At 40.7% G+C, this 72,089-nt stretch overlaps 1 protein-coding gene across 8 annotated transcripts; it reads left to right on the top strand.

Moving 5' to 3' along the window:
• Positions 1-19,643: 19,643 nt before the first annotated feature.
• HNRNPR (heterogeneous nuclear ribonucleoprotein R) lies at positions 19,644-54,942 on the top strand. 8 transcript variants are annotated; one of them, XM_072136876.1, is made up of 13 exons: positions 19,644-19,800; positions 25,175-25,282; positions 30,152-30,265; positions 31,759-31,935; positions 33,585-33,720; positions 34,853-35,058; positions 37,905-38,054; positions 39,981-40,102; positions 41,947-47,630; positions 51,427-51,529; positions 51,820-52,003; positions 54,304-54,357; positions 54,465-54,942. In XM_072136876.1, exons 2-9 carry the CDS (start codon positions 25,202-25,204, stop codon positions 42,557-42,559), a joined length of 1,599 nt encoding a protein of 532 aa, XP_071992977.1. In that variant the 5' UTR covers positions 19,644-19,800; positions 25,175-25,201; the 3' UTR covers positions 42,560-47,630; positions 51,427-51,529; positions 51,820-52,003; positions 54,304-54,357; positions 54,465-54,942. The 8 variants fall into 8 exon arrangements, with proteins under 8 accessions (XP_071992977.1, XP_071992976.1, XP_071992975.1 ...); XM_072136875.1 differs by having other exon boundaries at positions 54,304-54,368; XM_072136874.1 differs by having other exon boundaries at positions 54,304-54,942.
• The last annotated feature ends 17,147 nt before the right edge of the window (positions 54,943-72,089 follow it).

The following is a 72,089-nucleotide window of genomic DNA, read 5'->3' as shown; positions in this document are numbered from 1 at the left end:
GAAAAGCTTCCTCATAGGCATGAAGCACTAAGATCCTGTGGGGAAAGCTGGGAGCCGCCGGTCTTCATAGGAACATGGGAATTGGGCAGGGCCAATCAGCGGCGCACTGGCCCTTTAAATCTGCGAGTGCCAGGTCGGGAGACGGAAGGTGGTGAGTTGAGTGAGCTCGGAAAGGGGTGCCGCCACGGAGAGGGGCACGGGTTTGCCTGCAATCCAAGACGTAGATCGCAGGGGCACCCATGACACTGGGACTACCTTTCTACTGGGGAGCATGTGCATATGGCTCTTACGGAATAACATTTTAAAATATGTGGCGTTCATGGCTCTCTCAGCCTAAAAGATTCCTAGGGGGAATGCCGCGTTTATTTTATTAATGTCTCAATGGACGGACAATGATTTTTTATTCCATCACTGGTGTGGAGATCTCTTCCTTTCTTCTGTCCAGGAATTAATCTATGGTTAAGGTTCTAGTGGTTTTCTATGAACTTCTCATCCTTGTTCTGGATTCAAGGGATTAAACTGTGAACTTTGTGAGGGCAGGACTAGGACCAAAAGGCAGTCCTGGTATACGTGCTATATAGAGATGAGCGAGCACTAAAATGCTCGGGTACTCGTTATTCGAGACGAACTTTTCCCGATGCTCGAGTGCTTGTCTCGAATAACGAGCCCCATTGAAGTCAATGGGAGACTCAAGCATTTTTCAAGGGGACCAAGGCTCTGCACAGGGTAGCTTGGCCAAACACCTGGGAACCTCAGAAAAGGATGGAAACACCACGGAAATGGACAGGAAACAGCAGGGGCAGCATGCATGGATGCCTCTGAGGCTGCTTAATCGTACCATTATGCCAAAATTATAGGCAACAGCATGGCCATGACAGAGTGACCGAATGAGGCTAGATAGCATCTAAAACATGCAATAATTGACCCTGACACTATAGGGGACAGCATGCAGAGGCAGCGGCAGCAGCGGCAGGCTAGAGAGTGAAATGATTTCCTATGTGAACAAAAGGTTGACGGTATATTTAGTCGATAACACAGCATGGTGGCGACATAGTGACCAAGTTCCATGACGTATCTGGTGAAACACCCGAAAAATGAGCCTGACACAGCTCTTTTGATAAGGGGACGACATGTGAAGGCAGCCATGGAGACGACTTCCATGATTAAGAGCGACAGTATTGGGCATTCATATTGCGCTGCTATGATTGCAACTTCAGGTCTCCAGCATGGCGGCGACAGATGGGCCGAGTTCCACTATGTATCTGGTGAAACACCTGAAAATTCTGCCTGACACAACTCGTTTGATAAGGGGATGATGTGCTGCATATCCTCTCATGCTCCAGCGTCTGGGGTATAGAGAGTTGAAATGAGACATTGGTGGACGCTGTGGAGGATCGTGGAGGCAAAATGGACAGGAAACAGCAGGGGCAGCATGCATGGATGCCTCTGAGGCTGCCTAATCTTGGGATGGAGCTGGCGGTCCACTGCCAGGCGAGCTTTCGCCTGTCCAAGCCCCTGTCTCTCGGCTCCTCCCCACCCAAAATGGGCCTGGGGGCCAGAAGCGTTTACTTTGAAAAAATTATAATTTTCAAAGCAGGCCGGGTCGTTTGGATATTTCACCTAGGAATAATGGAATAGCATAGTGGTTCTATTTTTAATTGTTTTTACGGAAATGGTTCCATGATTAAGAGCGACAGTAATTCAGGTCTCCAGCATGGCGGCGACAGATGGGCCACGTTCCACTATGTATCTGGTGAAACACCTGAAAATTCTGCCTGACACAGCTCGTTTGATAAGGGAGCGATGTATGGAGGCAGTGAACTAGTTGTAGATTAAAGGTGCTGCAGTTAAAACTATGTTAGTTGGATCTTGGGATGGAGCTGGCGCTCCGCTGCCAGGCGAGCTTTCGCCAATCCAAGCCCCTGTCTCTAGGCTACTCCCCAAACAGCACTTCTAAGAACCTTTTGTATAAGATCAAGTGTAGTAGCGTTCTTATAAGTTTGGGATATGGCGGGTGAGGGGAATGTAAACAGATGCGCAAGAAGAGCTGAAATAATATCGGTAAATGATAAAAGTTTGCCAGTATATTTTGTGGATTACACAGCAGGGTGGCGACAAAGTTAACAAGTTTGATGTGGAATCCATGAAAACAACCCAAAATTCTGCCTGACACAGCTCGTTTGATAAGGGGACCATGTATGGAGGCAGTGAACTAGTAGTAGATTAAAGATACTGCAGTTAAAACTATGTTAGTTGGATCTTAAGATGGAGCTGGCATTTCGCTGCCAGGCGAGCTTTCGCCAATCCAAGCCCCTGTCTCTAGGCTACTCCCCAAACAGCACTTCTAAGAACCTTTTGTATAAGATCAAGTGTAGTAGCGTTCTTATAAGTTTGGGATATGGCGGGTGAGGGGAATGTAAACAGATGCGCAAGAAGCGCTGAAATAATATCGGTAAATGATAAAAGTTTGCCAGTATATTTTGTGGATTACACAGCAGGGTGGCGACAAAGTTAACAAGTTTAATGTGGAATCCATGAAAACAACCCAAAAATCTGCCTGACACAGCTCGTTTGATAAGGGGACCATGTATGGAGGCAGTGAACTAGTAGTAGATTAAAGGTACTGCAGTTAAAACTATGTTAGTTGGATCTTGAGATGGAGCTGGCGCTCCGCTGCCAGGCGAGCTTTCGCCAATCCAAGCCCCTGTCTCTAGGTTACTCCCCAAACAGCACTTCTAAGAACCTTTTGTGTAAGATCAAGTGTAGTAGCGTTCTTATAAGTTTGGGATATGGCGGGTGAGGGGAATGTAAACAGATGCGCAAGAAGCTCTGAAATAATATCGGTAAATGATAAAAGTTTGCCAGTATATTTTGTGGATTACACAGCAGGGTGGCGACAAAGTTAACAAGTTTGATGTGGAATCCATGAAAACAACCCAAAAATCTGCCTGACACAGCTCGTTTGATAAGGGGACCATGTATGGAGGCAGTGAACTAGTAGTAGATTAAAGGTACTGCAGTTAAAACTATGTTAGTTGGATCTTGAGATGGAGCTGGCGCTCCGCTGCCAGGCGAGCTTTCGCCAATCCAAGCCCCTGTCTCTAGGCTACTCCCCAAACAGCACTTCTAAGAACCTTTTGTGTAAGATCAAGTGTAGTAGCGTTCTTATAAGTTTGGGATATGGCGGGTGAGGGGAATGTAAACAGATGCGCAAGAAGCGCTGAAATAATATCGGTAAATGATAAAAGTTTGCCAGTATATTTTGTGGATTACACAGCAGGGTGGCGACAAAGTTAACAAGTTTGATGTGGAATCCATGAAAACAACCCAAAATTCTGCCTGACACAGCTCGTTTGATAAGGGGACCATGTATGGAGGCAGTGAACTAGTAATAGATTAAAGGTACTGCAGTTAAAACTATGTTAGTTGGATCTTGAGATGGAGATGGCGCTCCGCTGCCAGGCGAGCTTTCGCCAATCCAAGCCCCTGTCTCTAGGCTACTCCCCAAACAGCACTTCTAAGAACCTTTTGTATAAGATCAAGTGTAGTAGCATTCTTATAAGTTTGGGATATGGCGGGTGAGGGGAATGTAAACAGATGTGCAAGAAGCGCTGAAATAATATCGGTAAATGATAAAAGTTTGCCAGTATATTTTGTGGATTACACAGCAGGGTGGCGACAAAGTTAACAAGTTTGATGTGGAATCCATGAAAACAACCCACAATTCTGCCTGACACAGCTCGTTTGATAAGGGGACCATTTATGGAGGCAGTGAACTAGTAGTAGATTAAAGGTACTGCAGTTAAAACTATGTTAGTTAGATCTTGAGATGGAGCTGGCGCTCCGCTGCCAGGCGAGCTTTCGCCAATCCAAGCCCCTGTCTCTAGGCTACTCCCCAAACAGCACTTCTAAGAACCTTTTGTATAAGATCAAGTGTAGTAGCGTTCTTATAAGTTTGGGATATGGCGGGTGAGGGGAATGTAAACAGATGCGCACGAAGCGCTGAAATAATATCGGTAAATGATAAAAGTTTGCCAGTATATTTTGTGGATTACACAGCAGGGTGGCGACAAAGTTAACAAGTTTGATGTGGAATCCATGAAAACAACCCAAAATTCTGCCTGACACAGCTCGTTTGATAAGGGGACCATGTATGGAGGCAGTGAACTAGTAGTAGATTAAAGGTACTGCAGTTAAAACTATGTTAGTTGGATCTTGAGATGGAGCTGGCGCTCCGCTGCCAGGCGAGCTTTCGCCAATCCAAGCCCCTGTCTCTAGGCTACTCCCCAAACAGCACTTCTAAGAACCTTTTGTATAAGATCAAGTGTAGTAGCGTTCTTATAAGTTTGGGATATGGCGGGTGAGGGGAATGTAAACAGATGTGCAAGAAGCGCTGAAATAATATCGGTAAATGATAAAAGTTTGCCAGTATATTTTGTGGATTACACAGCAGGGTGGCGACAAAGTTAACAAGTTTGATGTGGAATCCATGAAAACAACCCAAAATTCTGCTTGACACAGTTCGTTTGATAAGGAGACCATGTATGGAGGCAGCTATAAGGACGACTTTTGGAGGCAGCTATGACGATGACGTGTGGAGGTAGCAATGGAGACAACGTGTGGAGCCAGCTAAAAAGACGACATGTGGAGGCTGCTATGGAGACAATTTAATTTGGATAGTGCCTGTATGTGGCAGTCCAAAAAAGTTTTCAAACCAGAGGAGCAGGTAGGTGGTCCTCCAGAAAAATTAAATAGATTGAGTGCCTGTATGTGGCACTCCCAAAAATTGCTTAAAACAGAGGACCGGGTAGGTGGCCCTCCAGAAAAATTAAATACATAGAGTACTATAGCTAGAGCCAGTTGGCCCTGGCAAAAAGTAGCCAGTTTCCTCTGCTTTAGTGTACAAAGAGGAGGAGAAGGAGGACAATGAGGAGGAGGAGTGCATACATTATTCAGGTTGAGCTTCTTTCACCTGGTGGAGAATAAAAATCCGGAGAAATCCAGGCTTTATTCATCTTGATAAGCGTCAGCCTGTCAGCGCTGTCAGTCGACAGGCGTGTACGCTTATCGGTGATGATGCCACCAGCTGCACTGAAAACCCGCTCGGACAACACGCTAGCGGCAGGGCAGGCAAGAACCTCTAAGACGTACAGCGCCAGTTCGTGCCACATGTCCAGCTTTGAAACCCAGTAGTTGTAGGGAGCTGTGTGGTCATTTAGGACAATGGTATGCTCAGCTACGTACTCGCTCACCATCTTTCTGTAATGATCAGCCCTACTCTGCCGAGACTGGGGACAGGTGACAGTGTCTTGCTGGGGTGACATAAAACTGGCAAAGGCCTTGTAAAGCGTACCCCTGCTAGTGCTGGAAAAGCTGCCTGCTCGCCTATTCTCCCTCGCTACTTGTCCCGCAGAAGTACGCCCTCTGCCGCTAGCGCTGTCAGAAGGGAAATACTGTTTCAGCTTGTGCACCAGGGCCTGCTGGTATTCATGCATTCTCACACTCCTTTCCTCTCCAGGGATGAGAGTGGAAAGATTTTGCTTGTACCGTGGGTCCAGGAGAGTGAATACCCAGTAATCGGTGCTGGAATAAATTCTTTGAACGCGAGGGTCACGGGATAGGCAGCCTAGCATGAAATCTGCCATATGCGCCAGAGTACCAACGCGTAAGAATTCACTCCCCTCACTGGCCTGACTGTCCATTTCCTCCTCCTCCAACTCCTCCAACTCCTCTTCTTCTGCCCATACACGCTGAACAGTGAAGGACTCAACAATGGTCCCCTCTTGTGTCTCGCCAACATTCTCCTCCTCTTCCTCCTCATCCTCCTCCACCTCCACCTCCTCCGATATGCGCTGAGAAACAGACCTAAGGGTGCTTTGGCTATCAACAAGGGAATCTTCTTCCCCCGTCTCTTGTGACGAGCGCAAAGCTTCCGACTTCATGCTGATCAGAGAGTTTTTCAACAGGCCAAGAAGCGGGATGGTGAGGCTGATGATGGCTGCATCGCCACTGACCATCTGTGTTGACTCCTCAAAGTTACTCAGCACCTGACAGATATCAGACATCCACGTCCACTCCTCATTGTAGACTTGAGGAAGCTGACTGACCTGACTACCAGTTCTGGTGGAAGTTGACATCTGGCAGTCTACAATCGCTCTGCGCTGCTGGTAAACTCTGGATAACATGGTTAATGTTGAATTCCACCTCGTGGGCACGACAGTCGGTGAGCGGGCAGTTGGAGGCGGCGCTGCGCTGCCCTGAGAGTGGCAGCATCTGTGCTGGACTTCCTGAAATGCGCACAGATGCGGCGCACCTTCGTGAGCAAATCAGACAGATTGGGGTATGTCTTGAGGAAACGCTGAACTATGAGATTTAACACATGGGCCAGGCATGGCACATGTGTCAGTCTGCCGAGTTGCAGAGCCGCCACCAGGTTACGGCCATTGTCACACACAACCATGCCTGGCTTCAGGTTCAGCGGTGCCAGCCACAGATCGGTCTGCGCCGTGATGCCCTGTAATAGCTCTTGGGCGGTGTGCCTTTTATCGCCTAGGCTCAGCAGTTTGAGCACCGCCTGCTGTCGCTTATCGACGGCACTGCTGCTGTTCCTAGAGCTACCAACTGATGGCGCCATGCCCACGGATGGTAATTCGGAGGAGGAGGTGGAGGAGGGGTGGGAGGAGGCATAGTAGGCCTTTGAGACCTGGACCGAGGTAGGCCCCGCAATCCTCGGCGTCGGCAGTATATGAGCAGCCCCAGGGTCAGACTCGGTCCCAGCCTCCACCAAGTTAACCCAATGTGCCGTCAGCAATATATAGTGGCCCTGCCCGGCAGCACTCATCCACGTGTCCGTGGTCAGGGGACCTTGTCAGAAATGGCGTTGGTCAGGGCACGGATGATGTTCTCTGACACGTGCTTGTGCAGAGCTGGGACGGCACATCGGGAAAAGTATTGGCGGCTGGGGACCGAATACCGAGGGGTGGCCGCCGCCATGAGGTTTCAAAAGGCCTCGGTCTCTACCAGCCTATAGGGCAGCATCTCCAGGCTAAGCAACTTGGAGATGTGGACGTTGAGGGCTTGTGCGTGTGGGTGGGTTGCGCTATACTTCCTTTTGCGCTCCAGCGTCTGGGGTGTGGAGAGCTGAACGCTGGTGGATGCTGTGGAGGATCGTGGAGGCGAAGATGGGGTTTTCGCACGGGAGGTGTTTGGGCCGTGGTCCTGGGCAGGGGGCTGACTAGCAGATGACACAGGGGAAGGAGCAGTGGTGTGCCCGGCCGGAGGTGAACGGGCTTGGTGCCATTGAGTGGGGTGTTTAGCATTCATATGCCTGCGCATACTGGTGGTAGTTAAGCTAGTAGTGGTGGAACCCCTGCTGATCCTGGTTTGGCAAAGGTTGCACACCACAGTCCGTCAGTCATCCGGTGTTTCTTTAAAGAACCTCCAGACTTCTGAAAATCTAGCCCTCGCCACGGGAGCTTGACTACGGGCAACATTTGGCGCTGATGCACCAGCTCTGGCCCTGCCTCTCCATCTGGCCCCACCACTGCCTCTTCCAACCTGTTCTGCTATAGGACTCGCCTCCGTCTCAGAAGCACTGTGTTCACCCGGCCTATCAACCCAGCTTGGGTCTGTCACCTCATCATCCTCCGATCCCTCAGTCTGCTCCCCCCTCGGACTTCCTTCCCTGACAACAACTTCACCACTGTCTGACAACCGTGTCTCCTCATCGTCCGACACCTCTTTACACACTTCTTCCACTACGTCAATAATGTCATCATCACCCACAGACTGCGACCGGTGGAAAACCTGGGCATCAGAAAATTGCTCAGCAGCAACCGGACACGTGGTTTGTGACTGTGGGAAGGGTCCAGAAAACAGTTCCTCAGAGTATGCCGGTTCAAATGCCAAATTTTGCTGGGAGGGGGCAGACTGGGGGGAAGGAGGCCGAGGTGGAGGAGCTGGAGGAGTGCTGATTTCGGTGACATGGGTGGACTGCGTGGAAGACTGACTGGTGGACAAATGACTAGAAGTATTGTCCGCAATCCACGACATCACCTCTTCGCACTGTTCTGGCCTCAACAGTGCTCTACCACGAGTCCCAGTAACTTGAGACATGATGAACCTAGGGAGTGTAGCTCTGCGGCGTTCCCCTGCTCCCTCATCAGCAGGTGGTGTCTCACCCCGCCCAGGACCACGGCCTCTGACCCCTGCAGTAGTTGGACGCCCACGTCCACGCCCTCGTCTTCTACCCCTAGCCCTCGGGTTAAACATTTTCAAAATTAAAGTGTAAACTTCAAATTTCTTTTTTTTTTGTGTTTTTTGTGTTTTTTTAAAAAACAAAACAATGCTATCCTATTGCTATGGCTAGTTTCTAACCTACACTGACAGCACACAACTGGATTTTGTGCTGTGCCAGATGACTTTGAGTTATAAGAGAAATAAACGTAAAAAAATAAATAAATCAGCAGACTGTGCCTAATTCAAATCAAACCCCTAATAAATTGTCCCACTTCGGTGTTTGAGGTGGATATGTGTGTCACTAAGAGCTAAACACAAGTCTCCCTGCAAATTACTCACAATATGCTACTAGCTGCACTACTAATAGCAGCAAGCCCAGCCACAAGCAAACCAAAAAAAAAGGAAAATAAAACGTTATTTTAGCCCTAAGAAGGACTGTTGGGTTCTTGTAGAATCACTCCTGCCTAACACTATTCTAATAGAACACCCTAACGCTTTCCCTGACCAGCAGCAGCTCTCTCCCTAGCGGCATCCAGACAGAGAATGACGCGAGCAGCGCGGGCAGGGGCTAGTCTATTCCAGGGTCACCTGATCTGGCCAGCCAACCACTGCTATCGACGTGTAAGGGTACCACATCATGCTGGGTGGAGTGCAGAGTCTCCTGGCTTGTGATTGGCTCTGTTTCTGGCCGCCAAAAAGCAAAAATGCGGGAGATGCCATTTTCTCGAGCTGGCGAAATACTCGTCCGAGCAACGAGCAGTTTCGAGTACGCTAATGCTCGAACGAGCATCAAGTTCGGACGAGTATGTTCGCTCATCTCTAGTGCTATATGCTACATATTAAGGCCCTAATTATCAGTTTTACATTGGAGGTATATCTTGAGAGGTCACTGTATGGAATTAAATGTTTTTAAATGTGTTATTTCCTGCTGTATGTTTAATTATAATCAACTATATTTAAAGTTTTTGCACCAGTCTCACTCTAGTAATTTTCTGGAACTCAGTCAGTGCTTAAAGGAAACCTGCCACATGAAATGGTAGGTGTAAGATGCAAATACCGAGCATACTTTCGTTAGTGTCCGAAACCGCTGTATCGCGGTTTAAACACTTTTTAATCTCTATATGTGAAGCAGCTTCAGCGCGACCATGCTCATGTTTGCCAGGCCTATATATTTCAAAGGCCTGGCCTGGCTTAGTGAACAGTTAACACAAACAGTCCTCAGCATTTGCCCAGGGCCCCATGTCCTAAAGGGCCATGTCCTAAATGTGGACTTTTGTGGGCAGAGTTTGTATCTATAAATCTATCATCTATCTTTCATATTTATCTTCTATCACCAATCTATCATCTGTCTATCTCCTATAACATTCTCCTACAGTCCCATATAACACATTGTAGTTTACAAACAGTAGTATAGTAAGGCAAAGCGTTATTATTTTGCAGGACTAAAGAAGCCTCTTAATAACTGTGACTGTTCATAAAATAGTTTTATTTTGGAGACCCACTTTTAGTTTTGTCAAAAACTGGCCCTGAGCCCTGGGGTCATACAGTGGACCTAGGGCTGTTGTTCGACATCAACGGCACAACAAATCTGGACCGTGGTGTCTAAGGGGTTAAATACCTGGGATGGGCTCTGATAACACAGGCCGGTGCCAGCAGTAGCAAGACCCTAGGTGCTGCTAACTTCTGATGCAGTGCGGTATAAAAGTGTTGCATCAGACATACCCTTAATGACCACTGCAAAATGACCATACGGTGGTAATAAGGGGTTACCAGGTTTTACACATTGAAATATTTATTTTCTTTCTATTTGGTGTACGCTGCCCCATTTCAATGCGAGTTTGCTGATGTCACTTTGGGGTTAGTTTGCACAGCCGCATCTAGGAGAAGGCAACATACACCATTCTGCCAGTTTTCCTTCCCGAATATTTTAAGAGCCATCCATTATGTGTCGGCTGAAAGGAAAATTTTCGGAGGATGTAGCGGGTGTGGTGGAAATGATACACTTCTGCCTAATTTGCATTAATATAAAAAAGGATTTTTATAAAGCATTGAGAGTGCTAAAGCTCCATATAAAGGTAAGCATGACAAGCCTATTCTTACAAATACAAGGCAGGTTTGGGATTTTATGGAGGTCAAATCCTGTGATAGTGTCCTTCAGTAAATAGTTTTTCATTATCTGGATTCACATAATCCAACAATGTGGGACATTTTTAGTGCAAATCCAGAATCTTGCTACAAATTGTTGCCAAATATTAACCTCCATGGTACTTCCATTATTTTCTGACAATGAATGTAGAATCGAGATGAAAACATCTTTCATCAATAGACATGACAGTTACTAGAGTGTGAAAATGCAAGTAAGCAATCCTTGTTATCAGTTGTAATCATGTGCTGCTTCTCCATAGATATCAACCACTGTAGTACAATGGTTGAGGTCCACACTGAAAGTCTGTACCATAAACTATCATCCTTCAATTAGAATTCTGAAACTGTGCTGATGACTAATTAATCACAATTATGTTATTTTTGACCCTGAACTTAAACTCTATTTCCAGGTAGTAGGTTTCTTGTCCAAGTTTTTTTCTGAATTTGGTGCATTAACAATGGCTTGAATTTATAAAGTTTTGATGGTTCCAGTTTTAAATGTATTCCTGCTAAATATTGAATAACATTTACATAAAATAAATATAAATCCTCAACTACTGTTGTCCTTGGCCTTAGATATCAAACATACATTAATTGTAGCAGTTTTTAGAGCCAAATTTATTCTGCTTACCTATTAGAGTAAAATGCTTTGTTTGTGTCCAGCTTTTTCCAACTTTTAAAGCCATGATAATTAAAAAGCAAAATGCAAAGGGAAAAAGACCTACCGTGTGGCACATGGGAAATCACCCTGACGCTTTACTCTGAGAAGCTAATTTGTGTAACTGCCTGAGGGTGCAGTCACACGTTGCAGTTAAAACTGCATCGCAATCAGCTTTGAGGGGGTTTTAGGTGCAGTTTTGTCAATTGAACAGGTGAAAGACATGAACTGAACGAGTGAATGACATTTGTGGAGCAGGTTTCCCCTTCAAAATCAAATTCACTTGTTCACAGTTCATGTCTTTCCCCTGTTCAATTGACAAAACTGCACCTAAAACCACCTCAAAGCGGATTGCAATGCAGTTTTAACTGCAACGTGTGAACGCACCCTGAAAGAGATGCAGTGCTTATTGCCCAGAGCAACAAACAATACAGCTTTTCCAAGAGCATTGTAAGGAATGTCCCGGGATCGTTATGGATTAAAATAGACTGGGGTGTCCCTTGTCACCCCTTTTATTTGCTTTATATATCAAACCCTTTGCTATGAAAAAAAGAAGAGAGGATTCTATCCAAGGTGGGGGCTGTGATGGTCTGCAGGACAAAATTTGTCTATATGTCGATGATTTGATATTGTATTTACGCAACTCCCCCGACTCTATCCCTGTCTCTATCCAGTTAGTGAAGGAACACTGGTCAGAAGTTAAACTGGGGTAATTCTATCCTAATGCCCTTGGATATTGAAGTAAGAGAATGGGGTAATAAAGAGAGTGATTTAACTTTCGATACCTGGGTATTTAGGTTTCTAATAAACTAGGGGTATTCTACAAGCAGAATTTTGATCCACCTATTGATCATTTGTAGAGCAGAATAGGATGCTAGAATGCTTTACCTTTATCTAGAGCAGACAAGGTAGGGCTTATTAAGATGGTTCTCCTTCCTCAGATATTGTATGTATTATCTTCAACATCTATCTGGTTAGAAAATTCCTTCTTCGGACTGATTAAATCGATACTAAATAAATTGATTCGGGGAAGGGAGAGAGCTCAAATAAAGTTGGAATATTTATTAAGACTGGTCCAGCCTGACGTTTCTACGGGGGTACTATTTAGCTGCGCAAATGTACCGACTGGTGAAGTAGAGGAATAATTTTTTGCTATCCAAACTGGGCGAGCTGTCGCTCGAAAAAGTAGAGACAATTTTTGAATTACTGGAAAGCTCTTTTCTGACAAAGGAGCCTTTTAAAGGAGGGACCCTTGTGAGTACTCTTGTGAAGACCTGGAGGCTCTTTAAAAAGATATTACAACTACGGGGCTATATGCAAGAGACTCCATTATTTTTTTATCTAAATGTAGCAGATGAAAAAATAGTTTATGAAAATACCGGACAGAATTTTTTGGTGAAAGTTAGGATTGAGATACATTTCTCAGATAGTGGTTGAAGGGCATAGTGGTTGATGACTTTTCTGCACCACATAGAATTTATGGTTTGAAGAATGGGGGCTGGATGTGATACTGTCAACTATTACATGCTTTTAAGAGCAAATCCCATAGGATTTTAATACGCTTAGATGCACATGATTGTATGAGGCTTATTAGGAAAGTGGGGAGTCACAATAAAATGGTTTTGCAGAGTGCTGCTCAGCTGTTCGATTTTTTGGATATATACTAAATAGCTTTGTACACAAATGTAGAAAGAAATGGGGAAAAGTCATAGGAGTAGTTGGTGAGAAGAATTAGGTTAAAATACACAGTAACACTAAAAAGGGATCCATTAATTTAAATCATAGGTTGTTGTTTTTTTTTTTTTATTACCCAGGTATATTATACCCCTATAGCTCTAAATAGGGTGAATAATAGGGGGGACTCCAGGAATGTCTGGAGATGTCTCTCACTGGAAGCAGATGTTTTGGGTTTGGCAATGTCCGGGTATATCCAATTTTTGGGAAGAAGTTTTTCATAAAATCTTGATCCAAAGCCAAATCAATCTCTGTCCCCGTGGAGCTTGCAATCTAAGCAACCTATCAGTATAGATACATAGAAACTCTTTACAGATGTTGACCTGGATGAAACTTGAACCCAGGACCCTAGTGCTGCAAGGCTGTAATGCTAACCACCGTGCCACCATGCTGCCCTATGTTTATAGTAACAATAAAGGTTAAAAAAAAGATAGATGTCCTTTAAAATAATAACATAACATGAAAAATGGTAATAAATTTCACAGCGGTTAAAGGCACTCTAGGTATTCAGACCCAGTTATTTACCTACAGGAAGAAATGGAAAAACCACACACCCTTCTCACTGTGGGATAAAATGCAACAGCAGTATTTTACCATTTTCAGTTGTCAAGTAAGGCCTATTTCCCATGAGCAAGTTAAGTTAAATACATCTACCACCAGGATTAAATACATGAATCTTGACTGAATGTCCGGCCAACCGGAACTGAGTTCAGTTTCGTTCTCTGAGCGTTCGGGCTGGAAATTCAGCCAAGCACACGATGAGAGTGTGATGAGAGTAAATTGCATTACACTCGCTCATGGGCAATAGGCCTAATAGGGTAAGTTAACATTGGCACAAATACTAAGATTTCCCTGCCAATCGGTTCTGGAAATTTGGAGCAATTTTTACAATTTTGACAAGTACAAATAAAACCGAAATTAGAGCATAAATAATTATACTAAACACCAACAAACCATATATTTTCTGAAAGCAGACAGTGTTTATAGACAAAGGCACCTTCATGCAATTTTGACTCAAAGAGTAAAATGTTATAAAAAAATGCATAAAAATTGACTCTGAAGGCAAAAAATGTGCCTCAACAGAAAATATTTAGCTTCACCTCTCCTAAATGTAATAGATGAACATGTGTAGATCTCACAGATACCTCATAGTCATATGTTCACATAAATAAATCATCACTATATCACTAAAACTGAAATAACCAAAAATCTGCTTTTCAGCTAGAAACTTTAACCCCTTAACAACCAGTCCCTTTTTGTTTTTTTGCATTTTAATTTTTCACTCCTCACCTTCAAAAATCCATAACTTTTTTTGTTTTTCCATGTAAGGAGCTGTAGTGATTGTATTTAATAGTCCATGCTCTGTACCGGGAAGTGGGGAAAAAATTCCAATGTAGTGAAATTGGTGAAAAAATGCATTTGCACCGTTTCCTTGTGGGCTTGGATTTTACTAGAAATGTTCTGACTTTCACAAAAAATGTGCTGAAAAACGTCCCCTCGGCTTATACATGAGGCAATACTTGGCTTAAAAAATAATAAACCTATATACTCACCCTCCAGTGGCCCTGATGTGCAGCGCTGCTCCCCCGATGTCCGCGCGGCTCGTCTTCTGGCTTCCCGGCTCCTCTTCTGTAAGAACGTGCTGGGCGCCGCCATTGTTCTCTCACGGGCGGCGCCTAGCATGACGTCAGCAGTGGCGCGTCATACTATGCGTCTGCCCAGGAGAAAACATTGGCGGCGCCCAGCACGATGTGACAGAAGAGGATCCGGGAAGCCAGAAGACGAGCCGCGCGGACATCGGGGGAGCAGCGCTGCACATCAGGGCCACTGGAGGGTGAGTATATAAGTTTATTATTTTTTTAAATTCTGGGCAGGCTGTATACTACTGGGGGCAGGCTGTATACTACTGGGGGCAAGCTGTATACTACTGGGGACTGGCTGCATACTACTGGGGGCAAGCTGTATTCTACTGGGGGCTGGCTGGCTGTATACTACTGGGTGCAAGCTGTATACTACTGGGGGCAAGATGTATACTACTGGGGGCAGGATGTATACTACTGGGGGCAAGCTGTATACTACTGGGGGCAGGCTGTATACTACTGGGGGCAAGCTGTATACTACTGGGGTCTGGCTGTATACTGCTGGGGGCAAGCTGTATACTACTGGGGGCAAGCTGGGCTGGCTGTATACTACTGGGGGCAGGCTGTATACTACTGGGGGCAAGTTGTATACTACTGGGGGCAAGCTGGGCTGGCTGTATACTACTGGGGGCCGGCTGTATACTGCTGGGGGCAAGCTGGGCTGGCTGTATACTGCAGGGGGCAGGCTGTATACTACAGGGGGCAGACTGTATATTATAGGGGGCTGGCTGGCTATATACTGGGGGGGGGGTCTGCGACCAATGCATTTCCCACGCTCGGTTTATACTCAAGTCAATAGGTTTTCCCAGTTTTTGGTGGTAAAATTAGGGGTCTCGGCTTATACTCGAGTATATACGGTACATACTGTATTAGTGAAAATGCGGAGCACAGGAATATACACATAAATACACATAAATACACAATGGTAAAGTTCATTGGTAAAATACATGATAGAAAACAAGGCACCATGATATGAAGTAAATACTTTTTTAAAATGCAAATGCCATTAATTAAATAAAGTAAGATTAAGGCTGCATTCACACACATGTATGGGGGGCGTATATACGTACGACGTATATACGGCCGATATACGTCCCCCATACACTTCTATGGGCTCACGGCTCTGTACTGGAGTGGTATGGTCCAGCACACGTGCGGCACCGTACCGCTCAGTAACCCGTAGAAATATGGGTCATGTTCTACGTGATACGGCACCCTGTGCTGTATATATTCCTATTGAGAGGGGCGTCGGGGGTGAGCTGCGCTCACCCCCTGCTCCTCTCCGCAGCGCTGATGTAACGGTACATACATCGTTTGAATGTAGCCTAAGTAAGTGCCAAAGGACTGCTTAACTCCAACACAGCGTGCTGCTAAATCAGTTGCTACCCCAACACACATTTCTCAAGGAAAGGCATGGATGCTGAAAAAATTTTTTTTTTTATTTGTCATGGATTGCATTATGTGAATGTTTCCACAAAATTATATTTATATTTTAGCAACTAGTGGTATACTACCCTAATAGTTCTTTATAGATTTGGTAAAGGCTAAGGCTGTAGAGCAGTGGTTCTCAACCTGTGGGTCGGGACCCCAGCGGGGGTCGAACGACCAAAACCGGGGGTCGCCTAAAGCCATCGGAGCCGAAATTTTACGGTGTTTTTACTGCGAGTTGCATGGTTTGGGGTCACCACAGCATGAGAAACTGTATTGCGGGGTCACAGCATTAGAAAGGTTGAGAAACCACTGCTGTAGAGGGTGCTGACCAATATCTTTTACTACACTGTACTCATATACATTACCTGGTAAAACTATTGCTTATGCACTGTAATTATCACTGTGTATATTACCCCAGTACTGTGACATAATTGTGTGTATAGTCCCTGTACTGTAACGTTGTTGCTTGTATTATCTGTATAATGTGACAACATATGTGGATTATCTCTGTACTGTGAAATCAGTATGTGTAATAGCCATGTATTATGACATCACTGCATGTATTATCCCTGTACTGTAACATCACTGTACTGTGACATCACTGCGTGTATTATTCCTGTACTGTGACATCACTGTGTGTATTATCCATGTACTGACATTACTGTATGTATTATCCCTGTACTGTGACATCATTGTGTGTATTATCCATGTACTGTAACATCACTGTACTATGACATCACTGTGTGTATTATCCCTGTACTGTGACATCACTGAATGTATTATCCCTGTACTGTAACATCACTGTACTATGACATCACTGTGTGTATTATCCCTGTACTGTAACATCACTGTACTGTGACATCACTGTTTGTATTATCCATGCACTGACATTACTGTGTGTATTATCCCTGTACTGTGACAGCACTGTGTGTATTATCCATGTACTGACATTATTATGTGTATTATCCCTGTACTGTAACATCACTGTGTGTATTATCCATGTACTGTAACATCACTGTACTGTGACATCACTGTTTGTATTACCCATGCACTGACATTACTGTGTGTATTATCCCTGTACTGTGACATCACTGTGTGTATTATCCATGTACTGACATTACTGTATGTATTATCCCTGTACTGTGACATCACTGTGTGTATTATCCATGTACTGTAACATCACTGTACTATGACATCACTGTGTGTATTATCCCTGTACTGTGACATCACTGTGTGTATTATCTTTGTACTGTAACATCACTGTACTATGACATCACTGTGTGTATTATCTATGTACTGTAACATCACTGTACTATGACATTACTGTGTGTATTATCCCTGTACTGTAACATCACTGTACTATGACATCACTGTGTGTATTATCCCTGTACTGCAGGGGTCTCAAACTCGCGGCCCGCGGGCCAACTGCGGCCCGCGGGACAATATTTTGCGGCCCCCACCTGGAAAAGCACCGCCCGCCGTGTATTCACGGCGGCGGTCGGGTCACGCTGCATGGAGAGGGCTCACGGGCTGAGCCCTCTCCATAGCCGGTAAGTCTTTGCTGCATATTGCAGCAAAGGCTTACCGGTAACACCCGCGATCGGTGCTAGCACCGATCGCGGGTGTTTGCACAGCGATAGCTGCCGGCAAAGCTGCCAGCAGCCTCAAAAAGGGCGCCGCCATCTTACCTGGGATCGCCGCTCCCCGTGACGTCATCGGGGGGCGGCGATCCGTCTCCACAGCCTCGGGTCTTCGGAAGACCCGAGGCTATTTCGTTTTAACCCCTTCATTACAATGTGCTGATAGCACATTGTAATGAATGAGGAGGAAAATCCCCATATACTGCCATACTGCAGTATGGCAGTATATGATAGGATCGATCAGACAACCTAGGGTTAAAGTACCCTAGGGAGTCTGAAAAATAGTATAAATAAAAATACAAAAAAGTTTAAAAAAAAAATTATAATAAAAAAACCTAAAATTTCAAATCACCTCCCATTACCTAGAACTGACATAAATATAAATAAACAGTAAAAATCATAAACACATCAGGTATCGACGCGTCCGAAAATGTCCGATCAAAATATGATAACGGTTTTTCACTGCTTTTAACCCCGTAACGGAAAATAGCGCCATTTTGAAAAATATAAAAAATCTATAAAAAGTGATCAGTACAAAAGGTCGTACAGTCCTAAAAATGATATCATTGAAAATATTATCAAATTTCGCAAAAAAATACACCACCCACAGCTCCGTACACTAAAGTATGAAAAAATTATTAGCGCCAGAATTTGGCAAAATCAAAAAAATAAATTTTGTACAGGAGGGTTTAATTTTTGTAAAAAACATTATAAAACCTATACAAATTTGGTATCCCCTTAATCGCACCGACCCAAAGAATAAAGTAGACATGTCATTTGGGGCGCTTGGTGAAAGACGTAATATCCAAGCCCACAAGAAAATGGCGTAAAATCCGTTTTTTAACCATTTTCATTGCATTTGGAATTTTTTTCCCGCTTCCAAGTACATGGCATGGAATATTAAATACCATCACTGTGAAGTGCAATTTGTTACGCAGAAAACAAGCCGTCACACAGCTCTTTACGTGTAAAAATAAAAAAGTTATAGATTTTTGAAGGTGGGGAGTGAAAAATGGACATGAAAAAACAGGAAAGGGCCCGTAACCGGTTAATCCCCTTCCCTCCGGTACTTGAAGAAGATGAAGTCGCCGCTCTGAACGCCCTTGGTGCAGGTCAGAGCGGCGACTTCATCTTCTTCGATGGGAGGGACACGGGGAGACAAGTACCGGGGGGGAGGTGGGGATGGAGTGTCCCTGACTGGGCTCAGTGCGGTAGGAGCTTGGGACCCCTCGGTGCACAGGACGCATTCATAGAGAAAACACGTCTCCCCGCTCGGGGCTTTCCTTGCGCTGGGAGACGCCATGACATTTGAATCTGAATAATGCTATTTTGTAAGTGCATTTTGTGTGGAAAACTTGATGCGGCCCAGCCTTACCCAGAATCTACCTCAAGCGGCCCCCATGTAAATTGAGTTTGAGACCCCTGCTGTACTGTGACATCACTGTGTGTATTATCTCTGTACTGTAACATCACTGTACTATGACATCACTGTGTGTATTATCTCTGTACTGTAACATCACTGTACTATGACATTACTGTGTGTATTATCCCTGTACTGTGACATCACTGTGTGTATTATCCATGTACTGACATTACTGTGTGTATTATCCCTGTACTGTGACATCACTGTGTGTATTATCCATGTACTGTAACATCACTGTACTATGACATCACTGTGTGTATTATCCCTGTACTGTGACATCACTGTGTGTATTATCTCTGTACTGTGACATCACTGCGTGTATTATCCCTGTACTGTGATGTCACTGTGTTCATGTCCTGTACTGCTACATCACTGTCTAGCATTATCTAAGCCATTTGAAATGTGCAGCTGAATACGTCATGTTGCTGGGGACCACATGGCTATTCTAGATACTGTTAGAGAAATCTACCATTGGGAATCTACTTGGTAATGGTAGCTTTCCTTAAAGGCCAGCTACCGTGTGCAGTTAGCTATCAGCAGATAAATGGCATCACAGAATTGATGCATTGTCCCTGTCACATAAGCCTTGGCTGTCCGCTCGCAAGAGTGATTGGACACAACGTAGCCCACTACGGCCAATGCCGCTACTCGGAACATCCAGCCAGGTTTATCCCGAGCTGCGGTTGGTCGAGGCAGCTCATCCCCTTCCCGCTCCCTCATCCCTTGCTCGGCCTAATTGGAAGGTCCCTGGTAGTCGCTCCTGTCAGTCCCGTGTGTGGCGCCTGTGATTGGCTGAGAGGTACGGGAGAAGGAGGCGTGGCCTGTGGGACAAGACGCGCCATTTTATCAGCATAGTGCAGTGGCTGCTTGTTGCAGCCTTTGTGGACTCCGGTGAGTGAGATGCTCGGACTCGTGGGCATTGCATGGCGTTTATGCAGCGTCAGGCGCGGGTGTTATGGCTGGATGGTGTGAGGCTGCAGCCATGTTCGCCTCCTGTGGCGGTGTAGGCGTGTGTGTGAGATAATGGGCTCCCAATCAGCGCCTGCCCCCGGCGGCCGGCTGATAAGAGGTGTTTGTGGAGGATGCAGGACATCCCTAGTACCACACACATCTCTTCTACTACTACTACTGTGCACATGCGCCGGCCCTGGTGATGGAGGGATTACTCTGGAGTCCCACTTGTGATTTATGAGCTTGCGTGGTTTGGGTGATGGATAGAACACTGTCAGTATGTGTAGCTATTAGATACAATTTGTGTTAGTGATGTCAATGTATACCAGAAATATGCTGCAGGGTTATCTAGTGTCCTTGTGGTGGTTAACAAAATGAGTCGTGCAGCTGGTAATGGTAAACTCTGTAACATACTTTTATTAAATGAATATGTTCCTGTGTACTTTGACTCTTAGTCCAGCATTCTCTGTAAGTCGGCACCACTGACAGCCGAGAGATGCAGGAGTCTGATAAAGTATCTAATGACTTGGCTCTTTAAAGAGGACCTGTCACCCTGAAAAACGGCACTTGGGGCTGCTTACTACGCTGGCGTTTGTAATGTCTGCTAGCGTTATTGGAGGTTTCCGCTATCGTTGTCACACTGCTGCGTTTGTTTTTAGCACCAGGAGCAGCTCCTAGTGCCGTTTTTCAGGGTGAATGGTCCTCTTTAAGGCTGCAGTCACAAGTAGTGCTTTGGCTCGGTTTAGAAATGTAATGAAAGCGCTCAGGGGGCGTGCCACGGCACAAGACAACGGGCGCTGGTTACAGAGTAAGTGTTACGTGTGATAAGACGGTGTGAATGCACATCATTTTCTTGCTTAAAAATGTTCTCAGCTGGACGCTTTGCAACTTTTATTTTTCCTGATTATTGGGCCCTATAATTTTACCTAAAGGACGCACATGTACAGCTGTTTTTTAAAAGGGGCTGCATAACGTCCACTGTTATCCCTATATCCTATAAAGATTTAGGGAATAGTGTTTCAATCAATCAGCCCTGACCTTTTTTGCCTGTTCCATTGATTGTTCATATTGCAAAATAGTCTCTATGGCAGACTCTTAAATGCCCCTGTGATTTCCCCCCCCCCCCTTCCCCCCACGATCTAAGGGGTAGCCAGAAATCCGGACAATGGGCATGTTGCACTCACTAATGGGTGGCAGTATGGAACTGCGGGAGATAGCTGAGCGCTGTGCTCTGTACACATCACTGTCTGACTTTCAGGAAGAGACTTGCTTTTTTGGCTTTTATCCCATGGGACATTTGCCAAACCATATAAATTAAAAGCCCTCACGGGCAGGATCTTCCTTCCACTTGTAGTTTTTGTATCTTGTTCTTTAATTTGTTCTTAATGTAATGTATGTGAACCCCTTACAGATTGTACAGCGCCATGGAATTAATGGTGCTCTATAAATAATAATAATAAAACCCAGCGCGTCTCTCCCAGCTGTAGATGGTGCTGTTCCAGAGTCCTGTGATATTCCTTTTTCCTGTACCTGTTCCTCAATGTGACTGCAAACCGCAGATGTTTGTACTGTATTCCTGGTCTCTGTCAAGAACAATTATTTACCAAACATTTATTGTTCATTGTACAGAATTTTCTGCATGGCCTTCTACGATGCATGTGGTATGCGTTTTCAGTATGGAAAATCCACAGCTTATGGCAGTACCAACATGGGGTATTGGGGGAGATTTATCAAAAGTGTCTGAGAGCAAAACTGTTCTAGTTGCTAATGGCAACCAATCAGAGCTCAGGCTTCACTTTCCCATCAATTTATAGCATTAAACCTGAGCTGAACTAGATCAGTTTTGCTCTCAGACACTTTTGATAAATGAGACCAATTGTATTTACACAGATCCCATTTACTTGCTGTGCAAATACAGCATCTGCTATATAGTGCAGAGCGCTTTGAGTTCAGCACTACAGGTTGTCTGGAAGACAGGTCTATTAAAACCAGCCAAACACATGGTAAGCTACATTTTAAAATGGTCCAAGAACGTGACCTGTGGCAGCACCCCCAGGCTCCAACTATCTTAATGACCATAATGATGTAGTGTTATGTGATCTTTAGTACTGGATCTAGAGACATACTGAGACGCAGCATTGCTCTATAAGCTTGGGTTGTATGGAAATGGAATGCTAGGAGGTACTGGCGGCTAAGTTTCGGCATCTGCTGCTCTTGTACTGCCGAGTGTTTCTTCTGACAGTTCATATGAGTTCAACTGTTATAATAACAGTGACAGGAATGACTGCATGTATTGCATGAGAAACCATTCTTATACTAACATTGTTTCTCTATTCACCTCTTATCTTTGTTTCTGCAGTTTGAAGTAGTACTTAGAAACATTTTGGGTACATTTCCATACTACTGGTAAATGTAACTACATTGGCATAGCAGCGACAGTAGGACATAATGTAGATTAAATCAACAGGGGGATTGGTGATTTTCTGTCCTTGAGCTTGGTTTACACCGTGCATCATTGCATTTTAAATGCATTTCAAACATGGTTCAAATGCAGATTTTCTACTTTGTTTTCACCAAATTGACAACTGACACAGGTGTATAGTTTTTTTTTTTTTTTTGTAGTATGAGGTGCTTGGTGACAGACTCCTACTGATCACGGATTAAAGGGAACCTGTCATCCGAAATTGGACTAATAAACCACTACTAGTATACTGTCAGGTAGTGTAACACCTTTCTAGTTTTTTGTTTCTTTCATGGTCCAGTGTGGTGGCATCATCTAGAAAATCAACTTTGAAGTTGTATGAAGTCAAGAAGGCGGAGAGTTTAACACCGAAGTCAACATGGGGAACTCTGCCTCTTTCTCTGTGATTAACATTATGCATCAGACTTCAGGTGATCTGGTCAGTGATGTCTCTGGATGCAGTACCATCAATTACAGTGAAGGTGGCTTTCTAAGGAAGAGTGAACTTGACTTTAGTGTTAATCTCTGCCTCCTTGACTTTATACAACCAACTTACATCTCACTTTAAAATTGACTTTCTGAATGATGTCACCACACTGGGTCATGAGAGAAACATGATCTAGAAGCTGCTCAGCTGCTTTACAACATACTGGTAGTGGTTTATTAGGTCAATTTCTGATGACAGGTTCCCTTTAAGGGCAGACAATTCCTTTGACAGTGGCATGTTGAACTGAATATGAGCAACCTCCTATTATTCCTTACCCCTACAATGTAATCAAGCCTGCTGTTTTTCTACTGTGGACAATTTTTGGATAAACAACTTGAAGTGCCCACATCTTGCGCTCAGGATATGAAGACTCTTAAGACTAGGGCTACATGGTGACTTAGGATGAAGCACTTTTTGCATGGCCAATTTCTGTAATACAGGTTTTGACTGTGCAGTGTAGTTAAAGGGTTTTGCCCTTGTAAGATAATTCTCAAATTTCAATCCCCAATTTTTTTGTAACCCCTTACTTTACAATTTTACAGTTTTCTTGCTGTTTAGCTCCTATCACTCAGTGATTGTCAGTGTTAAATTCCAGATAGTGAGCAGACACTTCATCCTCCCATGCTATGAGATGGTATGTGCTGACAACGTGCTTAGGTTGTCATAGTACACGGTTATCTACACTCTTATTGAGCTTCTGAACATTCACTAGTATCTGAGTGAAGACCGATTAGAGATGAGATCCATGAAATGCATATTACTCCTGCCTCTCCTGGATAAAGACCTTATCTGGCTGAGGCTTGTAGACTTACTCTACTCATGCTGCTGCTAGCCAGCAGGAGGTGTCTGTGTATGAGCTTTGGAATGCAATGGGAGGGGCTGATGCAGAGAGCAGCTCAATGCAGTGTCAGACAGGAGAACAATCTGTCCTTCCTGACCCTAGACTTATGATTAAAGGTCCCATCCAGGGTAAAATTGTCACCAGGACTGATAGACAGGTTGGAATTACATCTGTGACATGCTGTCTTTTTGTTAATAAGATAATTAGATAATGTGTTATTTTGTTATCCTGAGTATATTTAAGAATCTTGTCTTCAAGGGAATACCCCATTAATAAATGCCGTTGCAAGTAACCACCACAAAGATCACAAAAAAATTAGTTGCGTACCCTCCTCGTTGTGTAAATGCAGTCTTTAGCTCTTCTGTTAACCCTTACAGGACTTGTTACAGAACCCATTTTTCGTTTTGGAATTGCATTTTTTACTTCCCTTATTCCAAAAGAGATATCTTTTTTTATTTTTAAGTTTACAGAGCTGTGTGAGGACTTTTATCTGCAGGACAAATTATACTTATACATTTACTATGATTTTATTTTTTTTATTTTTTGCGGTATACTACTGTATTGCAGTATATAGCAATTTTGCTGATGATCTCTAATAGTCTGTCAGTTTGGACATTATGCTGCCATGACAACCGACCGCCACCCTCCGATGACGTATTATTTGGATACATGCAGAACACCTGGTGCTCATGCCGTTGGGCTGTTATGGAATAATGGGAGGAAAAAAAAAATGAATCCAAAAAAAAAAAGAATTTGCATAAAAAGCGTTGGTGGCCACTGTTAAAAAAAAAAAAAAAAAAAAAAAAAAAAAAAAAAAACAGAACAAAGAACAATAATATGGTCACCTATATAGTACTTTCCCTACTATAGTTACTGTAAAGCCGTCGGGAATGGCACTAGGACTTCCTGTGACGATCCTTGTCCTGCTGCCTTCAAGTGGATACAGGGAGGTATGCCGTCATTACTGTCTGTACTTCACCTCCATAGCAGAGGCTGGAGGGGTGTGCCTAGAATATCCACACGTCTCTGGAACCACTGCTATGCGTGTGATTATGATTGTTGGGGTGTGCACAGTAATGACTGCACTACCCCCTTTTTCCGCCAGAAGACAGTAGGGCACAGGTAGACTTGGGTAATAACTGTATGTGTGACCCTATTACGGTCTTGTAAAGTTTTTATTATTGGCAAGCTCCTTTAACATAAATGCTGCAGTTAGATAATATCAGAGACTGGTACTTTGGACACCTTTGTGGAAGCGTATCCATCAACATACACATTTTTCATAATTTTGCCAAATGTTTGCTTTGCTTAATATTTATTAATGGTTTGTACAGCATTTTTAAACACTAGAATGTGCCAAAATGTTTACAGATTTCTGCCATAAACTATGCCATCCATCAGCACGACTTTGTTGAATTGTAGGACTAACTTTGCACTTTTTCTCTATGCTTGGTGGAAGGTGTATCTTATAACTGAGCTCTATTTAAATAACTTGGAGATTCTGAATAAGTTTGCCTTTTTTCAGAACTAGTACTCCCATTCTACTGGAGTCATGAAAACCTATAGACAAAGGGAGAAGCAGGGAAACAAGACTCAAGAAAGCGTCAAGGCTCCAGATGAAGCAAAGATCAAGGTACCATACATGCATTATATAGACCTAATATGTACTGTTTATATGCACAGCCTTTGAAAAGTTTAGTGGGTTATTGAGAGAGAAGGTGCAGTGGGAAAAACAAATCTATGCCACAAAGTTTCCAATCTCTATCTTGTGTCACTATTAAAAGGAAAACACAAACAATGATGCTAAAACCGCAGATTTATGGTCATTTGGCCTTTAAACAAAAAACGGATATAAAAGTAATGATAAGCAAACATTTTTGGCCTATTGAAAATGATGACGTCAAAACCAGGTATTTATTAAAGTAGGTTTGTGTAAGAGTTCCTATATTTTTTTCACCCGAGGGCTCCACTTAACCAGAGATTTTGCCTGAAAACCATCTTTAAGAAGCAAATGATTAAGACCCTAAAATCTACAAGTTTTGCTTTCATTTCTAAAGACTGTGAACGGGTCAAGATTTTTGAATAATTATAAAGAATTCTGCCATCAAAATCCAGCAATGATAAACCCAAGGCACTTACTCATAGATCCAGGCACAGTAACTGTGGTAATCTTCTTATCTATGTTGTTCTTGTCCTCCTTCCTTCTAAAATAAACTTTTAAAATTATGCCAATGAGCCTGAGTGGATCTGGTGGGAAATCAGTGCGGCATAAGCAAAGGCCGAGCAGATAAGAAAAAATGTGTGTCCCTGCTCGCTTCCTCCTCTGCCTGTGTAATCTAGTAGCAGGGGGAGGTGAAACCTGCTCTGCTCATTGCAGCAGCCTGTGAAAATGCATCACTGAGGGGCCCTGGAAACACCCTCTGGAACCCCCTTAGGCTCATTAGCATAATTTAACAAGTTTATTTTGGAAACAAATAGGCCATGGATATTAACCACTTCACACACCAGGACATACTATAATGTCCTGGTGCTGCGGGGGGTGTATGGAGAGGGCTCACGGGCTGAGCTCTCTCTGTATGCAGCGGATGTTGGCTGTATAAAACTGATGTCATCTGATGATTGCTGCCCTCCGAGGGTGGCGATCAGTTGCCAAAGTAATGATCTCTAATAGCCAGCAGATGGCAAGCTATTAGAGATCAGCTGTAATATTGCTATATAAAGTACTGCAATACAGTAGTGTTGCACTATATAGTATTAGCAATCAGACCCTGCAGGGTTTAAGTACCCTGGAGGGTCTGAAATAACAGCAAAAAAAAAAATTTGTAAAAGTTTAAATCGCCGCCTTTCCCTAGATCACATATACAGGCGGTCCCCGGGTTACATACAAGATAGGGTACGGAGGTTTTGTTCTTAAGTTGAATTTGTATGTAAGTCGAAACTGTATATTTTATAATTATAGATCCAGACCAAAAAAAAATTGGCCCAAGTGACAATTGGAGTTTAAACATTTTTTGCTGTAATGGGACCAAGGATTATCAATAAAGCTTCATTACAGACACCTTACAGCTGATCACTGCAGCCTGGGACTATAGTAAAGCATTCAGAAAGCTTCACCAGAGGTCAGAGGGGTCTGTCTGTAACTATGGGTTGTCTCTAAGTCGGGTGTCCTTAAAGGAAACCTACCACTTGTAGTGGCAGGTTTCATATGGCAATACCGAGCACCAGCTCAGGGTGAGCTGGTGCCGGAGCTTATTTTAGTTAGTGTTTTAAACCGCGGTATCGCGGTTTAAAACACTTTTTAAACTTTATAGCCGGCGCATGGAGGTACGCACTCGGCGCTTACCATGCGCGCGGCTCTCATTCACTTCCTATGTAGCCGCGCACAGTAAGCGCCGAGCGCGTACCTGCCTGCACCGGCTATAAAGTTTAAAAAGTGTTTTAAACCGCGATACCGCGGTTTAAAACACTAACAAAAATAAGCTCCGGCACCAGCTCACCCTGAGCTGGTGCTCGGTATTGCCATCGGAAACCTGCCACTACAAGTGGTAGGTTTCCTTTAAGTAGGGGACTGCCTGTAAAAATAAACAGCAAAAATCATAATCATGATGGGTATCGCTGCATCCCAAAATGCCTGTTCTGTCAAAATATTAAATAGATTATTCCCGGCCCGTGCACACCGTAACGGAAAAGAGAGCCCATATGTCCGAATCGCCACATTTTCCATCCTTGACTTTTCATTGAAGTAAAAAATAGTATTTTCTGTGTGTAAAAGTAGTACAACATTAAAATACTATATATATTTTATATTGCAGTCAGTCACAGCCAGTTTTAATTTTGTGACCAAGCACTATTTTTTTAGAATCTGAGATATCATGATAATTGGTTATAACTTTGGAAAACTGTAACATATATCCGGGTAAAATGTGAATCTTCACATTGTCATCATAATTGTCAGAACCTAAGATTCATTCATTTTGGCCAAAAAAATTACACCTTCACAACTGATTAATGAAAAGCTATGCATCACTTGATACCCAAGTTCTCCTGAGTATGCCAATATGTTGTGGTAAACTGCTGTATGGGCACACGGTGGGGTGTAGAAGGTAAGAAGCGCAGTACAGAGCATATTTGCATTGTTACATTGTACAGGCTATAAAGTTCTTTATTTTATTTTTTTTTGGTAGTGGGGACAAAAGTGCTATTTTTTAACAGGATGAGATCTACTTTTCGTTAATTCTTGTTTTAAGATTTTGTGCTTTTCTCTTTTGGATATTTTGCGTACCAAAAAATGTGATGTTATATTTATTGTATGGGTCACTAGGATTATGGCGATCTCATTTACTGTACATACTCAAGTATAAGCAGAGGTACCTAGTTTTACCACCAAAAACTGGGAAAACATTGACTCAAGTATAAGCCAAGGGTGGGAAATGCATTACTCTTAGCCTCCCAGCCCTCCTGTAGTGTATGTAGCCTGCCGGTAAAAAAAACCCACCTGACTACTCACCATTCGATGGCCCAGGCAGCTCCATTTCATCTTCATACTGCAGGTCTGTGACAGCTTTGTGGGAAGCGTCTTTTTTATATATTTTTTTTTCTCCCCCACGTGCGCCGGCGCCAAGTCCGCGACAGCCCTGGCGGGTGGTGCACAGGAAGCTGTCGTCTACATGCACCCGGCATGAAGACAAACCCTATGGAAGGGAGGTTTTTTAGGGACTTTGTAATAAATAAAAAATAAAGTTAGTGTTTTTCTCTTTATTTTCCCTCACATTTTGTAAACTTGTTATTTCCGATGGTAAGGTTTACAGTTGGGTGTCAGCTGCAATTCCTACTCCACTAGTCAGCAAGTGCCAGAAGCTTAACATAATAGTACTATGATTTTCGGGAACTCTCCTCCCGCAAGCACAAAACAATTGTCTATTTGTGGTAAGGGTTAAAACTATATAAAATCATTTAAATGACCACAGCGCAATTGATGAAAAACAATTGGTTTCATTGCTGCTGCCAATGAATCAGTAACGGAGATTAAAAGGTGATAAATTAATCAAACTACCTAAATTGAGAACCCCTACCTATATTCCGCTAGCAATGGACAAGAAATGAAATTTTTTATATATATTATATTATATTATATTAATATATGTTATATTATATTAATATATATTATATTATATTAATATATATTATATTACATTAATATATATTATATTACATTAATATATATTATATATTTGTTTTTCATCTCTGGAGCTTTGGCAGCTGCATCGAGTGGCTGTGTCATTCTACCTCCCTGGTTAAAAACATCTGACAGGGAAAAAGAATAAACTAAACTATCTTCAAAGGCAGAAGGAAATTTGTTAACGTTCATGTGAACACCATTACTTCACCCAGTCGCAGAGAGCTAAATCTGTGCAGGAAGAGTTCCTTTATTTACTCACTGCAGGCACAAGGACCAGCCTTGCAGTTTGTTAATTAAGGTAGAGTGAGCTTCAAGTGGTTAAAGTACTTGCTTATTAATGTACAGTTCTTCAGAAGTCTGTATTTTATAGTTGGTACCTGCCTTTATCTTTCATGAACACTGCCACTCAGCCGATCCTAGACACATACAAAAACTGGTAAAATCATAAACATATAATGCAGATATATATATTAAAATATAAAAACTATCTCATGCAATGAACACCGTAATAGAAAAAAGTATCCAAGTATGAATCCCAGCTTTTTTATATTTTTTAATAAAAAGTGATGAACCAATCATATAGGTCCCAAAATATCAGGGGGAGGGTAACGGTTTTTTGTTTGGGTACAAAAGGTTTGAATTTTCTAAAACATAATTAAGCCTATTTATCTTTCTTTGTCAATTTAATCTCATTTGGTTTTTCCAACTTTCCAGTACAATGCATTGGAACCACTAAAAAGTACAATTTACACCCAGTTAACAAGCTACCATACATCTATGTAAATGGATAAACATAATAGTTGCTTTTGGAAGCAGGGGCATAATAAACAAACTCAAAAATTAAAAAGGGCTGAATTGTATAGGGGTTAAAGGGGTTATCCGAGTTCCGGAATAACTTGGGGCTGGTCTAGGGCGGGCTATTTAAAACTAATAAACGTGTACTTACTTTATTCCAAGGCACCTCCCATAAAAGTGCTTGTTATTAACAGGGGCTTGCTGTGATTGGTAGGGGACATAATGGACCTGAGTGTACAGTTCAGCTCTGTGCAGTTGTGTCTCAAGACCCAGCAACCTCAAATCAGAAGCTGATTTTCAGCCAGTACATCAGGTACAGGTTCAAGGACCGGGTTCTGCTGGTACAGCTCCCCCTGCTCTCCACTTTTACAGAAAAACACACATAACTGGTACTATGAATGCCTAAACTTTTAAGAAAAAACAGAGAAATGTAATACATTTTTGGGGTAAAAACACTCTTATGTTATAATTTTATATATAAATTTTTTATTTATTTTTTTTTAAATAATTTGTCATTTTTCTTTTTAGGCATTACTGGAAAGAACTGGATATAGTTTGGATGTAACAACGGGGCAAAGAAAATATGGTGGACCACCTCCAGAATCTGTTTCCTCATGTGCACAACCAGGCATTGGAACAGAGGTCTGTCAAGTTTTGTATCTGTATAAATCCTACTTTGTGTTTATTCTACATATAGAAGATATTTTAAAGCGTAACTGTAAAGTGATAATAATTTGATTTAATCATTATATGTGAATCCCCCTTTAAAAACAAACAGAATGATACCTACTTTGTGCTGCACACCCTTTTCTTTCCAAAGTTATGGCATTTTCTGTTCTGAAAGTGTTTGACAAAAATATTTCTTACCAGAGGTGAAGTGGGCGGAGACTAATATGTCAGTCTATGCCCTCAAGCTGAGGCCAGTTAGCAGATCATATGATGCTTTGTGCTCTCTGTGGGTAAACCCTTTAATGATAAATTACTCACAAAGGAAAGTGCTGAGACCCCGCAGATCGCAAAAACAAGGGGTCTTTCCGCACTTGGCAACTTCTTTCAGCTCCTTAGAGATCAAACACCCATCTCCCCTGCACTGTATAATGCCCCTACTCTGTATAACCCACCCACACTGTATAATGCCCCTACTCACACTGTATAACCACCCCCTCGCACTGTGGGTGGGTTATACAGAGTATGGGCATTATACAGTGCGAGTATGGGCATTATACAGTGCGAGTATGGGCATTATACAGTGCAAAGTACTGTATAATGCACTGTATAATGCCAATCCCCAGAACTTGCAGGAATTACAGTATATTAACATTACACAAAAGCACTGTATAATGCCCCCCCTTACACTGTATAACCCCCTACACTATATAATGCCCATTCCCCCCACCCATACTGTATAATGCCCCCACCTCACACTATATTTCTATTAGTGGAAATTATTACTCCACTTTGGCGAAAAATACTCCTATAAAATGGTAAGAGGAGTATAATTACTCTTTGGGAAAAAATGTAGTGTGACCTCTGGACCTAACTTTCCTTTGTGGGAAAACCCTTTTAAATGTAGTTTCTCACAAGTAAATCCACTGAACAGTGCACATACAGAATGTATATGGTGACTGGCCTGGCAGCTTCTATCACATGGAGGAGCAGCGGACATCCCAAAAGCTTATTAATTTGTGGAAACAAAACCTTTACAGTTACTCTTTAAAGGGAACCTACCACCACAAATCTACCTATAAAGGTAGATTGGGTGGTAGGTGGATCAATGGGACGTGTGGATAGCCCTTTTAAGCATGCGCAGACGACAGGATCGCCGGACGAGGGTGCGCAGCTCCGCGCCGAAGATGGGTGAGTAGGAGGGGTAAAGTGGCTACCGGGGCGTGGAGTAGCCGCCTCGTGTAACCTCGGATGCGGCTACTCCACGCCCCAGTAGCCGCATAAGTAAATTTGAATATATGTCTAATAAAAGTTATCAAAAAAGTGCAGGGACGTGAGGATTAGCCCTTAAAAGGGCTATCCTCACGTCCCATTGATCCAATCTACCTTTATAGGTAGATTTGTGGTGGTAGGTGCCCTTTAAGATGACCATATGTGATTAGTATTTTTTTATGTTTTTGTATATACAGGTGTTTGTTGGAAAGATTCCGAGAGACTTGTATGAAGACGAGCTTGTACCGCTCTTTGAAAAAGCTGGGCCCATCTGGGATCTTCGACTTATGATGGATCCTGTCTCTGGGCAAAACCGAGGTTATGCCTTTATCACATTTTGTAACAAAGATGCAGCACAGGAGGCTGTTAAGTTGGTAAGCAATGTATAACTCTAAAATTGGCTGTCAAAACTTCATGGCCTTAAAGAGAACCTGTCATCTCAATAACCCCCCCAGCCCCCCGCAAGACTAAACATATTTATAATAAACTGCCATTAGAAAGCATTGCCCCTATCCCTACACTGTCCCTCTACATGCCTGTAAACTTAAACAATCAGGTCCTAATGCTGTATGCAAATGACCTGAGAGATGTCAAATGAATCATTATCATATTCAACAGTCCAGCTTATTCATGAGTTGGGAGGCACAGCCACACCCCCATCGCTTGACTGACAGCCTGTATAATGTGTCACTCTTGGTGCTGTCTGCATTGTCCCCTGCAGCCTGCGTGAGAGATTCAACTGCTAAAGAATTTAGCCATGTGTATGGGAGGAAAGAGCATGTCAGGTGCTTGTGTAGATGATGTCTGTGTCTCTCAAAGGCAGCAAATAAAGCATAAACACTAGCAATGCTTTACTATACATCACACACAGCCATGGGCAGGGGTAACCTCACTTTCTTTCTATCCATAAGCCCAGGCAGGCTCATTTTACATAATAAAGAAAAGATGATTTTACAGTGATGTATGGATCAGCTAGATAAAGGCTGGGATGGGATCCTTGTAAGCTTCTCCAACAGGTAGGGGTCACAGATGCCCTTTAAGAGATGTTCCCATCCAGAACAAAAATGCTCAGCATTTTCTGTAACTCTTGTAAGCTGCACACCATCTTGCTTTGTGGAAACGGACCTATATGCTGGTCGGATCCCACAGGCAGAGCACATTGCAGTAGACGGGATAGTGATAAATGATGTAATGAGTCCTAGTGTGCCAGGCTTTTCTGGTGGCAGACAGGTACTCCTTGCATCGTATATACAGGTAAACATTGGCATGTGAGCATCCATGATACCACTGATGACAATAGAAAAGGTCTGCAGAGCCTGTCAGGAATATCACCTGCTCTTTAATTTGCAGCACTAGCTGTCGACTCGGCCACAGCGCAGTGGATTCACTTGCCATGTGTTAGCTGCTGATAAAATGGATAGCAAGTGTGTGCATTAGACCTAGTGACAAGCACTGTAATAGTGTGGTGCCACATTTTTAAGGTTGTATGGGAAGAGGGCTGAACCCTTTCCATCCAGGGTGGGTGACTAAAATGGGTTTTTGGTGTCCACCCATACCATAGCACTTAAATGCATGCAGCTGTCTTGGTTGAACACGACCTGTGTTCTGTCACTCTCAGGCCCGAATAGGTTTCATAGAACAATTGGTTATCATGGTCACTACATTCTCATCTTTGTGACTGTGTACTGCAATACTGTCGTATTAAAATAATTTAAATGAGAGATTAGGCCTAAAAAAATCATATGTATATTTTTTTTCCTTTTAAAGTACAAATGGCCCATTTTCCTAGATAAATGTAAAGAGTAGAGTAAATGGAAATAAACATAATCGTAACCCTTGGGTATCCCTGTGCCGGGTCTATCAAAATATTAAAATGTTCATACGAAAAAACCAAAAAATGATTATAGCGAATGCTGTCATTTAAAAAAAACAATAAAACCTCCACACATAAATGTAACAGTTATTAATTAAAAGGTCAACTTGTCCCACAAAATGAAACCTTTTTTAATTTTTATTTCTGTAGTGCGACAACTACGAGATACGTCCTGGGAAACATATTGGAGTTTGCATCTCTGTTGCAAATAACAGACTCTTTGTAGGATCCATCCCCAAAAATAAGACAAAGGAAAATATTCTGGAAGAGTTTAGTAAAGTCACAGGTATTATTATTGATTATTATTATTATTTTTATTAATATTATCCAAAGTTGTTTTGTTTTTCACATAGGGAACAAAAAATTAAATTAAAACGCCCAATATGTATTGCATCTGGTGGTCCCATGACCAAAGACGTTGGGATGTTTTTGGCCTGTTTTCCCCATTCCATCTGTATCTAGCTACATATTAGACTTGCTTTGATTGTACATTGTACATTACAGTATACCCAATTCTGATCTTGGCATACTCATATGGGTTACATTTTTTCCTGTATTTTCAGTTTCCACAGTATAAACTGTATTTTTATATCTGACTGATCATATAATTGGGGTTTATGCTGCAGCTCTTTATGTTTAGACATCTATGTGCTTTTATCTATTTTTATGTAACAAAGATTCTATAGGGTTTTCCCAGGAAAGACATTTATGGCATACCTACAAGAAGAGGGAGCAGGATCTGACCTCTGCTTTAGAAAAGTAGTTTCACAGTATTGCTGCCAAGATTGCAAATGAAAACTGACCTCAACAGTCTGGTTCTAACCTCTTTTATGTGCAATCCTCTTATCCAACCTTGTTGTCTGTGCATATTTATAAAAAGTTGTGAAAATTTTTTATAAACAAATTGCTAAAAGGGTTTTCCAGAAATGACATTTATTGCTTATCTGCAGGATGTCCCATTAATCTCTGATGTCATTTGTGTGTAGGGGGCTGCATATAAAGTAACTTACCAATATGTATCTAGTAAAAGTTCTGTATCGCTTTCCTGAAGTGTAAAGCTCCCTGGTGCAGAAATGCCTTTTATCTCATCAGCTGCTGTTCCTGTCCGTAGGTCCGTAGGTGGACTGTCATGTGATCTCTGTCAATACCCGGTCTCGGGGAAATCTTGGGAAATTATCGGAATGTCCTATATCGCTGTTTAAGCCATTTCCATCAGAATGCTTGCTCATATTCCTGCTGTACAGCCTTGCTGTAAATCCTTTCTGGCGCATATAGCGGAGAGTGTAGGAATTCTGTCATGGCAGTAGAATTAAGCAGATTTACTTCTCTACAGCAAACTTTGTAGTCAAGCTGCTACTGATGTGTAGAGAGTCTGTGATGCCTAAGTTTCCATAAGTTTATAACTTTGTCGTTTCCAGAGGGCCTGGTGGATGTGATTCTATACCATCAACCTGATGATAAGAAGAAGAACCGAGGATTTTGTTTCTTGGAGTATGAAGATCACAAAACTGCAGCACAAGCGAGACGCAGACTAATGAGTGGCAAAGTGAAGGTTTGGGGCAATGTTGTAACGGTAGAGTGGGCAGATCCAGTGGAGGAGCCAGACCCGGAGATAATGGCAAAGGTGAGGAGTTTTTCTCATTGATTTTTTTTTTTTTTTTTTTTTAAGGTTAAGTGTTCACCAGAGAAACTTATAGAGGCACACTTTATTATGTGTGTATACAGTATATTAAGATGGATCTGTCACATACTATGTTGACCAGCAGTATATTATAGGTGCTAGATATATAAGATGTAGTAATGTAACAGATGGCAATTAATGAAAAGTGAATTAAAAGCACATTTTAATGGAAATCTACCATCAAGATCTAAAACGGAGACACTTGCTCATAGATTCATGCACCTTGAATGTGGTAATCTTCTAATATTTATCCATGGCCTCCTTCTAAAATAAAGTTTTTTAAATTATGCTAATGGGCCCCTGAGTGGGGCTTTGGGGGTGTTTCCAGAGCCCCTTGGTGCTGCAGCGTCACAGGCTGTTACAATGAGCAGAACATGTCTCGCTCTCCTCCTCATACGTTAGGCTCATTAGCATAATTGTAACATTTTATTTTAGCAGGACCTCGCCATGGATAAGAAATATAATATTACCACAGTCACAGTGCCTGAATCTGAGTAAGTGTCCCTCGTTTAGCTGTCTACTTTTGATGGTAGATTTGCTTTTATAAATGATACAAGGGATTAGAGTGGCCAGTGACTTTTGGGATGCAGATAAATCTCGTAGTAATACATTTTAAATCTTAAAAAAAAAAATGAAGAAATACATGAAATGCATTAAAAAAAATTAGATGGCAAGCATATTCAATAAAAATAGGAGATGGGTGAGCTTATAAATTCTCCCCAACTGCCCACTGTCGAAAGACGGCAACATCTTTTGACCGGGTCTCTAGGGAGAAGGGAGATATGGTTTATTACCGCTTCTCCCTTCTCCACTCCTCACAGCATCTAGCCGAAGTAGCCCGATTAAAAAAGAAGATCCGGTAAAGCCGCAAGCAATACAGGTCTTTGGGAGTTAAAGGAAACCTACCACTTTTATAATGGCAGTTCTTACCCTCAAATACCTTGCACCAGCTCAGGGCGAACTTGTGCCAAAGCATATCTTCGTTAATTCCAGAAACCGCCGATACCTTTTTAAACTGTTTTATACTTCATATTCCAAGCATGCTTTGGCGTACCATGCATGCGACCATGTGTGTGTGCCTGATTAAGAAGTGCCCGAAAGCTCGGAGACGTCACCGGCTCTCCGGCACTTCCTAATTAGGCGCACTTGGATTATAAAGTATAAAACAGTTTTAAAAAAGGAGTATAAAAAACTCTGACCGGAGCTCCCAATGATTCCAATACGGCTGTTGTTTAAAATTCCTTCAAAGATCTTCAATTATATTCTACCGATGAGGAAAGTTTTTCAACAAGATGTAGGTCACTATTCAGAACGTCCTTAAGGTGCAGTTTTCTGCTTAAACTCTCTAAACAGTGTGGTAGCAAAAACTAAAAGAGAAAGTAGGCGCCAAATCGCATAGTACGTTCTTAAAACCTTGGATTTTATTCTTAAAAGTTATACTCTCAAAAGTATGTTTAAAATGCGCATAAAACAGTATACAAAACGGGACGCCAGCTTCACTCGCTCGCCTTAAGGACGTTCTGAATAGTGACCTACATCTTGTTGCAAAACTTTCCTCATCGGTAGAATATAATTGAAGATCTTTGAAGAAATTTTGAACAACAGCCGTATTGGAATCATTGGGAGCTCCGGTCAGAGTTTTTTATACTTCTTTTTCTTATTGTTTAAAGTGGGACTTGTTGGATCGGTCTCGGACTGTGGTGTTAGCTCCTGTGGTATGGAAGTGTGCTGCACTGTGTTTTTATAATTTTTGCTGGATAGATGAAGAGTTCTGCACATTGCAGCTAATACTTGTGATCGTTGCTAGCACTGATTAAGGGTGTTAACCCCTTGATTACGGCCAGCATGCAATGGCGCTGCCATCTTTCTTGGGATTGTTGCTCCCCCTGATGTCATTGGGGAGAGGCAGTTGATTGCCATGACACACTCGGGTCTTTATGACTCTTTGTAATGGATCCTATGTAAAATCAAGTAGTATTGCAGTATATGGTAGTAACAATCAGACCATCTAGGGTTAAACTACCCTAACAGGTCTAAAAAAAAAAAAAAAAAAAAAGGAAAAAGCAAAAAAAATTAAAATCGCCCCCCTTTCCCTGGAATTGATGTAATGAATCGCCACATCCCAAAATGCCCTATCAAAATATAAAATCGCCGGCGGTGAACCACATAACCAAAATTTACTCCCAAATGTCCAAAGTGCGACACTTACACCATTTTACATTAAATAAAAAATTTAATAAAGTGACCAAAAGGTTGCATAGTCCTCAAAATGGTAGCAATAAAAACGGCAGCTCATCTTGCAAAAAATGGCTACACAGCTCTGCACACGGAAGAATGAAAAAGTGCGCAGTTAACACGTTGTTATAAATTGTGAAAATATTTTGAAACACAAACCTATATAAATTTGGTATCACTGTGATCTTACCGAACCAAAGAATAAAGTAATGTATCATTTGGAGCGCACCGTGAAAGTCTTAAAAACTGAGGCCACAAGAAAGTGACGCAAATGCTTTTTTTCACCACATTTCAAATTTTTTTTCTCCAGGCTACACCCTTTAGCAGTTAAGGCCTGGTCAAAAGGGATTAAAACAAATGTAAACTAAATTAGATATGGTTGTGCAAATAATCTTCTATTTATCTGACAATTCTTGCTGTTAGTGATTGGTATTTTTCAAATGTAAAGAGTGGTAACTGTTCAGATCCAGAATGTCTCCAATGTTGATGCGTCACTTATGTTGTCTTTTAAAATTATTCACTTTTGGGCTTCAATTCTTGATTTGCAATTTTAGGTTAAAGTACTTTTCGTAAGAAACTTGTCTTCCACAGTAACAGAAGAAATTCTGGAAAAGGCTTTCTCTGTATTTGGGAAATTGGAGCGGGTGAAGAAACTAAAAGATTATGCATTTGTGCACTTTGAAGAGAGAGATTCTGCAGTAAGGGTGAGAAATACAGCCTTTTTTTTACATATATATATATTTTTTTTCTCTAAAATGAAAGCTAGATATTTTTTTTTGATTGGGAAAAAAACTTAAAGGGTTGTCTGCTTTCAGCAACTTATTGATTTTGTTTGTGTAATGAAAAGTTATATAGTTTTCCAATTCATTTTCTGTATCAATTCCTCAGTTTTCTGGGTCCTTGCTGTAAATCATCGGGAAGTGTTATTGTTTACTTCCTGTGGAATAAATGCAGTACATGATCATATGATGCCACACAGGTGCTTGGTTGTGTGCTATAACGAGCGATACACCTGTGTGACAACACATGACCATGGACTGCCGTTTTCACTCGCAGGAAGTAAACAATAAATATATGTAAGCTACATTTTTATTATATTTGTATATCACCTTTCTTAAAGGGGTTTTCCCACAAAAGAAAATTCTCACCTTTCATTCCCCCAGTGATGTTAACATGATAAAGATGATTTTAACCCTTTACTTTACAATTTTACAAAATGTTATTGCTGTATTACGTTATTTAGCTGTAGTGCTTTATTTAGCGCCTATCACTCTTCTGGCTGCTCAGTGTAAAATTCCAGGGTGTGGACAGGGCCTCTCTAAGCAGACACATCACCCATCTAGTTCTGTGGGGGGACAATATGGTTACATTATCAGGGTACCGGTGTATATGCACTTTCATCTGGCTTCTGATGACATTGTACTGATACACTGACACACAGAAAGAGATGATACAGATGAGAGATGCATGAGATGATTATACAGAGGCTGATAGACCATTACACTGTTACACTCTGGGCTCTGCTACATCTCACAGACATGTGCCTGCCTACCCCTTCCCTCGGATCACTTAGATTGTAGTTTGCAGTCTCTGCTCACCATGTGCTGACAGGATGTGGATCAGGAGGTGGGGCTACAGCTTCACAGCAGAGACGGACAGAATTCTCATTTGCGCAATTTTATCCAAGATGGTCTCCGACCCTAAGCCAGTAGTTACTGGGTCGTGTCTAGGGGCAACTGAAATTATGTGCAGCAGGACTAATGGAGACGGGTTGGAATTATATCTGTGAAATGTTGCTTTTTTGTTAATAACAATGAATTAGAGAATGTGTTATTTCGTTATCCTGAGTACATATAAGACACTTGTATTCATGGGAATACCCCTATTAACCTCTCAGTTTTTGCAGTTCTGTTATGCGCCTCTTGTAATGATGATATCTTTGGAAAAACTTTACAAAAGCTTTGACAGGATAGTATTATTAATTTACAAATTTTCTTTCTTTATAAAATTGGCCATTAAATGACTACAAATGGGGAAAAAGTTAAGGTTTCTTAATGGAATTTTTCCAATTAAACTTTTTAAAGTTTTGATATAGTAAAACTGAATAAATGTTTGCTCTAATTTCTTATGAATATGTACAGCTTCATGAACGGCTACTGGCCTGCGGCCGTGTGTATATCCCCCATAGACGGCAATGGTCGCAAGGAGCAATACGGTGCCGCACGTGTGTTGCACTGTACCGCTCTGTACACGGAGGAAAAGATAGGACATGTCCTGTCTTTCCCTGTGTTAGGGGCGGTGCGCAATACATTGCAATGGAGAGAGGAGGGGGTTTCCACTCCTCCTCTCCATCGCGGCGGATGTAAGCCCACCTGGCCGTAGCCGTGCATGAGTTTGTGTGCATGAGGCCTAAATCAGGCAGGGGGCAGTGCCTTTTGGAGTGGAGAAACTAATTCAATCTGCTTATCAGCCTCGTTGCTGGAAATACTGATGGCCTTATCCTAAGTATATGACTATAAAAGCCAGAGAAAGTACTTTGTATTGTACCCTGCATATGTCACTTTTTTTTATCTCTTCGAATGGCTGCATAGCAACTAGCAATATATGTAAATGTCCTTATATTTGAACAGGCTATGGATGAAATGAATGGGACAGACCTTGAAGGCGAGGAAATTGAAATAGTGCTAGCAAAACCTCCAGATAAAAAGAGGAAAGAACGCCAGGCTGCACGTCAAGCATCTCGTGGTACTTTGTGAGTAATTATTTCATTTTCTTTAAACGGCTCTTTAGCTCTTGAAAGGGGAGACAGTAGCCCCATTTACACCCAATTTTACAATAGTTCATCTAACAATAACTTTAGTTTGTTTGCTTTCTTCACAGTAAGACAGTCTTGCACCCTGAGTGCACAAAATATTGTTGCTTTAAACTTTTGTTGTATTTAAAATGGCATTCAAACCAGGAGCATTTTTAACCTATGTTCTAAATAGGTGATAAGTAAGGGTAACAATCAGAGGTCGCATTAACGCCTCCCCAAGCCCATCATGTTTGGGCGCCATTACTCCCCATAATAAGTTCCAAATGTAAAAGTACGCTTGACGATTCTCTCCTGCAATACTGCAAAGGAGGGAAATAACATTAGCAGGATCGCAGCATGCTGGACCGAAGGACACCTGATGTATTTTCAAGACCACAAAGCTCCTTTCACACTGCTGATTTTTGTTATTGGCTGCCCCTCTACCATGCATGCTAGAGACAACTCTATAGGCTGTGACTGAGCACTGGTTTTTGCTTTAGGCCGGGTGTCGACGTACACGGGTCTGGCCAGTTGCTTCTCTTCTCTATACACAGCCAGAACTGCTGTCAGGCCACAGGTGCACTAATGCCCGTCACATCTGCCAGTCTGTGTCTGCCCTTGCTGTGGCCTATTCCACTGTGGTTGGCCTTCCGCACATGTGCCCAGCCTAGAAGTGGAGGAGCCCTGGCAGCTGTGCATGTCTCTGCTTAATCTCTGTGCCCTTTGCCAGAGAGCCAGGGATGACCTTCAGGATCCCTTACAGAGTAGACTTCATGTTATTCTTTGCTATACCTATTCTGGAGTGTACCCTGGAATATATGGATATATTGGCCCCATTTACTAAAAACTGTGTAAACTACACTGCCTGTGCAGCTACAACACAGTGGTGTGGACACTTCTTAAATATATGTGCAAGCAGTTTGTACTGCTAAGTCCAGACATGGCCACCAAATATTGGATGGAGCCATACTCCTCCTCGGCTAAAAATGGTGAAAGGGAGTATTCTTGCCCTTCTGGAAAAATGTTAGTGCGACCTCTGGTACTAATGCCACAATGGTGCAAAATGTCCCCTTTCATTCTGTTCATAGTCTACAAAAAGTTGAACCTGCGTAACCCTTCTTCTTTGAAGTAGGACTAATCTACCCATTTCTAACTGAATGACATTGTTGAGACTGTGCCTCTCAAAACCGTATAACATATCCACTGAACAAGAAAAAAAGTTTTAAAATTTATTTTTTGTAATTGGCCTGCAGTGTTCGAATTTTATATTTCTTTTTTATTTGTTTTTAATGTTATCAGTAGACAAACCATTGTAACATTGGACACACGCACACAAGAGAAATAGTTCTGATTTTAATTCTCACTTCAGTTAAGTCGCGTTTATAGGAAATCTAGCACCGATTGGTGGTGGAATGTGTGCTGTTCTGGAACATATTGTGGTTGTTTTTTGTCAAAAAATCTACTTTAGATGATATTCAAATCAAGCTCAGGTGCTACCTTCACGTCATGGGTTACATTCGGAGGTCCGCTGAATTATAATTATGCACACCTCCTCTTTACCCGGAACAGCCGGGTGTAGTATATAATTCTTGAATTTTTGTGCCTAAACACAATATGTTCCAGGATCAGCAGCACAGAGCCCACCAGAAAGTGCCTTTAGCTAAAAAAAAAAAAACCCTCACATACTGGTGGTAGATTTCCTATAAATCAAATTTAGATGTCAATTGTAACTGCTCACAATTACTTTTTTTAAAATTGGTACTTTCAAAATGCATTTGCTTATACTTCGTTTATATTCTTAGGTATGATGATTATTACTATTATCCCCCTCCTCGTATGCCGCCTCTAGGCAGAGGCAGGGGCCGTGGAGGCAGAGGTGGCTATTCATATCCGCAAGATTATTATGGCTACGAAGATTACTATGATGATTATTACTCATATGATTATCATGACTATCGTGGTGGCTACGATGATCCTTACTATGGGTATGATGATGCATACCCTGTACGTGGGCGAGGAGGAAGAGGTGGCAGAGGCGGGCCTCCACCACCTAGAGGCAGATCAGCTCCTCCTCAGCGTGGAGGGCGCTCCAATTATGTACCAAGAGGTTCTCCCATGGGCCCTCCTAGAGGATCCAGAGGTGGACGAGGTGGGCCATCACAGCAGCCCCAACGAGGCCGCAGCTCACGTGGTAATCGTGGAAGTAGAGGTGGGAATGTTGGTGGAAAAAGGAAGGCAGATGGGTACAGCCAGCCTGACTCAAAGCGTCGCCAGACCAACAATCAGCAGAATTGGGGAACCCAGCCTATAGCGCAACAGCCATTGCAGCAAGGTGGTGATTATACTGGTAACTATGGTTACAGTAATGACAACCAAGAGTTTTATCAGGATTCTTATGGGCAGCAATGGAAATAGTAAAGGCAACAATTAGAAAGTTTGATTTTTCAAACGCCTACATTTGCATACACTCACTCCCAAGCTTCAGTATCCGTTTCCTGTAATTTGTACTTGCTTCTTCATTCTAATGTAAATAGCTTTATTTGCTTTCCTTTACCATTGGTGTGCTTCAATGATGCCCCGGTACCTTACTAAGAATTTGATTTGGGGTTCACTTAGCATTCAAGCCATGCTGAAAACCAAGCTTAATGGGTAATTGATGTACTTTTCTTCCAATGGTTCCTTTTTCGTTCCAGACCATTTAGGTTTTTGTTACTTTTTTCTAGATTGTGATGCTATAGTTTATCTGCCCTTTTGCAGTTAGTTTTGATTTATGTTTTAGTCACACTCTAACAAAGACTGGCAGATTATATTGTTTTTATTGTGTTTTTTTCTTTTTGCTCTTTTTTTATATTAAGGTAAAGGAGATTTTAGGGGAGGACAAAATAATTTGTGCGGAAGTGCAGCATTTCTGACAATGTTTCCTTTAACTTCTGAAGTATCTGCAGTAGCATTATGTTGTACATAAATGTAAACAGTATTGAAGTCTTTAGTAATTTTAAAAGTTGTCTCAATAATTAAACATTTTAGGATTTTGTGTATTTGCTGTTTTGACTATCTAGACGTAGTTGATTTGTATTTTATTGTTATAATTTCACATTTTTTGGAAGGGAAAAAGTTGCCCTACCAAATTGTTTAGCTCTGGCTAATGAAGCCTCTGCAATATGTTCTGTGACTGTATTTCTAGTTTACTTGTTCATGTGCAATTTCAATAAAACTCTTCACATAAAAAAATTATAATAAAATTAAAACAAAATTCCACTGCAAACAACCTCATCCTTTTCAAAACTTGGTTGTATCCTATTAAAAAGAGCAAAAGAAAAAAAAAAACTGAGTTGTGATTCTTGAAACAAACACAATTCAAGACCGGACTGCATATGTGAGTGATCAAATCTGTGTTCCAAAAAAAATTCCAAAGAAATCACTTAATGATATAAGGCAGCTGAAAATGCATCCTTAAATTGATTTTGAAGTAATTTTGTGTAATTCTTCAGCATACCAGTACATGTATCTCGTGTGACTAAGGTTGCTTGTTCATGTGTGGTACCTAGAGATGGTGTATTGCCATCTCACTTTTTCCACAGGCATTTCTCGTGAACTTACACAGCAGAATTGTGGTAAAGCAAATGTTTATGCTAAAACATCTTCTCACATGTAAGAATGCCATCAAAGATCGTCACTAACCATGTTAGTCACTATCCTTTACATTGACCCATAGAATGAAATGATGAATTAGACTCTTTGAGAACCAAAGTAAACTTATATAAAGTTTTGTATTTCATCTCCGCATGGGTGTACTACTGTGATTTGGATACACCTACACAAGTCACAGAACTATCGATACATTTTGGAAAGTGATTTAATACTATCCTGTAACAACTGCTATATTTTTGCCCTTCAAATATGTCATGTAATTTCCAGATTTCTTGTAATAATTGAAAGGCATTTATTACACAATTTCCATTCAACTTAAAAAATCTGTTAGATATTTCTCAAGAATGGGGTAACCCTGCAATCACTGTCTCTGCAGACCAAAGGTATACTAACATGAGCTTGCATACTATTGCCGTCAATGCTCAATGTCTATAGTCAGATTTGTGTAAAATAAAAGCCATGGGTATTGGAATTCCTCTCTTCCTCACAAAGTCTTCCCTACTGGATGTCCCTAATATTAAAGATGAAAAATGGTGGGTTTCCTACTCACTACATTTAATTTGATGTTCCTGGTCTTTGTAAGCCAGATTGCATGTACCAGTCCTTGAAGGCATGTTATCCACAATGAATACCGCTGCTATTGAGTAATTAAATGACTGGTGAATAAAATGGAAAAAACCTTAAGTTCTAATTACTTGTTTTATAATGTGTTAATTTTGTAAAAGAATTGCCTGTAATGAATGCAAGTTGAAAATATTCAAATTGTTTTTAGTCTTCCCTTAATGTGAATTGTTTAACGGTTGCCCCATAATCAGTCTTCTAATGGCTGAATTTCTGTTAACTGGGGCTTCTGTAGGGACCCACGCCAATCAAGAGAACACAGTCCTGGGGGTGGGAGGATTTATCACCAGGTTGTCTGGTTTCTTGTACTACTTTTTGAGACTTTTTAATCTCTGTTGAAACAAAAAGCACAAGAAACCAGATAACCTGGTGATAAATACACCCTATGTTCCCCATCGACATGTCTTTTCATTCAAAGACTTTTCATTCAAAGTTGAAGGGAAATGGTCAAGCACAATACCTGGCAGTCCTGTAGAGTTTGAATGGAGTGTTGGAGTGCTCATTTACCCTCATACTCCTTCAGTGTCCTGACAGGAGCCCCAGTGATCAGACAATTACTGCCTATTCACAGGATAGGTGATGAGCCTGCATTATGGCACAACCCCTTTACCAAAATTCAGATTTTTTTTTTCTTCAAATGTAGGGGAAAAAAGGATTCTTTTGTCTCATTTAAACTAGACTATGGATGTCTTTACCTTACAAAGTTATCAACTTGTGCTCTGTATCTTCAACAAAACCACCTGTACTTTCCACTTAGACAATTCCAATTTCAAATTTTATTTGATCACTCATTTAAAGCAGTCACAATAAAAGCAACGCCGCCTTCTTTCATTCTGTATGGAAACCAAATTCATATTCCAAACAGGTCTGAGCAGAGGAAAAAGTCACCTTACCGATCTCAAAACTATACTGAACGTGGATTCTTATTTCAAGATCTACATCAAGAATTCATAAAAATTTTCATTGTGCAATTTCCTTTGGCAAATAAAGTGATTTTATTCTTGAAACTGAATCAATCTTTATCCTGTTGAAATTCTTGAAATTGTTCTAAAACCAAATCAATTGAACTACAATCTACTTCTGCTTTTGATTTTGTAGTGGACTCACACTGTCCCTAACTTTTTCACAAACTTTTAATAAATCAATAGTGCAGGTATATTTATAAAGCAGTAATGTATATTTTTTTGCGATAGTGCCTCATTCTCATCTTTATTTTATTTTTCCCCTCTGATATTTCTGCTTTAATTCATCTTTCTAGCAAAATGGATAGAAGCCATTTGAGGTCTCAGATAAAATATGCAGGTGGGAGGAGGGAGTCCCATAAGCTAGCTCTAAGATTATGCACATTGCTGATAGGAGTGCAGAGAATATATCTGATGGATAAAAAATTAAGTTAAATAATTAGTGGGAGAAGGTTTATTCCACATGTACACACTTAGCACTACTGATTTATTGAAAGTTTGTTTAAAGGGAAGTCGTGCTTCATGCATCCAACTAAAAATTGTTTTTATTGTATTTGATCTATTTTAAAGGGGCAAATTTAAACCTGTATAGCTTGAATATCCCTTCACAAAGTATTGCAAAAAATGTGAAATGCCATTTCCCCCATGTGTGCACTGTTTTAGAGCACCTAACAGTATAGCACATATGATCTAGACTAGAAAACTGGTTAGCGGAATTTGCCTTTTATTTTAATTTCTTTTTATAGTTTGTAGCATTTGTTTTTGTAAGTATATACATTTCACTCATTTAGGCTAATCATAAAGTTCTTACTTTCCAGTTCATTGGAAACCTATTATACAAGTATTCAACACTTCATTCAGAATTTTTGGTATAGAAGTGCCTTAAAGTACAGTATGCACACACTTTTTTACTACTGTGGGTATAAAAAAAAAACCCAAAAACCATTCGGGGTGATTTAACATTGGGCTTTTTTGTCTGTTTGGTGTTATTTTGGGATTTTCCATCACGCCAAATAAACATTAATACAGTGCAAAGTCACTTTGACATAGACCATGCTTGCGCCAAATTCATTATTTGCATAGCTAGTTTTCACAATATGACTGAATTATGATTGGTGCAAATTTCTGTTTATGATGGTTTTTTGAACATTTACGCCAGTCCATACTCTGGTCTATGTTGCAACTTTTTTTATTTGTCACTTTTCATGCAACTGTTGCAAACAACCCACACAGCAAAAAACACTGCCAGCAGATTTATTAAGGACCAAAGCAAGTTTAATGAATCTGATTGCAGGAGAGCTCCAAAGACCGAACTGTCGTAAGGAGCAGTTTCAATGATAGATTCCCCCCATTGCCCTTCTCCCATCTGAAATGAAAAGGCAGATATTTGGTGGAGTCTTTCGTATGAAAATCCTTTGTGTATGCTAGACCTTGGAGTATTAAGAGAGACTAGAAGAGGAAACCAGTATTGAGAGCATAAAGTTTTAAAAATGTTGTGTATGATTTGGGAATTATAGTGTTCCATGTGTGGAAAAAGTAATTAAAGCAGGTAGTAAAGGCTATTGTGTATGTAATGCTTAAAACAAACATTGAGATATATCTGGGAAAAGAGTAGTAAGTAAATTTTAACATGCTTGAGATTGTATATCTATCTCAAGAATAAAATAATAATTTGGGGCCAGTGTAGATGATCGATCTGTTTTATACATTGTTGTGGATTTATAGATTAGTTTAATCTTGGTGTTAAAAGTAGTAAAATGCATATTGTCAGTAGTGTGAACATTGCTTATCTGCACTCAAATAATGAAATTTGGGAATAAAAGCTGGAAATTCCATTTTCATTTTTTACTACTGGTAACAATTCTGTGCCATAGAATAAAGAATTTTGTACATAAAAGTATTTGGGAGGGTGAGTTGCAACCGTTTTGGAACAAGTGATATTTCGCTGGTTTCCAGAATAAAGTTCATGTTGGCTTTACATTATAATTTTTTTGTATCAATTTCTGAAATCTGAGAAACTTTTTTGTAATGTAGTGCATAATTCACCATTGCGGATCTAGCCTTGCTCCCCCATTGTTACATGACTGCTACATTTTACCAATGTCAAAATACTGAACAGTTGGAAATGAAAGATTATATGTATTAATTACTTCTTTTACCCAACTATCAGGAGAATCTGCTCTGACCAGACATGCTTTGAATGAATATTTGCTAAGCTACACGGTCAGTGAAGATTAGCATTGGATTTCTTGGTAAGACTTTTTTGTTCATGAATGTGTTTTTACACACTAAACATTTCTTTTATATTGAAGCTAATATTGCCATTGCTGCTTATGCACATTGTGTGTTTTTTTTAATATATAAAACACATTCACATTCATAATGTGAAAACAAAACCATATACATGAAATGGGGAAAATATGTTGTGCTATCAATATAGCACAAACTATATAACTTATTGTATAACCTTTGTTAATACACACACACACACACACACACAACTACTTAATGCTAATGCCTTCAAAGCATCTTTTACTCTGCCCTTGCGCTTTGCATTCAAGACTTCCATGCTGCATATCGACATTTGATAAACCTATTTTACTTTTCTGCTTTTTACACACCTTTTAGCGCTTTTATTAATAAAGTGATTGTTTTTTGTTTTTTTTAAAATTAAAATGTACAGAAATATTTGTACGTTTTGTCTAGAAAATTGGATCGTTAGAAATAGGTTGGGGGAAGTAAATTTGCTATACTTGCTGTCTATTTCCCAGGCTTTAAAGCTAAATGTTGATGTCTCCATGTTGTCATTCACTGGTAGTTGACCAGACTGTGCTGCTTTTGTGATGTTTATCCAGTATTACTGTAATAAAACAAAATGGCGTTAAAAATGTTGCTGCAGATAAGAATGCAATTGAAATGGTCAGAAAGTACTAGTATGAATTAATACTATGAATTCATCTTGGAAGCAGCCATTACATTCATGAAAGCAAAGTAAGCTACCTTTTTGGGATTTGCACATGAAAGACAGTTCTAAAATTATAAACCCTAACCCTAGTGCTGTTTTACAAAATAAAGATAATTTTGAACTCCCTTACTTAAAATATTACAGTAGTTTTATTGCTGTTTTAGCTCCTATCACTCAGTGATGGTCCGTGTGGCCGGGAAGACTCTCAGCAGACACTTCATGATTTCTCTGTGCTATGGGATACTGTGTGCTGACAATGTGCTTTGATTATCAGGCCATAGGGTATATCTAAACTTTTATTTTGCTTCTGAACATTCTACTAGTATCTGACACATAGAACAAGAGAGATGAGGCCGATCAGAAATGGGACATAAGATCCATGAGATGGATATAAACACATTGACACTCTCAGCTATGCTAACTCGCCTATAACATAGTCAGCTCTGCTATATGCCTCCCGCCCCTGGATAATGACCTTATCTGACTGTAGATTGTAGAGCAAGTCTCTGCACACTGCTGCTTGTGTGTAGGTATTGCCTTTGTCTGAGCTGGTTTTGTAATGCAGAGGGTAGGCGGAGATTTACTGCAGTGTGCAGACAAGAAGCCATTCATAACAATTCAATAATACTTGTAATTTGTAATTTGTAATTTTGTTATCATTAGAATATTTAAGAATCTTTTGGGAATACCCCTTTAACAAAGTGTCATATTTTGTTCATCTACAGCCTAGGTACAGCATGGTGAGAGGTTTCTGAAGTTTTTTTCAAGTTTCCTCAACTTTTTCTAAATTGTCTTCCTTGTGGTTTTGTCTTGAGCTGATCATTTCAGCTGTTCTCTACATCCAGGAATAAGTAGTATGCTGGTTTAGTCTGTCTTTGTTCCAGAATAAAAAAAATTAGTAAGCAAACCAGGATCTTGAGCCTGCAGAACTTTTCACTTATGTGAAGGGGTAACTCATAGAAATTGGACCAATTTATCATCTATCCCACTACATAGGTGATAACATGCTGGTCAGTGGGGTCTAACATGTGTGTGACTGTACTTTTTTCCATTATTTGCATGTTACTGCTGAATAGCTGAGTACAGGCAGTATCGGGGTTATTGAAAGATAGGATCCCTAGGTTCTTAAGTTGAATTGGTATGTAAGTCAGAACAGGTATATTTTATAATTTGTAACTCCAGACAAGATTTTTTTTTTTTTTTGTCACTTCAAAAAAAAATTGCTACTTGGGACTAAGGTTCAGTAATTCATCAGCATCCAGAGAACTTCACCAATGGTCTTTGTAAGCAGAGAAATCAGTTTAATTCAGGATTTCTCAAGTTAGCTATCTTAGTCCAGAGATGAGTAAAGCAAAGCTGCAGCAGGAGCAACGCCTCCGAAACGTAGCTGCCTTCTGCACCGTTAATCTCAGTGCTACACGTTTGGGAATGTGAGAGTTGGATCTCGGTGGACTTCAACACAAAATGAACTCTTTGAAGTATGATAATTATGCTCATTGAATGTGCTGTTCACATGTATTGATGTATGTTTTGAAGATATAAATAAGAGATTTGTTATCGAACTGTTTGGTGTGCTTATATTCACATGATCCATTAAAGGAAACCTACTGTGAGGAAACTGCCATTAGAAGTAGTAATGATGGTTAGACTTCTCCTACCTGCCACTGCCTTAAAGGGGGTTTCCCTTGAAAAAAAGTTAGGCCCTATCCATGGGAAACATTGCAGTGCAAAGGCAGGTTGAAGGAATCTACCATTAGATCTACTTCTGCAGGTGGATTACTTAATGGTAGGTTTCCTTTAAGTAGTGTCCCACATATGAATTGTGTTGGGGTTACTCCATTCATATGGGGAAATTGCACCCTATTTAGTGAGGGATCCAGCTGTCAGAACCCCCACCAACCAGCAAGTTTAAACCAATGCTTTTGAAAGATGATGGCTTGTTAACTTGGTCCAACAATGTGATCTGTAGCATAACACCTAAGGACGAGAAAAAGTGATTTGGTCCATGGAAACGGTGAGGATTACCATAATTGAAGCTTGGCTTCTGACATTAAGGTTTTGTGCACATGGCCGTATTGAACAAAAGCTGTAAATTTACTGAACGAAAGCTCGCATCCTCTGAAATTGAGTAAAATCTAATGTCAGTCCCTTTCATGTGGTTGTTATGTTAAACTCCGTATGAAGCCTTCGCCCACTATTACATGTTCCATTGTATTTCAACTTTGTTTTAAAAGGAGTTCAGGGAGGATTATGAATAAGCCATGGTACATAGTTCTGTTCTTGTTTCATATGGAATGAACAATTGCCACAAATACACACTCAAAAAAAACCTATTACATTTTTCCATTAGGTATGTATGTAGACTCGCATACACTTGAGATCAAAATTGGAGAACAATGTAAGATCACTTGAATTTTTAAAGATATGTTATCTCCACTGATCAACATTTGACGGGTTTTACTAAGCGGTACACCATGCTACTCAAAAAGTGTTTTACAAAATTGCCAAAGTATGACCTATATCACCAATCATCATTAGGAAGTGCACAGGCCTTTGCTTTGAAGGACTTGAGCACACCTACACATCACTAGTCTCTCACACTGCTCTGGTGGGATTTTCATCCACTCTTCTATTTGAAACTTGCTTTCATTACTAAAACTGTGGTCCACTTCTCTTCGATACAACATGCTCCTTAGCAATGGGGAATCTAGTCTTTTGATTCTTGGAGCTAATGAGAGATGTGATCACTACACAATCGGCTTTTAGTACAAATGCTTGTAAACATTGAGACACTATGACAGGGACAGATCCTTATCCTGTTCAGTAATGAACTTGTAGCCAATGCATCTACCATGTTAAAATGGTAACCAGGTGCCAGATAACCAAAAACTTGCAGGTATCTTGGTGTTCTCTATTTTTGATCATTTTAATTGTCATTTACGTTAATTCTTTGTGTTTAAAATATATACAATTTATGAAATAACCTTAAAATACTCCTAGTTCACCCATGTTGTGATATATTCACATAGGACTACACAATGACATTTAGGGATTTTTGTGTTTTTTCCAATTTTGATCTCCAGTGTACATCACAATGTCAGATGGGAAAGATCATGGAGTGCTCTCTATAATGAACGAACTGAAATCTTCTGTGGCAGTACACCTGATTTGTGATCTACTTGATAGGTGAGCGGTACAATATAAATTTTCCTATTCACCCCCCCCCCCAGCTAGACTCGATGCTCTTAACACTAATCATGTTTCACAGGTGCATAACTTTAGATTATTTTGGATGTCACATATTTTCTTTGTACCAAGGACTGATTTTCTGACCCCTCATAACCTATTTGCTTTTGTCACTATACTGCTTATACATTGATCTACGAAGTAAGTTTATTTTTAGGAATTGTTTTTTCTTTGCATTAAGTTCCTTAAATATGCTTTATTATTCTGACAGTGTATTTTTGTTTTTACAGGCTCTGAGATGTAACATTGAAAGCAACACTTTCATCAGTTTCATCGGTGTTGGATAAACAAGTGAAATCCTACCCATGTTTGCTTTGAGGAAACGAGCATACCACCATAAAATGGCAATTCGCTTAAGTCTATGCACTGGGTGCATGCAGCACTTGGCTGATACACACATGGGGATTATTTTTGGTGTGTGTGTGATTCTGGTAACCCCAGCCAAATCCCTTCCCAGCCATTGACTAAATATTTACTCTGGAATGTTGTGAGCTAAGAAGCCTTTTACCCTGGAAAATGTGCTCTCTCAAAATGTATAAGGTTTAGAGTGCATGCAGAATTTTTAAGCAGATAATCCATGTGAAAATCTAAATTAAATCCTCAATTGGTGTGGATTTGCTGTGTGGAATCTTGCAGGTTTTTATCTGACTTCACGAAAATGCTAATTCTGCAGCAGAAAATTTAAATGCTGAGGTTGTAATAATCTGCAGCACATGGCATCTTCATAGCTACAAATTCTAATTGACCGGAATGGTACAGTCTTGATAACACATAATATGGACTTTATGTATTCACCCTAGGGTCTCCACACTACATATATTATGCAAAGATTATTAGAATGGTACAGTACAAGCATAGGATTTCCAATTTGCTTTTCACTGCATAAAGAGATTCTTGATGCAGAGTTCAGAGAGCATAATTCCTGATATGTGGCTTTAAAGCCATTCTGCGTGTATGAAGATACCCTATGAGTAGTCCAGGCAGTCACAATATTATAGATTTTATAGAATTTTGTGAAAAGTGAATGTTGCCCGTAACAAGTAAACAAAATTTTTTAACTCCATATTAAATCTATGTACTGTACAGACCAAAAGTTTCTCACCTTCTCATTCAAAGAGTTTTCTGTATTTTCACTACCAATAAAAATTTTAGATTCACACTGAAGGTATCAAAATTATGAATCAACACATACTTAATAAAAAAGTGTGAACAGAAAATGTGTCTTGTATTCTAGGTTCTTCAACGTAGCCACCTTTTGCTTTGATTACTGCTTTGCACACTCTTGGCATTCTCTTGATGAACTTCAAGAGGTAGTCACCTGAAATGGTCTTCCAACAGTCTTGTAGGAGCTCCCAGGGATGTTTGGCACTTGTTGGCACTCTGGGGTTCAGCTCACCCCAAACCATCTCGATTGGGTTCAGGTCTGGCGATGGAGGGCAGGTGCTTCTGGCGTAGCCCCCCATCACTCTCCTTTTTGGTCAAATAGCCCTTACTCCACCTGGAGGTGTGTTTGTGTTTGAGGTCATTGTCCTGTTGAAAAATTGATGGTCCAACCAAACGTAAACTGGATGCAATAGCATGCTGCTGCAAGATGCTGTGCTAACCATTCTGGTTCAATTTTGAATAAATCCCCAACCGTGTCACTAGCAATGTACCATCACACCTCCTCCTCCATGTTTCACGGTAGGAGCCAGACATGTAGAGTCCATTCACTCACCTTTTTTGCGTCGCACAAAGGCACGGTGGTTGGAACCAAAGATCTCCAATTTAGACTCGCCAGACCAAAGCACAAATTTCCACTGGTCCATTCCTTGTTTTCTTTGGCCTAAACAAGTCTCTTGTGCTTGTTGTCTGTCCTTTAGCAGTGGTTTCCTAGCAGCTATTTTACGATGAAGGCTGCTGCACACTGTCTCCTCTTAACAGTTGTTATAGAGATGTGTCTTTGACTAGAGCTCTGTCTGGCATTGATCTGGTTTCTAATTTGAGCTGCTGTTAACTTGTGATTTCTGAGGCTGGTGACTTGGATGAACTTCTCCTCTGCAGCAGAAGTGACTCTTGGTCTTCCTTTCCTGGGGCGGTCCTCTTGTGAGCCAGTTTCTTTTGTAGCATTTGATGGTTTTTGCAACTGCAGTTGGGGGCACTGTCAACGTTTTCCCAATTTTTTTAGACTAACTGGCCTTCATTTCCTTAAGTAATGATGGTCACTCATTTTCTTGGCTGTATTTTTCTAGCCATAATACAAATTCTAACAGTCTATTCGGTAGCTGTGTATCAACCTGACTTCTGCACAACACAACTGCTGGTCCCAACTCCATTTATAAATTAAAAAATCCCACTTATTAAACTTGACAGGGCACACGTGTGATGTGAAAAGCTTTTATGGTGACTACCTCTGGAAGCTCATCAAAAGAATGCCAAGAGTGCAAAGCAGTAATCAAAGCAGAAGGTGGCTACTTTGAAGACATTATTTTCAGTTTTTTCACACTTGCGTATACTTAAGTATGTAATTCCATGTGTGTTGATTCATAGTTTTTAAGCCTTCAGTGTAAATCTAGAATAGTCATGAAAATGCAGAAAACTCTTTGAACGAGAAGGGGTGTCCAAACCTTTGGTCTGTACTGTATATATTTTATTTCAATAGTAATTCTATTATTAAAAACTAAAATCCTGTGCTAAAATATTCCAAATATTGCATTTTTCTTTCTATTTTTCAGATAGAACGAAGTGTGTCTTTAAACAGTGAAAATTTAAGAGAGCCTGACTGACTGGTAAGCAACAGGTATTTTATTTTAGCTATAATTTTTCCATTTGAAAGAGTTACATCAGATTTGGCTTGAATTATTGACTGGTTCTCTTTCCGTTCCTTTTTCCACAGAAAAATTGAGAGTACAAAAAAGGAAAAACATCCCTTTATACTAAGTGATGCATACACACACAACCCTGCTACATATCCATTCCCAACACCAGTTAAAATACTACTTCTTTCATCCCCTGGCTCCATCCAGGGGATGACTATTACAGACATGAGGTGGGTTAAGGGCGTTACAGTGATTCAAGAAGGATGTGATCAGTCACATGCATCACTGTAAAGTCCGTAAGTCCCATTCGTTAATGCTCGAATGGGGCATGGAGATGAAAAAAGAGATCAGTTTAAAAGCTTTGCCAGCCCTTCACTCAATCTCCATGACATTGCTGGATCCTGAAGAGCACAGTGTGGACCCAACCATAATGATTTTTATTATCTGAAATCACAGATTGCCCTTATTAAAAGTCCACATACCCTTAGGGCTGATGTTATGCACTTTAAGTGAAAGCACGGTGGTTCAGAAACAATAAATAGTCATTTTAACACATGTCTTGTTACATTGTTTAGTGTCTGTGTAATTAATCGGTAAGTATCTTAGATCTTGACTTTTAAAGACTACAAAGAGAAAACACACAAGATAATTTTAGGAAACTTGGGCGTATTTAAAAAAAATTATGTACCTGTTGAGGTAGTGTTAAGTAATGTTTGTATTGCGTTTTGGAACACTTTTCAAACGCTTAGGATAGGAGCTTCTCTCAATCACCTTATGCTTTTACACTGAAATAAGTGGTGCTAATTCCATGATCACATGCATTTCATTGTAAGTGCATATACAATCGTGCCAAGCTCCTTCATGCAGCCTTTGAATCGCATTTCAAAGTTCAGTTCAAGTCTTATGTGTGAAGTCCCATACAGCCTTAAAGGGGTATTCTCGTCTGGGCATTAGCATTCAGTTTGATTAATCTGCCATTAATAAACATTTCATTAATTAGATGTTATTAAAAAAAAATGTTCCTGTGTGAAGATAATTTCTGATACATACGTAGTTATGTGGTCCCTTAGAAACGAGATAGCTTCCTCGGATACGGCCACCTCTGCTGGAGGGATTGCACAAATAAACAAAAAGTTTTTGTATATGAAATATCCGGGAGTTACTGCAGGTCCCACAGCCGTCCTGTGGTAATGATTGCTGAAGTCAGGTGGTCAGGCAGAGCTCAATAGCGCATGTCTGCCCACTGCTGCCTAAATGTGACGTGGTCGTAACCGAGGAAGCCATCTCGTTTCTAAGGGACAACATGACTATGTTTATGAGAAATTATCTTCACACAGGAACATTTTTTTTAATAACATCCAATTGAAGAAATGTTTATATATGGAAGATTCATGAAACTGATTGTGAATGCCCAGACGAGAATACCCCTTTAAGGCTTAAAAATAAGGTGCCTAAATACTCCATATTCTTGCCTACATATTAGTGCCACAAGTCCCAGTGCCCAATATGCTACTTATACATCTACTGCCAGGACCACCTCTGACAGTGGAATGCCTAATTAGCATATTTGCTGAAGCTAACTGCCCCTTAAAATCCTTTCACTCCATCAATTCTGCCTAACCGTTCTCAAGTTAAGAGAACCCGTCATGCAAAATAACCCACCCCTAAACTAAATATATTTTCATAAACTGCCATTAGAGAGCATTGCCTCTATCCCTTCATTGCCCCTCTACATGCCTGTAAACCTAAGCAATGAGGTCCTAAAGCTGTATGCAAATGACCTGTGAAATGTCCAATGAAGCATTAGCATATTCAAGCTGTCCACCTTATTCATGAGTGGGAGGCACAGCCACACCCCCAGTGCATGACAGAAAGCCTGTATAATGGTGTGAGGCTGTATAATGATGTGCTTCCTGGTGCTGGTGGCCACACCCCCTGCAGCCTGTGTGTGCATGTGTGTGTGTTTAGGAGAGATACAGCAGCTATGTTACAGCAGAACATGTCAGATTCATGTGTAGCTGATGTCTGTGTCTCTCACCTGTATATTAGGAGGATGCAGCATGTCAGCAGATGCAGCACACACTAGCAATGCTTTACTATACATTACACACAGACATGAGCAGGGGGAGGAGAGGGGAGGGGGAACAGGCTCTGACCATGTGACCAGCCTCATTTACATGATAAAAAATAGATTATTTTACAATGATGTATGAAATAACTAGATAAATGCTGGGATGGGAGCCTTGTGAGCTGCTCCAACAGGTAGTAGTGACAGGACAAATGACACAGACCTGATGACAGGTGTCCTTTAAATGTGCTAATTGCACCACAGATGTGGACAAAATGTATTAAAGTAATAGGTGTCAAAATATGGCCTTTTGTGTTTTTGTTTAACCTACCCCTATTATTTTTCTTTTTCATAGTTATGTTTTGATAACTTTTTCCTTTTTGCATAAATGTAGCAAGTTGAGTATTTTGTAGTGTGTGTATAAATTAATTATATTCACTCTTCCTGGTGCGATGAACAAACACACTAGTTCTGGCTTTTAGAATTTTTTTTTTTATTTTTCTACCAACTGGGTTTTTAGGGGGTGTTTCTTTTTTATCGTGCTTTTTTTATTTTTTATTTAAGCTTTTATTTCCCATTTGTACTATCTAAGATAAGTCATGGACAATGTGAACAATGACCACAGTCGTTGCTGCATTTTCCTGGCTGTTGGTCATAGTTCGGCTCTTGCTAGGATAGCACAAGTTCCGCTTCTTGGCTTCTGCATTCACCATGACCCACTTGTATGACATGGTGTCTTTTAGATAAAGTACAAGATATTGTATAGGTGATTAATAATTTTTAGCAGTGCATCATTAATTCCTTAGTGCTGTATAAGGGGTTCACATAGATAACAAAAGATAAAGAAAATAGAGAACAAATACAGGTACTAAAGACACAAAAACTACATTGATCTTAAACAAGTGAGGAAGATTCTGCCTGTGACGGCTCACAATCTGTAAAAAAGAACTTTTTACTAGCATTTTCATATCGCAATGAGCTAAGAAGTGTCAGTTCCAGTTTTCCAAAATTTGTCTTTAAAGGGAACCTATCACCAGGAATCTGTTTTTTTAGCTGGATGTAATTTTTCATTTAAATGTGTTTTTCAACATAAAAAAAGGAATGTTAATAATAATTCTATACTGTACCTGAGGGTACTGTCAATTTAGTGGACTAAATGCTGATGACAATGTCGCTTTACACCTATAACAAATGTATATATTACTGTTTAAATCATCCTGACCCACAGAAAATAAGGTAAAATAATTTTTTGGCACGCACGGTAAAAACCATATAAACAAACCTCACATTTATTCCATTCATGATTTGGTAAATTTAGCTTTGCCATGAAAAAAAAGCTGGTTCTACAAACCCTCATACAGCTATGTGAACAGTAAACTAAAATGGCATGGCCTTTAACCCCATACGCTGTGTGATGTAATGGTACGTCACATGTCAGCTGCAGGTGTATGGAGAGTGCTAATGGGCTGAGCCCTCTCCATACAAGGTAGGCGTTTGCTGCATATTGCAGCAAACACCCACCAGTAACACGCACGGTTGGTGCTGACACTGATCATGGGTGTTGACCATTTAAATGCCTCCGGCAGAGCTGCCGGAGTGGTTTGAATCCCGGCGGCATGTGGGTACTGCCATATTGGATAAAATAGTAAAACAAATATTTTTAAAAAAACCTATAAATTCAAACCCACCTTTCCCTAGAACTGATATAAATAAATAAATAAATAAATAAATAGTAGAATCATAAAACTGTTTGCCGCATCCCAAAATGTCTGATCTATCAACATATAATAACTGTTTTTCCTGGCGTTTAACTCCGTAACGGAAAATGGTGGCCAAATTTGAAAATGCTACTGTTTTGGCATTTTGCAAAAATATAAAAAATATATAATATATAAAATATATTATTTATATACAAAATATATAAAAAATATTTTAAAAATTCAATAAAGTGATCAAAAGACCTTACAGTCCTTAAAATTGTAGCATTGAAAACGTCATTAAGTCACAAAAACGACACCACCCACAGCTCCATACACCGAAGTATGAAAGGTTTTAATTTTTGCAAATGTATGAAAACATTATAAAACCTGATAACAAAAACAACCACATGATTGTACCAACCCAAAGAATAAAGTAGACTTGTCATTTGGGGCCCACAGTGAAAGCCGTAAAGTCCACATGAAATCGTCGAAAATGCATTTTTTTTTTTACCAATTTCACGCATATTTTGTAGCTGTGGACTAGAGATTTTCCATGAGGTCGCTGAATAAAGAGAAATGGAAGGTATTTCTGTAATCCACAGCTCAATTATACCCCAAATCCGGTGAAAGACTGCAGGTAACACTAATTTTATTTATTTTTTTTGTTCCCCAGTGTAATCTAGATTTATAGTTAGCTTTTCAAAAGCTAGAAAGATAGAAGGGGTGTGTGTTATTCACGCAAGTCACAACGACTCGGCGAAAATCTCTGGTATCTCCGTCAATCGCCCTTCCTTCAGCGCTGGATGAGGTGAACCGATTTGAGGGAGGAATTGGGCTGAAGGAATAAATAACGCACCCCTTGTTACTCGCTGCTACTTCTTGCAGTGTGCCAGGTAGGCTTTCAAAGTTCATTTTCTGTATATAGGAAATATATTTTAATATAAGTTTTACAACCTTGCTTAAATACAGTGTGGGCAACAGTTAGGTTCCCATAGCTTATATGCTGTAATTAGGTTTTTTTTTGTGTGTGTGTGTGAAAGTCTGGTGACAGGTTTTAACCCCTTCACAACTGCCATACAGCTACACGTGTCCTATTTGCACATGCCCTGTGAAGAAAGGACGATTATAGACGTCATGGCGGTGTCCAACTTCAAACCGCTAGATCTCCTGAACCAGGGCTTATACAATTCTTGTGTCATATTACGCAGGAGAAAATGAACTGGCTTGTATATGGTTGCGTCACGGAACCAGAAATATATATGCCCTTAAAGTTGTACATAAAAATAAAAAAAATTTTATTACAGCTTTCTATTTACGGGATTTCCGACTGTAACTTTAAGAGTGGATATCCTCAGTTCTGTGAAGGAACCATCCATATTATATCATGTTAAAACTGCTGAAAGCAGCATATAGAAGGAGCTGTAGGAAAGACTTTGCTTACAGATTGCAGAATTGCAAAAGCACATGCACCCTCTGCATTTGTAGCTGAACAAAGTTTTTAATTGGAAAAATTATAGCTGAACAAAGTTTTTAATTGGAAAAATTATAGCTGGTATTTTTCATGTCTGTAGTCATTTATTGGCTAATTTTATAAAGAAAAAACTATCCTATCAATTAATCACATGTCATGAAAAAAACAAAGTAAAAATTTTTATGAAAATTAAAGGTTTTCCAAATATATTGTAATTTAATAAAAGCGGATTACAGAACTGCACAAATTGACTTGGACATTCAGGCATCAATTAAAGAAGAAAATCCTGGCACCCACAAATCTCGTCAGCTTCTTTTTATTCTTATTCCATGATATGGCAGTAAATGGGACACGTTTTGGCTCATTCTCAAGCCTTTTTCAACTACTGCAGTAGTTCGGGAAAGAAAATACTATTTTAATACAGAATATATACCATGTTTTCAGCACATTATACAGGGAAACATTGCTGCTACAGGGAAACTTCAAAATTAGTGCCAGCTTTCTCCACAGATTTGAGCGTTCCCACAGGAAATCCGACTGCAGTCATAGTAATGCCAAAAGTAAAAAGCAGTAAAAACCATTTTAACCCATTGCCAACAATGGACTTTTTCCATTTTAAGTTTTTGCTTTTTGTTCTCCATTTTCAAAAATCCCTATTTTCCTGTGTACGGGAGCTGTATAATGGCTTATTTTCTGCATATTGTATTGCAGTATACTGTAAAGTTATTGGATCTGTCAGAGCCTGTAAACAGCCATTGAAACTGCCATTTCCACAAATGCAGAATTGCATTAATCTAATCTGGCCTAAACTGCTCATAATTTGATATGAGGACACAGATGTGTAAACAGAAATAAGTTTTCATAGTTAACCCTTGGTGTTATTGGAACAGTTATTTTTTTTAATTACAATTTTTAATAAAGTATTTTTTATACAAATGGTGGTTTGTCTTCATTGTATGACATTTGGGTTTTCAAGCAAAAGTAGACTTCTACTAAATTGTTCATTGTACAACTTTCACATGTCTGGAGAATGTATTTACTAGTTAAGAGAGAAATGGCAAATATGTAATGCAAGCAGTGCTTAAAGGAACCCGTCACCAGTAGACCTATTTTTAGCACTCCCCGGTCCCCACAGAGCATAGTACATATGCTGCCAAAGTGTTTTTGTATAAAAAATTGGTTTTACAGAAAAAAGATATGTTATATTGTACCTTTCATTAGCATCTGCTGTGTGACTAGGCAGTTGCCAAATGGGAGGGGCTGGAAAGGAGCAGTCCCCCCCCACCCCCACCCTTGGGATTCCGCTACTCCATGTGACCTTTTCAAATGAAAACACCCATCACTTGACGCCCCCTGCTCCTCTACAGCCAATCCTGAGTGTGGGGAGTTATTATTATATTATATACATATTTGAAAAGCTCACATGTTTCCCAAGGGTGGGGGGGGGGCTGCTCCTTTCCAGTCCCTCCTATTGGGCAACTGCCTAGTCACACAGCAGATGCTAATGAAAGGTACAATATAACATATCTTTTTTTTTTTTTCTGTAAAACCAATTTTTGGCAAAACACTTTGGCAGAGTATGTACTATGCTCTGTGGGGACTGGGGGAGTGCTAAAAATGGGTCTCCTGGTGACAGGTTCCCTTTATACAACAGTTACTGCTAAATATCTAATCTAGTCTACCATGGTAGAGCTTGTGACAAGTGATGACCGGGTTGGTCAAAACGCAGTTTCCTCTGAACATTGTGAAAAAATTTTGGTTCAGGACCATAACTGGACCCCAAGGACAAACCAGTACCCCAGTCTTTCTGCTGACATTTTGCTAAATAATTGACTATTTAGGACAGAATTATGCTTTTTGTTTCCACAGCCCAAGTGCATAACCTAACATTTTATTTACATTAAACATCTTCCGCCATTGCTCCACAGAATCCTCCAGCTTCCACAAGTGTCTCTGTAACTTTATATTATCTGCCTCTGTATCAGTTACTTTACAGAGCTTAGTATCATCTACAAATATTTAAAGTCGTTAATAAAAAAATTTGAGGGCCCTATACTGACCCCTGTGGCACCCCAATCGTAACTTCAACACAATCTGAGCATGTACCATTAATGTTGACCCTCTGTTTTGACACTTTTTTTTTTTTTTTTTTTTTTTTTCTTAGTCCCTGCAATCTCATTTTATGTACCAACCTGCTATGCAGACTTGTATTAAATTCCTTGAAAAAGTCTACTCAGCATCTTCAGCCTCCCACAGGTCCAGTCTAGAACTTGGCTCCTCATAGAAGCTGATCAGATGAGTCTGACAGGATCCATAGCATCTCTTAACAAACCCATGAAGTATTTTTCCCACTAAAGTTACTCACAGTTCTGTAGTTTCCAGGATTGCATTTTGATTTTTTAATGTAAATTGGCACCACATTTGTATGCACCACAACCTCTCCTTTAATGAATCTTTAAATATTAAAAATAATGGTCTTTCACAGTACATAATTCCTCAAAAGTGGGAGTGTATGCCATCTCCGCCTGCTGATTGTTTTATTCATTTATTTTTTTGGCGCTTTTGAAGCGGCGCTGCACCATTTCTTGATTTCTGACATTTAAGAGGATTTACATAGTCTTCATGTCATCCACTATTTGATTTTTCTGGGTAAAGACAGTTGAGAAAGCGACATTCAATAGATTTGGTTTTTACCTTATCTCCTGCCACCATAACGATCATTGTCTCCCATCCATGTTTGTTCTTGAACCTCCTTATTATCCCTGGCATCTTCAATCACTGAACCCTCACTTGTGCCACCCTCCATCTGAAAATTGCAGAAAGTCTCAGGGCAGGTGAATGGGACACAGGATCCCAGCTAAGAAAGTTATTATACGGCATGAGTGACTGCTCCATGTCTTTTTTTTTTTTTTTTTTTTTCCTTTCTTTTCTGAGACAGATTTGCTGTTTTGAACGGGGATGAAGCTGTGATCTCGGCTTTTTTAACAGAGGTTTAGTGTGGTGAAGATTAATCCCTTGACGGATGAAGAACTGTCTGCCAAATAATTGACCAATGCTTCAGTTTTGTGTGCCCTATTGGGGCCTACCAGTAAAGACTTCACATTACTGGAAGACCAGACTGGAAGAAGGTGTTTTTTTTATTATCCTGGCATTGTTGTCTCTTTTGGGCATTAGACCAGGTCAAAAGAGCCTGAGGTAAATTTTAATGCTCTTGTTTGAGAAAGGGTGTTGAACACCCGAATGGGCATTCAAGCTTTTTTAATTTGTGTATTTTAACAAGAGCATTAAAATTTACTAATTTTTGGCAAGATTAAGGTATTTGAGGTTTTTGGGAAGTGAGCTGTCAGCGCCCCACGATAGTCCTGGTGTCTTTTGCCTTTATTTTGCTGTTTCACCGGACCCCTTGTGGTGTGTGCCGGTTATCCAGACTGTGGGAGTTGCATAGACAGGGACACCCCCTACAAATACTTGTAGCCATCCTTGGATCAATATTCCAGGCATGAAGGAGGAAGCAACTACCTCCAGTATTCTATGTGCCTTCATACAAGAATTTATCAGGTGAGCACCTCCGATTTCTCCTATTCCTGAGCCGGATTTACCAGACGTTATTACCCGAGGCGCCGTCCTCTGTTGTCCCCCTTTTTTTTTCCTTTTGTCTTGATCCACCTGAGGTATTGAACACTTTCTTCCACTCATCCCCCTCACTGATGTAGATTAGATTGTAAACCCCACGGAGATGAATCTTAAAGAAGCAGCAGGCAGCCACAACCTGTTTAAGCAAATCAAGGAAAGGAGATGCTGTGTGTTTTTTTTTTGTTTTGTTTTGTTTCTTTTACTCTGTTTAGTTACGTAATCAGTACATGGGAGAGATGGGAGTGGATACAATATATGGTCTGGCTCAGAAAAAATGGAACTCTAGAATCTAAAAAATTGAACCATGAATGACCAATCCTCCATTCTTGGAGGAAGGTTCAAGGTTGGTGATCTTTCTATTAAAGGGAGATCACTACTCCCACCATGTGAGCTTGGAAGCAGGGGGAATTCACCGGATAATACAGTAGAAATTACTTCTGAAACATTCTGGGAGCAACATGTTCACTTTATGTTCCCGGGAGGAAAGGGACTATTACACCACAAGAGGTGCTGCATCTTCAGCCTGATCTTGCAAAATAACATGTACCTAGTTTGACAGATCAGAAAAGTGGTCATACTGAAATGGACCAGGAGAAGGTTAAGCACTAGCTATAATGTAATTCAGCGAGGGAACAGCTAGGAATAACCTCGACAGACATAGGCCTGCTAAATCCCCTTCTCAGCTACCACTACTTTATTGTCCAGCATAACTTAAGTCCTATGTGACAGTCGACGGTCCCTTCCCCCATCCAAAGTGTACACACAGAAATACTGGACAATACAAACATAAAGTGTAGTTAACAAATGCAGTAAAACCAAGAGGTAATGCAGTACAGAATCAATTGGAAAGAATGGATAGTCAGAGAACAGCCAAAGGGTCAAGGAAGCCAAACAAAACTTCTAGCAAGATGAAATGGAATGCAGACCTAATATGATATAACATATATATTATATGTCAGAGTCCTGGTCCAGAAGTTGTCATTTCCACTAACTTATCACCCCTGGGCAAAATCAACAGGAGACAGACAGGTGTGGTAGAATTCAATTTAAGTCGGGCAAGAATTAATTAATGTAGCATTCAGACAGAATGTATTGTAAGTACCCGTGCTGTTGAGTTTGTAAAGCCAAACTTACAACGCCGAAAAGTTCTCACTGCTCCAAGGTCCTCTCCTGCTGCTCCACTCTGTGTTCCGACTCCTGACACCGTTTGCATGTGCCGGCATCCGGATCCAGAGCAGGCCGACCACATGAGAGGACACAGGAGCTTTACTGTATTGCTCAACTGCCCTCTTCCTTTTCTGCCACAGTTCTACATTTGGGTCCTGATGCGGACACGTACAACCCAGCGTGGGACGCAGAGCGGTGCATAGAGAAGAGCTGCAATATGGATTAGGGAGGAGTAGAGGAGCCAGGAAAGGAGAGGATTCATTTATTTTTTGTCATCCATGGCATCTCCAGTATTTTAGCCTGCTCTGCCCCCAGAAACTCCTTGTTTCTCTCGGCGCCTTCTTCTTCCTTCACTTTTTTTATTTTAATCTTTATGAATCCTTTAATGTTTTGGACATTGAAGGATTAGGACTCTTGGGACACAGCGATACAAAACGTCTATTGTTTTCCTTCTTTTTTTTAGGAAAGTTCTAGGGAAAGGGAAAGAGTTGAACTTTTAGGTTTTTCATTTTTTTTAAAGAGAACCCGTCATGCAAAATAACCCCCCTAAACTAAATATATTTTCATAAACTGCCATTAGAGAGCATTGCCTCTATCCCTTCATTGTCCCTCTACATGCCTGTCAACCTAAGCAATGAGGTCCTAAAGCTGTATGCAAATGACCTGTGAAGTGTCCAGTGAAGCATTAGCATATTCAAGCTGTCCACCTTATTCATGAGGGGGAGGCACAGCCACACCCCCAGTGCATGACTGACAGCCTGTATAATGATGTGAGGCTGTATAATGATGTGATTCCTGGTGCTGGCGGCCACGCCCCCTGCAGCCTGTGTGTGTGTTTAGGAGAGATACAGCAGCTCCAGGCAGCCATGTTACAGCAGAACATGTCAGATTCATGTGTAGCTCATGTCTGTGTCTCTCACCTGTAGATTAGGAGGATGCAGCATGTCAGCAGATGCATCACACACACTAGCCATGCTTTACTATACATTACACACAGACATGAGCAGGGGGAGGAGAGGGGAGGGGTAACCGGTGACATCACTGCCTCTGACCATGTGACCAGCCTCATTTACATGATAAAAAATAGATGATTTTACAATGAATAATGTATGAAATTACTAGATAAAGGCTGGGATGGGATCCTTGTGAGCTGCTCCAACAGGTAGTAGTGACAGAAATAGTGACACAGACCTGATGACAGGTGTCCTTTTAAATGTATTTATTTTTTTAATTTATGCAAACTCCAGATCGGGGCCACTATCACCCCCCCCTCTCCCCTCACATTACACTGGAAAATACACATATATGCTACACATACATATGCAAACCGTTCCCCATCAATTTACTACGCCTGGTCAGGTGCAGCTGTGGATTTGGGCCAAAATTTGTGACTTTCATATCCGGATTAAGGGGTTAACTGAGGGAACACTGCCAAAAATGAAACTATGGCGAACTTTGAAGTATATGGGGGGGCCCAATCTGGAGTTTACATTTAGATAGCCAGACTCCTCAGGTAGATATCAATCTCATATATGTATAAAGTATAGATGGAGATTTAGGAGGGAGTTGGAAAGATATCAAATAAGCAAACGTATCTGCCCTGTTTACAGACAGCTTTGTCAGGAGTCAGGGATTGTAGTGGAGAAGGGGAGAATGAGCTGATCCTATACTTTTATGTATTCATTTGTTACCTTACTATACTGCAGCTGCTACATTACTGTCCAGGCTCTGGTTATTCTCCTTCCCCTGTGCTCACACTGCTGTCCCTCCTCCTTTCTCCTGCTGACTGGTCGGGTCAGGTGCCGATCTAGCGCACTATATGTTCCAGAGAATATAGTTCCAGCTTTGGCAGGGGAGGTGGCAGAGCAATGACTGTGCGTTTCTGCCTCCGTTAGGGGTCCTGCAAGAAGAACAGAGAACATTGAACAGCAACAGCTGCGGGACCACACTCTATAAGGTTGTGGTCGCATCCCCTGCAACTGAGATCTTTATGCTCCTGATCATGGGTGTTAATGGTGGGTGTTTGCTGCAATATCCCCGTGAGCCATCGCCATATACCCCTTGCCACATGCTAACATACTATTACGTCAGTTTGTGGCAAGGGGTTACAGGAAATTGCATAATATTTATAATTTATGGTCCCCACCTTCGACTTCTAATCCACAGACTGCTAAGAATAAAACACACCAGTTTACAGCAGTCCTGCATTCCAAAGCTATGGCAGTGTTTGCTAGCTTTATCGTTATGTTCCGATAAAGCTAGTGGTTTAACACTGCTATTACTGGGGTAGGGCTAGGGAGCTGCATACTTTAGTAAGCAGCTCCTAGAGGGTTTATTTGGGGTGACAGGTCCTATTTAAAATAAAATTCATACAATACTTGTGGGTCAAAATGCTCACATCGCCCTTGGATGTACTTCATACGTTTCCAAAATTAGGTCACTCGGAGAGTATTCCGCTATCTTGGCAACTTGGAGATTCTTCAAAAGTAGCATGGTATTATAAAACCTAGCCATCTGTGATCCAAATAGCACTCCTTCCCTTCTGCAAACTTTTGTTTGCCCACAGAGTGTCTTATACCCACATATATATGATACGATACAACTTTATTGATCGTCTGGGAAGAAAATTCTTTTGTACATTGTGTTCTGGCAATTACACTGAGAGAGGCTTAGAAAGAGGTGCTCCGAAGAAGCCATAACTGGTGCTCTTGGCTGCCAGGTTCCATTTCTGGCACTCTGTTGTAACCAGTTGTACTACATGGAGATCCTGCTGCTGATGATCCGCTTAGTGGTGAAGAGGGGTGATAGGGTGAAAGCACCAAGTTGGTGCCGCAGAGCGAGGTGCATGTGAGGGTCAAAAGCAGTAGCCAATGCACAGGCAGAAAAGAGGTAATGGTGCTTTTCAGATAACATTTTGAAATACTTGAGTTAAAGATAAAGTCCCTTTGTTCCCTTCTGGTATAATTCTGTTTGTGCAGTTAAAAGGATGTTCCCAAAATGACAGGATTCTTAAATATACTTAGGATAGCTAAATAACATAATATCTAATTCACTGTTAACAAAAATACAGCATTTCACAGATATAATTCCGGTCTCTATCAGTCCTTCTGTTTACTATTTGTTTGTCCATGGATACGACCGTAAAACTTCTGACTATAGTCAGATTCTTCTCATAAATAGCTTCTCATGTCTGTACACTGCATTGCTCTGTGCATCATGCTCCTCTGTTGAGATGTAGGATCTTCTGGCTGTTAAAAAGGTCTTCACTCAGGCTTCAGGTCCAAAGAAAAGGCCTATATTTATTTACACAAGAAAATAAACAGAACATAGCAAGAACAAAAATGTTGATAATTCAAGGGCCAGGTTGCAGCTACCTCGGAACAAGCAGCTCGCATGTGGTCAGATCAGACACTCTGACCTAGAGATGATCTATGTACACACAGGTGTCCATTAAATACCCAACTGTTTCCCAAGACTCCTAGAGTCTTAAAGGGATACACCCTTGGGTTGCACCTTTAAAACAAACATCACAAGATACATTTCTCACATAAATAATGTATAAAACATCACAATACAGTCTCCATTTTTAAAATAAAGGGGAGCTTACAATATACACAAGTAACCAAATCATAAGAAATACACATGGCTGCAGCTCTGCATCACCTGGTACAGGCTATATAACCCCAGCACACCCTCTGCTCAGGTTTTGCACACACAAGTAAGATCAGGTAATGCTGAGTGGTTTGTCTGTTGAAACAATAGTAGACAGAGACAAATGCTTGTTGACCAGCAAAGGGGAGAAAAAGGAGAAAACGTACAAGCACACAGACAGACAAACAGTTCACTATTCACCCCTCAACACCGCCTTCCTGCATTACAAGTGCAGCTCAGACACAAGCACTTCCTGCCAGCAAGCAGCATTGTACAGATACTGACTCTATAAGTTACAGACAAGGTCTTTATTGAAGAGAGGGAGGCATATAGAAAAGCTAACTCTGTGTTTGTTATAGGTGAGTTAGCAAAGCCATTTTATTTTATATCCATTTTATGGATCTCATCATTTCTCATCTCCGATCTGTCTCATCTCTCTTTTTGTAGTAGAATGTTCATAATCTGAATAAATGTATAGATAAACCTGTACCATGATAATCTAAGCAGCACACATTTAGATCAAAATAGCAGTACTACTGTTTGGTAAATCTGTATATATTCCTAAATTGCTACATCTGCATTCACTGCATCTGTTTATTTCATAATAGCAGTTCTACTGTGTGCTAAATCCATGTATATTCCTGAATTGCATCCATTTTCTTCTGAATAGCAGTGCTAGAGTTTGCAAAATCTGTGTAATCCTCAATAACTGTCTCCATATTTTTTCATTTTTCTATCATGAGCTACAGTTGTGGAATCAAGGATATTATTTTATCATTATAATGAGGATCCAGCAGGGTAACCACCCAGTAATCAGCACCGGTGGCTATGGCCCTTCCTCTAACTGCCTTAAAATAAGAAATGGGAAAAACCTGGCCCTTCCTCTCGCTGCCCAGGTGAATTGACAATTTGTTCTCGTTGGGTGGTGCCTCCTCCCCCTTCATATGCCCCTAGTCATGCTCCAGTTACCCTGCTTTGAGGAAAACTCCTCCTCTTCCTCCTACTGTCCCCTAGCTGGGCTGTGGGGTACATTTACGGTTGTTGGACCAGGCATGTATGGATTGGACTGATACCAAATTTTCCTCTGCTTCTTCCTGTTCCACCACTACAACCTCCATCATGACCTAAAGTGTTTTTTTTTTTTTTTTTAGGAAAAGGATGGGTATGATAGCACTGATGATGGCATTATCAGTGCTGACCATATTGGTGCCATATTGGAAGCACTGCAGCATGACACAACCTGGCAAAGTTTCAGGTTTTCTAAAACTTTTCTGTTTTTTAAAAAGTTAGTTTTTGTAAATACATTCAGTTGATCCAGGTATCCTCTAGTCTAGGAAGAAATCTTTCCCTTCTTTGGCCGGTCTGTGGTCTTTTGCCTAGACCAATTTGTTACACCGCCTCTCGCTGCCATTTCCCCATGGCTGTACTGAAACTGATCAGCCATGGAGAAACTCTGTGTGCTCTTTCTCTGGTCATGGTAGGCCGTGGTAAGAGACGTTGTGGCTATGGGCTTCCCAATGCACCTTTTGGCATCTTCTACTGGATAGCTAGGCCTTGGGACCACCCCATTTTTTTTCCAAACTATCATTGCCTTTTATCCATGTTGGATCAAACTGCTGTCCTCAACGCTGCCCTCTTTGTTAGTCTCCACATTTCAGAAAGCCGCAGAAGTTGGCAGTTTAGTTTCATCATCATGATAAAATGCATAGCAGATGTCCTGCTATGGTCCACTGTCCAGATCATCATCCTCCAACACAAATTGATCGGCCGTTGGGACAGGTGGATTGCCCATGGAAACTAGAAATGTTATTATAGAGCATAAGTGACTGCTCCATGACCTGTGGCTGAGATGTCCTTGTTATTTTGAATGGGGGTGGGGTGGAGGGCTGTCAAAAGACATGAATGGATCTTGAGTGTCTCTTTGTGATGTATTGACCAATGCCTCACTTTTGTCTGGCATCTCCATTCTGAGAGTCCAGAAAGAGGCAGCACTTGGCAAAAGGTCCATTCTGAGAGTGTTATTGTGGTCTACAGGAATATGCTGCAAAATCTGGTGCCTGTGACAGAGGAAGTTGTTAAAGGTGCAGATGTAACACGTCTTTTCCTTGCAGCAGCAGCGCCAACTCCACTACCAGCAGCAGCACCACATTCCTGATCCAAATTTTTAGTTTACTTCATTTTAACACACTCACAGTTCTTGTCACTATACTACTATACACCCACAATTACTGTCACTGCTGTATAAGAAGGTATGGGAATACGTACACAGTACTTCACACTGCCTTGAAAAGGGCAATTATTTAAAATTTGTAGATGCCCCTCATGGCATTCTAGCTGACTCCACAGCATTGTATTATTTGCTTTAAATTACTTTATTTTATTATTTCTATGTTATTTTGTAATTTTATTATTTTTAGTTCTTTCCCTCGCCACTTTTTTCAGGGCTCTGTTATTTCCCCAATATTTTCCAGCCATCTAGTCCTTATCCAATTTAAGAGCAATGTTTGACTTCAATGGGTTTGTGTTTGGGTTCTGGTCTGGGTGACAAACAGAGTTTTTACCTGATGTTCGTTGCTGAATTTCGAAAACAGCCACTCATCACTAGTAATATTATAGAAAAAAATTCTTATTAAGTACTCCTGTGGAAGCCAGGTGGTGCTATGCATGGGGAATTTTTACTGGTAGTACTTCAAATTACAATAACTTCTTCTTAACTGCAGATGTCAGCATTGCTCCATATATCTGTGTTTTCAAAATCTAAAATTGATTCAGATTTAAACTGTGGTTTAAAGACATCTTTTTCTAGAGTTAATATCCTCATAGCTCAATAAATTGGTAAATAAAGATATAAAAGGGAGAATGTATATGATTTAAATATTTCTCAAATGTTAGGATATACTACTAACTAGTTTTTTTTTTTACATTTTTAAAAATGATTTAAAGGGACACTGTCATTGCATTTTCACAAATACAGCTAGTGAAATCCTCTTTGGATTTCTACTTCTCCCCATCCTCTATTGAGGCGTGCTGTGATTTTATTTTAGCAGATACATACATGGGTTAGATGTTGCAGATGTAACAGGACCTTTGATGTCATCCTGGCCACATGACTTCAAGTGCCCAATGATTTAGCAGAGCTCTCCATACAGTTGAATATCATAGCCCAGTGATGGCGAACCTTTTAGAGCCTCAGTGCCCGAACTTCAACCAAAAGCCACGTATTTATTGCAAAGTGCCAGCACAGCAATTTAAGCAGTAATTTATTTCTCCTTGTTCATTGACAACTTTCAATTCTTCAGCCTCCTAAAGACACCAACCCAGTTGAAAGGAGGAGGGCAAATTCATCTATCATTGTAGGAAGGTTCTGCAGGAAGATTCTTTGAGTCCTGTCTGGTGAACTTCATTCTGGGGTGATGGCCTGGGTGCCCACAGAGAGTCAGCCGAAAAATAAAAAAGTTCTGCATATGAAAAGATGGTGATGCTAAAATGAACAAGATTTTCTCCAAATTAGTTTTTATTCAGTACAATTGAATAAAATACACAAAACCCCCACATATTTGGTTTCCCTGCGTCCGTGACAATCTGCATAATAAAACAGAATCTTTATTAGATCCGCAAAGTGAACCCCGTAAAAAAAAGCTCAAAAAAAAGATCATTTTTAATTAATACCCTATAAAAGAATGCTCTAAAAAGTGATTTAAAAAATGTTATGCACTCTAAAATAAGACCACTAAAAAGAACAATCCTTCTTGCAAAAAATAAGCCCTTAAACAGATTTGTGAGGCAAAAAATAAAAAAATTATGCATATGAAAGACGGTGATGCTAAAATTAACAACATTTTTGCCAAATTACTTTTTATTCAGTAAAAATGGGAAAAAATAAAAAAAAATCTATATAAATGAGGTCTTTTTGTAATGGTGGCGACCCATAGAATAAAAATAATATACTAATTTTATGGTATGGTTAATGGCCAAAAAAAACCATAAAATTTTCCTAAATTGATGATTTTCA

Source organism: Engystomops pustulosus, chromosome 2 (assembly GCF_040894005.1).
Source record: "Engystomops pustulosus chromosome 2, aEngPut4.maternal, whole genome shotgun sequence".
Lineage (NCBI taxonomy): Eukaryota > Metazoa > Chordata > Amphibia > Anura > Leptodactylidae > Engystomops > Engystomops pustulosus.
The sequence above is the reverse complement of the archived record's forward strand: the minus strand, read 5'-3'. Positions and strand labels throughout refer to the sequence as shown.

Coding starts and splice junctions, on each gene's coding strand:
- HNRNPR (XM_072136877.1), top strand. CDS start 25,202: ATGAAAACCTATAGACAAAGGGAGAAGCAGGGAAACAAGACTCAAGAA. Junction 25,283..30,151: donor CAGATGAAGCAAAGATCAAG/GTACCATACATG, acceptor TTTTCTTTTTAG/GCATTACTGGAAAGAACTGG. Junction 33,721..34,852: donor AGAGTTTAGTAAAGTCACAG/GTATTATTATTG, acceptor TGTCGTTTCCAG/AGGGCCTGGTGGATGTGATT.